At 49.5% G+C, this 57,876-nt stretch overlaps 4 protein-coding genes across 5 annotated transcripts in view; 1 reads left to right on the top strand and 3 right to left on the bottom strand.

The window, feature by feature from the left end:
* The window catches only part of CLCN6 (chloride channel, voltage-sensitive 6), a 40,036-nt gene extending 32,149 nt beyond the window's left edge, over positions 1-7,887 (bottom strand). For both annotated transcript variants that reach the window (XM_006885750.1, XM_006885749.1), the window contains exons 1-2: positions 7,638-7,887; positions 6,647-6,706 (exon numbers count right to left, since the gene is read on the bottom strand). In XM_006885750.1, coding sequence (XP_006885812.1) covers positions 6,647-6,706; positions 7,638-7,724 — 147 coding nt within the window. In that variant the 5' untranslated portion in view covers positions 7,725-7,887. The remainder of the gene's footprint in view (positions 1-6,646; positions 6,707-7,637) is intronic.
* Positions 7,888-10,447: 2,560 nt separating this feature from the next.
* Positions 10,448-21,629, top strand: MTHFR (methylenetetrahydrofolate reductase (NAD(P)H)). Its single transcript, XM_006885894.1, has 11 exons — positions 10,448-10,707; positions 12,044-12,282; positions 13,113-13,223; positions 16,383-16,576; positions 17,269-17,519; positions 17,903-18,037; positions 18,205-18,385; positions 18,704-18,886; positions 20,187-20,288; positions 21,060-21,179; positions 21,432-21,629. The coding sequence occupies exons 1-11, from the start codon at positions 10,469-10,471 to the stop codon at positions 21,627-21,629; spliced, it is 1,953 nt and encodes a 650-aa protein (XP_006885956.1). The 5' UTR covers positions 10,448-10,468.
* Positions 21,630-21,716: 87 nt separating this feature from the next.
* On the bottom strand, positions 21,717-35,314 carry LOC102856298. Its single transcript, XM_006885895.1, has 8 exons — positions 35,134-35,314; positions 33,633-33,777; positions 31,080-31,493; positions 29,888-30,158; positions 24,068-24,342; positions 23,648-23,783; positions 23,260-23,370; positions 21,717-21,854 (listed from the first exon to the last, which is right to left on the bottom strand). Exons 1-8 carry the CDS (start codon positions 35,312-35,314, stop codon positions 21,717-21,719), a joined length of 1,671 nt encoding a protein of 556 aa, XP_006885957.1.
* Positions 35,315-35,379: 65 nt separating this feature from the next.
* Positions 35,380-48,932, bottom strand: LOC102856708 (chromosome unknown open reading frame, human C1orf167). The gene is made up of 10 exons (XM_006885896.1): positions 48,183-48,932; positions 47,606-47,649; positions 46,742-46,971; positions 43,392-43,523; positions 42,790-42,976; positions 38,631-38,806; positions 37,914-38,100; positions 36,402-36,588; positions 36,190-36,312; positions 35,380-35,592 (listed from the first exon to the last, which is right to left on the bottom strand). Exons 1-10 carry the CDS (start codon positions 48,930-48,932, stop codon positions 35,380-35,382), a joined length of 2,229 nt encoding a protein of 742 aa, XP_006885958.1.
* Positions 48,933-57,876: the final 8,944 nt, after the last annotated feature.

Genomic DNA, 57,876 nt, shown 5'->3' on the forward strand with positions numbered 1-57,876 from the left:
TTTGGGCATACTGTAAGGAGGGAGAGGTCCTTGGAGAGGGACATCATGCTTGGGAGGGTAGAGGGACAGCGCAGGAGAGGAAGACCCTCTATGAGGTGGATTGATTCAGTGACTGGGGTAATCAGGATGGGTGTGTCAGGGGCAGTGAGAATGGCACAGGATAGAGCAGGGTTTAGGGTTGTTGTACATAGGGTCACTATGAGTTGCAAGCGACTCGACGGCACATAACAACAACAAAAACAATGTTGACTTCTAAGATTCCCCATGTCTAATAAACCAAACAGTTGCAAAAGAGTGGGATACAATACCTTTAATCTCTCATAGCCAGAATCCAATTTAAGGGAAGTTTTCCGTGGGAAGACTGGTGGTGGTGTATTCCATAATTAGCTGCACTGCTAACCAAAGCCCATGTTTCTTTGAGAGTTTCAATCCACCAATGGTTGTTGGAGAAAGATGCACAGTCTCCTCCTGAAAGATTTACAGCCTTGGACCCTCTATTAGGGTCAGCTTTGAGTTGGAACATGATGTCCTTCTCTAAGGACCGGTCTCTCCAGGCTAAGTATGCTTGGAAGGGTGAAGGGACAGTGCAGGAGAGGAAGACCTCTGATAAGATGGACTGATACAGCATCTGAGGCAATGGGGGTTTGTGTGTCGGAATTAGTGAGACTGGCTCAGGAAAGGGAAGGGTTCAGAGCTGCTATACATCACAGACTCAATGGCTCAAAACAACAAAAACAACATACTATAGTGGTTGTTTTTTTAATTTAAACCTCTTGTTTAGAGTCAACAAGACCTCCGGGAGGACCTTTCTAAAGTTGGTTGTTATTATATTTTGGAGAAACATTCTTCTAAGTTATATCATTGCTAAGCATGAAAATTCAACTAGCTGCCAATGGCTTTGGTTTTATGGTTTTAAATGGCATTAAAAAAATGGCAAGGGGGAAAAAGATAAAAGAGGAAATCCACAGATGAAAGAGATTTAGGAGACTTTAACTAAACAACTACAATGTAAGGACCTACTTTGGAATTTGATTCACACAAACTAGAAGTAATAAATGCAGTAAAAAAAACCCACAAACAAGTGGAAAATTTGACAAGTGGCTATTTGATGCTATCAAGGAATTCTTAATTTTGAAAGGTGTGATAATAGTACTGTTTAATGTTAAAAAAGGAAAAAGGTCCTTTTATTTAGAGAGGGAGCTCTGGTGGCCTAGTCTTGTAGGGAGCTGGGATGCTAACCCTGAGGCCAAATTTCTCTGGCAGTTCAAATGCATCAGGGGCTGTGCAGGAAAAATACGGGCAACCTCATTCTGTGTGATTTACAGTTTTGGAAACTCAAAAGAAGGCTAACTTCTCCATAATGAAATACTCCACAATGAAAGTTAAAAAATAAAATTAATTTATTTAATGAAATAAATTTATTTAATTAATTAAATAAAATGAAATTAATGCCTTACGTTGTTGTGGTGGTGTACCACAGAGTTGGAACTGACCCACAGCTAACCCTCCAGTGGATTTTCAGAGGTTTTAATCACACGGGAGGAAATTGCTCATCCTTACATGCTGAAACACTGTTAGCTGCTGAGTTGGCTCCATCTCAAAGTAACCTTACAAACAAGAAAACATTACTTAGTCCTGCAGCATCTTTATGATCACTGAGATGCCTGAGTTCAAGTCAAAGCCTAACAGTTACAAAGATAAAAAACTAAAAAGAAAATTGGTATGGATATGCCATTGTCAAGTAAACAGAATTTTAAGAGTCTACATGGTATTGAAAACAAGGGATAACTAATGTCACTTCTTGGGATAATTAATCCTAAGGAACTTGTAAAAGGACTCACAAAAATGCACATCACTAGATGGTTCAACAGAGGAGCAGGGGTGGCCTAGTGGGTAAGGAGTTGTGCTGCCAACTCAAAGGCTGTCAGTTCAAATCCACCATCTGCTACACAAGAGAAAGACAGGCAATTTTCCTTTGAAAATCTGCGAAGGGTCAGCTAAGGGTAACTTCCAATTTGATGGCACATTAACAACAACAACAACATAAGGTTCATCAAGTAGTGAAGTTAGAAGCAATTAAAGAGAAATAAACCATAGTGCAATAAAATTGTGTACCTATTTAAAAAGATGTTGTAGGAAAGTACCTACCAATACAACATTATCAGGCAGGAGGATAAAAACAGGTTGAAATGCTATGTTGTTGCTGTTAAGTGCCATCAAATCACCCATGGCTCATAGGAACCCTATGCAAAATAGCTCTGAACACAGCCCTATTCTGAGCCAGTCTCACTGACTCTGACACACCTAATCCCACTGCCCCAGGTACTGTAACAATCCATCTCATCTAGGGTCTTCCTCTTCTTTGCTGTCCTTCCACCCTTCCAAGAATGATGTCCTTCACCAAGGACTGGTGGTCGAGCCATCTTTTTTTGATCATATGAGTCAGTGTCTGTTAGCTGGCCTACATATCATCTCCTATAAAGCAGTCAATTTTGATAGGCTCAGAAATCTCAAGCTTACCCAAGCTAAAGATGAGAACCCAGCTGCTTTCCTTAACCGTCTCACTGAAGCCCTGACTCAGTATACCCACTTAGACCCTACCTCCCCCGCAGGGGCCACCGTCCTAGCTACTCATCAATCAGCCCCTAATATCAAAAAGAAACTCAAAAAGGCTGAGGACAGCTCCCAAACACCCATTCGAGACCTGGTAACATGGCATTTAAAGTTTTAATGCCCAAGAACAGGCAGAGGCTAAGAAGGAGACTCATGCCCTCCAGAAAGTGAATCCGCAGACCCAAGCCCTGGTAACTGCCCTAGGCAGCGGCAATGGCAGTGGTGAGTGGTCAGAAAACACCCCCTCGTTCAACAAGCTGGTTACCTACTGGTGCATGCTTCAAGTGTGGCAAAGAAGGTCAATGGGCTAACCACTGCCTTGAATCTTGCCCTAAAACATAGCCTTAATCTATCTGTGGGACACTGGACCACTCAAAGGCCAACTGTCCTTTGGTGCATAGTCGCGGCAGGGTATTGCCTCCACCAAACCCAGTCCCCATCCCGGCCAACCTCTTAGGCGGGGCTGCTGAAGATTGAAGATGCCCGGGTTCAGCAACCCCATCCCCATTGCAGAGGCCTGGGTAACCCTTCAGAAGGCAGCAGGGAAGCCAGTTTCCTTTCAGGTTGACATGGAGGCTACCTTTTCAGTAATCCCTTCCTTCTCAGGTCCTGTTTTCCCTTCTCAGGTCTCAGTAATGGGAACTGATGGCCTCCCTTAGGCCTTTTACCACTCAAGCCCTCCTTATTACTTTTGACAAATACCCATTCTTTTCTAATTATCCCTACATGTCCAACTCTGTTCCTAGGTAGAGATCTCCTGTATAAACTTGGAGCTGTGCTAAACTGGGAGCCAAGCGAACCTAGTTTGCCTGACCAAACTTTAGTTCTATTCTCCTTAGCGCTCCTTCCCTCTGAGACCCTTTCTCTACTACCACTATTAGCACACATTGTCAACCCCGTTGCAAGGGATCTTTCCACTCCATCTGTAGCCTCTCACCATCAACCTATTCTTGTTACTCTGAAAGATCCCTTCTCTTTTCCTGCTAGACCCCAATTCCCTATCTCTACAAAACACTACAAAAGTTTAAAACCCATTATTATTCACCTACTTTCCATTCTTTGCAATGTTAATGATCTTTTATTGTGTGGCCCCAAGTCAACTTTCACAAACTCACAATGCTCAACTTCCTAACTTTTTGGCCTCCAAGGGATTCAGGGTATCCTCCTCCAAGGTCCAACTGTCTCTCCCCACAGTTAAGTGTCTTGGTTTTCAATTGACCCCCAAAGCTTCCAGCTACTAAAAACTGCTGATCAAATCCTCTCTTTTCTCAGATTTATCAGCTTCCTTAGACACGGGATTCCCAAGCTTTCCTTACTAGCAAAACCCCTTTAAGATGTGGCAAAAGCCAACCCACAAGGACCCCTAGATTCACCTCAGTCAAAAGCTCTCCTCAAGCTCCAGCATCTCCTCTTACAGTCCCCACCCCTTGTATTGCCAAATCCATCTAAACCTTTCTGTCTATAACTGATGCAAACAGGGTATTGCTGCTGTCTTGGCTCAGCCTCTTGGACCCACCTGTACCCCATTACATTCCTCTTTAAGCAACATGATGTCATCACCCAAGGATGGCAACCCTGCTTGTGATCCCTAGCAGTAGCAGCTCTCCTCACTAAAGAGGTGCTTAAACTCACCCTGAGAAGCCCTCTGCAAGTCTTCTCCAACAATAAACTCTGAGACTTGCTTTCCCAAAACCTGCTTTCCCACAACTTCCTATCTTTACTTTGCCTTGGGAGGATACAGAAGCTTCATCTGCTTTTTCTCAAGAACCTCTCAATCACTGTCCCTCAAACCGGCCACCCTACTTCCAGTAGACACCTGGACTTATAACCATGGCTGCCCTGAAGTCCTTAAAGATATGGGCTCTTTACTTCCCTCCCTACCCGAATAACCCATTCCTCAACTTATTATGATCATTGCTGCCCTTAAGTCCTTCAGATATGGGCTCTACTCCCCTCCAACCCATCCCTAATCCAGACCATACTCTGTTAACAGTAGCATTTGTATGATTTCTAAGGGTTACCATTAAGTAGCCTATGTTGTGGTTTCCATAAACAGTGTGGAAAGCAGCAACTTACTTCCTATTACCTTAGCCTGTATCCAAGCAACTCCCCGCTCACCACCCTTCCTGAGCCCCTTTGATCTGATGTACAGCCAAGTGTTTCTGCTGAACCATAAACAACCCACTGAACCTCTTTTAGCATCCTATCTTCCTCATCTCTCCCTCATTAGGCAATTACTCCGGGAACATGCAGACCACTGCATTCCCATACCCTCACCTGAAAGTCTAGACCAGACAGCTAGAGTTATCCCAAGAGATGTTGTCCTCATCAAATGTCACGCGTGCACCCAAACCTCTTCAACCGCTCTAAGATAGACTTTACACAGTCATCCTAACTACCCCCACAGTGGTTAAGGTCATAAGTAACACCCATTGGCACCACCTTCCCCAGGTGAAGCATGCTCCTCTCACTGAGCAGACTTACACCTCTCAAATGGTGGGCCCCACTACTCTTCACCTCACTCAAATCCCAAGCCTTAAGTATCTCTTCATATTGTTGCTAATCACTACCCCCCACTACTCTTCGCCTCACTCAGATCCCAAGCTCTACGTAGCTCTTCATATTGTCATTAATCACTCCCTGCCTTTTTGAATTCTTACTTCACAGGTTAAAAGAAATGACAAACTTGAACCAGCTGCTGTAACATCCATATTCTCCCTTGGCTACTAGTCCTGGGCCATACCAGGCTCAGCTTCTGAGCCCCAGCTCTTAGCACCTGTTCAGCTGGAAGTAGCTAGAAAGAATACGTTGCCCTTTTTTCTCACTAAAGAGGCTGGGATGTCAGGCCAGGATCAAGGTCAAAGGAAGAACAAAGGATTCAAGGAATATCAACATGTCAACAAAGGAAGTGAACAGCCTCACAGTACCTGGAATGCCTCTCCCTTCCCTCCCTAGAAGACCACCCACCTGGCTACACCACAATGGAATGACCCTCCCTTCCCTTCCTAAAGACACTATAAAACCTACTCTAATCCACTTTAGGTCGTGGGTATTTCCCTGGTTTGTCCCTCTGCCTGTTTCTCTCTCTGCAGACCAAGGGATCCCACATTGGCCTTAACTAAAAATATGCATTCATATGATAACAAGTAGTTCAAGGGGCTACTGAACTCTGAGGCCAGAGGTAAATGGTGCTTAACTACTACCATTAAATGCTCTGAAAGGGATCCTATTAGAATGTTGATAAAATGGGAAGGAAATGTATCACAAAACTCAGAAACCAGGTTTATAGATCAGATACTGGTGGAACCTCCAAGACTATGGCCACTAGTCACCATTAAAGTCTGGAAATGAGGGAGTGGGGGGGTGAGGAAGCAAACTAAAGACAACCACAACAAAAAGCCTGAAAAATAATTCACTCCATGTGGCTGGCTCAACTTTTAGGTAAACATTTAAAAACAAGGTGAATACCATGGAGGTACACACTCAGAAAATTAGTTATTCGAGATCAAATGAGCAAGAGTCAAAATAAAATTTCAGAAAGGCAAGAGATAGGAAAGAAGGACAATAGAAATGGGAAATTGAGGAATGGATGGAAATAAAAGTTTTAAAAACCAAAACCATACTCTAAGAGTACTGAAAACAAAGAACCACAAATAAAAACATTTCAGAGAGGATTTCCTAGAACAAGAAATAAAAATCTGAAAACTAAATTCTCTCAGAAGAGAAGGAAAGCTTCCTGGACCACAACTGTTATGAATAAACATTATGTGGTGCTTTGACTTTGCGTCTTTGCAAGCTGTAAAATAAAAACAATTTAATGGCATATACATACCTTAGTCAGGCTAAAGTACCATAAAGTCATTCAAATACTGTTTTGGGGTTTCTTGCCAGAGCTTGATCGCCCCTTGTCCACTTACTGTTTGGACTATCTAATCATCAAAGAGCATCTCTGGTTGAACTCTTAATGCTTTCACGTGAAGCGATGAAGCCACCCTGTACTCTGATTTCCCAAGAAAGCATCCCAGCATCTCACCTCATAGTCTTTCCTTGGAAGGATCTCATCATCCTCCTCCTGGGTTTCTCCAAGGATAGTCTAGAAAAACAGATTCACAGAGAAGAGATCTTCTTAATAATTAAAAGTGGAAAGAGGCAGAAGTGCTAAAAGAAACCAGTTGCTGGTTTCTAAATCATCACGATACGTTATAGCAAATGGTAATATGACCTAAAAAATAAAAAAGATATTTCCGGGTGGAAGGTCATGTGGTTGAAAATAAAGTCATACAGAAGAATTCTTTTTGGCACCTATATGACAATGAGATTGGCTCAGGATAGGGCAGGATTCAAGGCTACTGTACATACAGGGTCGCTATTAGTCGCAGACAACTCGACAACACACAACAACAACATATAAATACATTCTCCAAATAATCACTCTTGTCTTTAGGATACTTCAAAGATGTCCAAGGAGGGACATGCTAAGGGGGAGAGTAAAACACCAAAAATTCCAGGTTCCAATCTGACAATGTGTCAAATCTGAAAACAGAAGAGAGCTGTCAACTCAAGGGACACAGCTACTCAAGCGTTCCATTATGCTTTGCAGAGGGGAAGTGGATAGTCAGTGACCCAGAAAGGGTGAGGGATAAAGGAAACTCTACAAGGAGAAACTAAAACAGTCGCATAAGCATAAAGTCCTTCCTGCGCAGGGACTTATTCTGAAAACCCTTTCATCCAAAACTCCTTTCAGATGGAAATAAAAAAAAGAAATAACGAGTAGGACTGATTAACTAGAGCTGGCCTGGAATATCTCTCTCGAATCCCTGGGAGGGGCTAGGAGAAAAGATTCCAGACTTGGCCATGGGCACATGCAGTGGGACAGATGCTTTGAGAGCCTTGGTTGCAGTCCCCAGGCCCCACCCGCTGCCACCTGCAGGCCGAATCGGTCCGGCCCCACCTCCGTCCGGCGACGCCTCCCACCGTCCCTTAGCAACTACCCCTTCCCCAACTCAGCCTCGGCCGTTCCGTACCAGCTCCTCTGGAGTACGGGTCTCACGTTCACCACAGCAGCAGCACCACTTGCAGCAGCAGCACAGAGACCCCCTGCACCCCGCCATCTTCCTCCTTTACAGCCACGCTGGACCCCTTTGCCACCCCCTCCCATTCAGATCCGCGCCTCACGTGACTGGCCCTGGACAGGTCACGTGGCCCTCTCGAGCTTGGGGACGGAGACAGGGAGTGGCTGCAGACGGGTGGGGCGAGAGCTCGCGTCACATGACGGTGGAGGGTGGCTTCCAACCAGCCTCTGGGCGAGGCCATGTTGGAGGCGGGGCTTCCGGTGCCTGCCCCAGTGGTTTCCGCCCTCTTCCCCCTCCTTCCTTAGCAACCTGATACCTTTACCAAACCCCCCGGTCGCCCCGCCCCCTCGGCAGGCGGTGCTCAGTGGCGGCATTGCTGTGGCGGTTGCTCGTTCCTAGTCACATATTCCCAGCGGGTGAGTGACCGTAAGGAGAGGAGTCGTTGGGGAGAAAAACTCCTGAAGCCGAGGAATGACCACCCTGGAGAGGGGAGATGTTTGTGGGCGGAGAGCGACAGAGGCCCGCCCCCCTTTACATCGAGGGGAGGCTGCCGCCCCCTCAGTGCACGCTGCGCTTTGACTATTGTAAAACTCGATGATTGTCACTCCCCAGGGGCCCCCTCTCTCTGAGGTGAAGAATCACTTTCTCCCCCAGCCAGAATGGACAGGATCTTGGGGCTGAAGGTAGTCCTAGCCCCATAGATCTGGACTCCTATCCAGTGACCCAGTTACTCGATTCCCGGTTGTCGTACCATCTGGGTGCCAGCAGCGACGTCCAGTTCCACCCTTTAAACCTGCCACTCCACCGAACAACTGGAGGGGAAGAGGTGTGGGTCACTGGCACTGCTGTCCCCCGCGCCCACAGCATCTAGCTGCACACCCACCGTGTCCCCTCCGGAATGGTAGAGCCCCGATCCCCTTGGCGCTTGGCCCAGACAAAGTAAGTGCTAAGTAGATGGCGGAGAGTTGTTTTTAGAATGGAGTGGCAGGGCCTAGCCGGTTGATGCTCACAGTCTGTTACTCCCATGTGCGCTGGAAACTGACAGCTGACAACCACAGGCAGTTGGCTGCCACCGTAAGGAGACTGGGCCCTGGTCCTAGGGATTGGAAGGGAAGAAAGGGGAGACAAAGCTGTTAGTCCACATTACAATCTAGAGCGGTATGGGAGCCCAGCTCAACATGATTGAGAGAATGAATAATTGGCACGTGCCTGGCACTTACAGGGAATGCAGTAAATCTTTAGCAAGATCTTTAGTGGATAGTTTGTTGGTGGTTCAGCAGCCTCCCTCTCTTGGCTTTATTCCAGCATTGACTGAAGTGTTCTATTTTCATGGGAAGGAGGCCAGCCAGACTGCATTTACCATTGCCCCCTTTTTTAGTCCTGACCATCATCCTCACTGGAGTTTTAGATCAAAATCAAAATGGGTTTAGTCTCAGGACTCTGCCTTTGGATACACCTGTGTATGACCTGAGGGAGCTCTGGTGACCTAATGGGTCACAGCTGACTGCCAACCCAGCGGCAGGCGTTCAAATTTACCGGCTGTTTCGCGGAGAAAGAAGGGAAGTCTATGTACTTTATAGTCACTGGTCAGGGGTCCAACTTGCTGGGGCACTGAGATTGAATGTTGAATATGTTATATGTGCTTGTGAGTACTTTGGGAGAGTGACTTAGTCGTTCCTTTGTTATCCCACGTTTGCACAGGCCAAATTTTCACCAGTGTGTGTGTGTGTGTGTGTGTGTGTGTGTGTGTGTGTGTGCTTTCTTTAAGCATTTGTCTTCTACACCGCCCCCTCCCCCATTGATCTGCCAGCTGGCACTATTAGGCTGCTTGTGGTTGCCATGGTTCCAAGCTTAGTACATGATGGGGGTGCCGGCATTGTAATTGATCAGACTGACTTCTGGGTTCTGAAAGTGAATAGCCCGGAAGGACTCAGAATCTGATCTAAATTGATGCCCCTGCTGAACTTGGGTCTGGCTGTTGTTAGAACTCCAGCAGAAGGTTCTAAACAATGACCTAGTCTTAATGGAGTATCTCGAGCTCAGGAAACCTGAAGCTGCATCCAAGTAATGAGGGCCCTTCTGGGAAGGACCAGGCCTAGCTAGTCCCTCTTTGTTGAGTGATCCTGAACCTCTTGACCTCTCCACTGGCCTCACAGTCTTGCAACTCTCCCCCCTCCTTCCACCTAGTGCTCCTCGGCTTTATCTGCTTTGCTGGGAGCCTCGGCCCGCCCTCCTGCCTGGAGGCCTTGCCCCCGCCTTCCTGCTCCAGCCTCAGCTCTAGCTCGGAGCTTTTCCTTTGTCACAGCTCCGCCCAGTCAGGCCGACCCGGTGGGGAAGTTTCCTCGGTTCTCTCCCCACTCATTTGTGGTCTGAACTGGGACACATGGACCAACCAAAGGCCAGGACCTTCCCGGCCAGGCACTGCAGCTTCCCAAGAATGCCGGCCTGGGAGGCTGGCAGTGGGAGGTTTTCGGTGCCACCCTCCATCAGGTAGTTGTCACCGAGGCCCTGTGGGCTGAAGGAGCATGTTCCCGTGCCGGGTGGGGGCTGCTATGCATGAAGCCAGGCAGAGATGGAGGGCAAAGCTCTGAGTGACATTTGTAGCAGAGGAACTCGGAGGACCTGGGTAGGGGCCATGTCAGCTTTCCCTTCTCCAGCCGGCCTTCTTCCTGTGTCACTAACTGGAACCTACCACTCTGGTGCCGAAGCATGCCTAGGGCTTGGCTGCCTGGCTGCTGTGACACCCTTGCCCCCACCCCACCCCGTGCAGCAGGAACCAGGCCATGGTGAACGAGGCCCAAGGGAACAGTGGCCCCAGCCCCAGCCCCCACTCGGAGAGCAGCAATAGCGGCAGTGAGAGCTCCAAGGACAATTCAAGATGTTCCACACCTGGCCTGGACCCGGAGTGGCACGACAGGCTCCGGGAGAAGATGAGGCGGAGGATAGAGTCGGGAGACAAGTGGTTCTCTCTGGAGTTCTTCCCTCCCAGGACTGCTGAGGGTGCTGCCAATCTTATCTCCAGGTGAGTCCGGTCAGTGGGGGGGAGGTGAGCTGTCCGCCCCCTCAGCAGCTCTGCCAAGAAAGGCAGTTGGAGAAGGTGGGAAAGATCATCTTGAGTCTTTCACCCAAATCCAGTGTTCTCGAGTCCTTTCTAACTCAAAGCAACTCTCTCCATCGGTTTCAAAGCCTGTAATTCTTTATGGGAAGAGACAGCCCATCTTTCTCCCACGCAAGTCTGTCACAGTATCGGGAATTTTTCAGACACACCCTTTTGAAAAATCCAGTAGTGAAAATTGCTTATGCTCTCAAATTCGTCTCTGGAGGAACTGGGGTCTGGAGTTAGGGAAATCACAAAGCAGCTACTTAGAGAATGTTTGCAGTGAGTTAAGGATTTGGATTAGGCCTATTGGGTTTGAGGACGGCCAGCTGGATGACGTCCGCACTGCAGTTTCCCTCAGATGCCTTTTACCATTTGTACATCTCATGTGTCTCCCCAGGGTTTGGAGTTTTAAAGGTACAAGGACATTTAAAGATGTCATGTTGTAGTCAGTAACCCACAAGTCCATCTGTCTGTGGGGTTTTAGTGTAGCTTAGGGACAGTGGCCATGGCCACACATGATTGCAGCTGCCTTGCGACAGAGAAAACCTGGGGCTGTGACCTTCCTTTATCCAGTTCCTAGAATGAGGCTCTTTTCCCTACTCAGAGGATTTCTCTCACCTTTGATTACTGAGGTGTCTTAATTCACCCATCTGTGAAGCGCTACTATCACATTAAATGGTGATATTGTCATATTATGTCCATAGTAGCAGTAATCATCCTCATAGCAGCAGTTTGTACTCGCTGAATGCTCAGTACCAGGGACTGGTCTAGGTTGTTTGTGCTTCCATCAGTCACACTATTCTTAGTGTTACTGTGAAGTAGTAGTAGTTGTTATTAGTCCATTCTGACTCATGGCAACCCTGTGTCCAGAATAGAACGATACAGGGTTTACAAGACTGCACTCTATTGGAAGCAGACCACCAGGCCTTTTCCCCCCAAGGTATCTTTGGATAAGGTTGAACTACCAATCTTTCTACTAGTAGTTGAGTACTTAACTGTTTACATCATTCAGAGACTTCTCTTACTATGATATGAATTAGGTATTGATAGCTGTGATATTTTATCAAGGAGAAGATACAGGCTCAGAGAGGTTAAGTGATTCACTGAAGATCACACAGCTCCTAAGTAGCGAAGCCATGACACGAATGCAAGCTGGTTTGACTCCCTCCAATGTGCATGTTGTGTGTCTCCAGCTCCCAGACAGGGTGAAGGGTGCTGCTTCCCCAGAAACCCCTCTTCAGAAAGACATTCCCTACAGGTTTGACCGGATGGGGGCTGGTGGCCCCCTCTTCATCGATGTGACCTGGCACCCAGCTGGGGACCCCGGCTCCGACAAGGAGACTTCCTCCATGATGATCGCCAGCACCGCTGTGAACTACTGTGGCCTGGAAACCATCTTGCACATGACTTGTTGTCGTCAGAGCCGGGAGGAGATCACAGGCCATTTGCACAGGGCCAAGCAGCTGGGACTGAAGAATATCTTGGCTTTGAGGGGAGGTGTGGGGCCAGCACTCCTTCCACCCCCGCCCCACCTGGGTTCTTACTGCCTGATGGCCTGTTCTGTTGCTAAGGTGGTCTTTAGTTTCCACGCGACTCCACCCTGATCATGCTCAGGGTCCCATCCTGAGGCATTGTGGGTTGTGAGTCGGCTATGGGCACCACACAGATAGCCACCTCTGACACAGTCAGGGCTTCAGTTAGAAATGTACCCAGGGCTGGGTAACCTTCCCTGGCCACATATGACTTCACTGATTTCTGGCTGTACCCCAGTTGTGGCCCAATCAGCAAGTGTAGTACTGGCCTTTGTCCCAAGTGTGAGAATAGCCAATTATGTTGTCATTCAGAGAATTCAGACGTGGGAAGAGGGAGCCTGCTGGGTGAACAGGATGATCTGATGCTTCCCACTAAAGGCCATTTTTCCTTGCTTGAGCTGGATAGAATTCTCCCAGGAAACAAGAGCTCCAAGAGAGTGGGAGAGGAACAGGAGCATTGGGTATAGTTTTCCTGGACACACTCAGGTTGAAGGAAGAAAGGAATTTCAAATCTTGCTGGCAAAATGAGGCAGGCAGCTAATCCCTGGTCACTCCATGCACAGCAGCCAGCACAGAATCAGCACTTAGTAAGTGCAGTACAGGGGCTGCTTTCCAGTTACCAAGTGCTGTGCTGGAAAGGAGATGAAGCTTAAATCATACGAGGCCTCTGCTCTCAAGGAGCTCACAGTGCTGGTGGAGGGGCAGGTACAAGGAACAGAAAGGCTATTAGAAGTGAAAAAAGGCCTAAAGAGGTAGGACAAGTTCCAGTGACCGTGACCTCCACCCACCTTGCAGACCCCGTAGGTGACGAGTGGGAAGAGGAGGAAGGAGGCTTTAACTATGCCGCAGACCTGGTGAAGCATATCCGAAGCGAGTTTGGTGACTACTTTGACATCTGTGTGGCAGGTGCGTTTCCGGTGTCCCAGTAAAGGTCACAGAAGGGGTCACACTGCCCAGCTCTGAGCAGAGACACAGAGAGCCACCACCACTATTCAGCTGGGATATCAGGTGCCCCAAGGACTTGAGCTTGTGCTGGATGAGGGAGGTGCAGACCGGAGTTAATGTCCTCACCCTTGTTGTATTATCCTCTGCCCTCCCAACTCTACACCCCCCGCCCCCGGGTATTTGATTTTCTGTGCCTTCATGCTCTTAATCTCCTTTCTAGCCCTATTTTGCTTTAAAACAACAACAACAATAAATTTTACCCAATTCCAAGAGACAAGAAAGCTCAGAAGCCGCTAACAGGAAATAGCATGAAACCTCACTAGGTTCTGGAACTGAGAACCAGGAAGCAAACCGAGGCCATCCTTCATGTTCGCAAAGCCACAGAGGCAACCAGTTCTGTCTTCCACTTCCCAGATGCTTCCTGCTTTATTACCAGAGAGTTGATGTCTGTGGTGTTCTGGGCACCCAACAGCCAACATCCCCTAAAAAGTACACAGTGTCCATTCTCGCCATTAGTCCAGACTCACTGACAGACCTCACTATCAGTTCCAGACTCCTGGGAGAGAAAATATGATTGGCCCAACTCTAGTTCCACTGGTGTAGCCAGAGAGAACGTGGTAGGTTGGCCTGCCTTCTCCCCTTCCCACTTCCTCAACTAAGGTTTGGACCTTCAGCTTCTCAAACAGGATGAAGGCACAGTTAGGCACTGTGTATCGAGCACACCAAAAGCCTCTGATTCATCTGCCTTTTCTTGGAATGCTAGGTTTTTCAGTTGTTTTGGGGGGAAATAAGATTTAAAAAGCATGGCTAGATTATGAAACAGTAGGAAAACAAACAGATTTGTCCTGGAAAAGGTTAAACCGGGTGGCTCCTTGGAGCCAAGGATTCTGAGGCTCTAACATACTTTGGACATATTGTGAGGAGAGACCGGTCCTTGGAGAAGGACATCATGCTTGGGAGGGTGGAAGGACAGCACAGGAGGGGAAGGTCCTCTATGAGGTGGATTGATTCAGTGACTGGGATAATCGGAATGGGAGTGTCAGAGACAGTGCGATTGGCACAGGACAGAGCAGAGTTTAGGGCTATTGTACATAGGGTCGCTATGAGTCGCAAGCGACTCGACAGCACACAACAACATATCAAAGTGTATGCCTTGACAAAATGAACAGTACAGCTTCAGGGAAATGTCTCACATGCAGTAGGTGAGTGACTATTTAGGCTTTATCCACTGTCCCCACATAAATGTCACTCTCCTCTATCAACAAGATGCTTCCTTAGGTGAAAATTGTTAGAAGCACTGGGAACAATGGGCCTTTCCTACTGTTCAAAGGTCTGTTGTTTATACTGCTATGAGGCAGTCCGTTAACTGGGGACTGTGTGTTAATTAGGACTGTGTCCTGCTGCCCCAGTCACCAGTGGAGATGATGATGGCTGGGAACTCAGAACTGTGTGTGCTTCTACTGGCTCCAGTGTGAGATAAAGGAGCTCATGGGATAAGAAGCACTAAGCTGGGGGAGGTAGCAAAAGAATATAGTAAATTGAGCAAAAATCCATATGTAATCAAATGCTAGATTTGTTTGATGACATTTAGGCTTTGTCGTTACACAGTATCAGCTCTTGAAGGCCTCTGTTTCTGAAATTCCTTTCGGAAAAATAGCTTTGTTACTTAAAGTGTGTAAGTCTGATATCTGATCCCTCCCCTTACCCACTGAAGCACTTCTTCATATCCGTTTTTGATGACGTAGGATTTAAGATTGTAACTCCCTTATCATAGCACAGCAGGCTGTGCTTGGCTGCCAGCGGCCCAGATCTCATGCTGCCCCTCCCTGGCATGGGGTCCTGCCCTGGGTCAGGCTGAGGAAGCCAGGAGGACACTCTGTCGTGTCATGAAGGCCTACAGTTAGCCTGACTCTGCCTTGCCCTGCCCAAGTCGGGCCACTAGTCAGTTCAGTTGCTTAGAGAGGGGCGATAGAGCTTAGAGTTCAAACTGTCTTATTGCTATCTGGTTGCAAGTGAATTATAGCTGGATTTCCAGCAGAGTTTTAGAAGCTTATCAATCACATGGGAGGAGATTGCCAATCTTGCTCTCCCTCAGAGCTGCTGGGGGATTCAAACTACCGGAGAGGCGTGGCCTTCACGTGAGCAGTGAACCCCGAGTGCCCTCATAGAGCTGGCATGACCTTGTTGTTGTGAACCATCGTGCTGGAACCAACTCAGAGCTGATCCTCCAGTGAGTAAATTGTCCAGAGACAGTAAATTGCACAGGAGGGGACTGCTCACCTTTCTCTTGCGGAGCCAGTGGATTCGACCTGCCAGCCTTTGGGTTGGCAGTGCAACTCTTTTACCACTAAGCCACCAGAGCTCCCTAGAAGGGCCTTAGTGAATGTTTAATCCAAACTCCCAGTCCAGAGCCTCATCTTTGATACCCTGCAAGATGATCTCTTAGCTACCCCATTATTGTGGCCTTAAGGAGTTCATTGTTTTGTGGGGCTGCTCATTTCCCTTTTAGACGGCTTTCCAGAACAACCTGGTTCTGCTGTCAGGAGGAACAGAATCCAAGTAATAAGGAATTCGACTACGTTGAATCCTTTTCCCGTCATAGAGGGTGATTGTTATCATATTTTGTTGGTTCTTTAAGCAAAACAGCTCTACTTCAGTCCTTCCTTGTATAACATGTGTCTAACTTTTCACTGTTTTGGATGCATGAGTAGTTTTCATTAAAAGCAACAGTTTAATCTTATGTCTTAGATCCAAAACAGATCATGTGTAGCCTGACCAGTAAGGAGTGAGTATAGAATTTCATCTCTCCATGGTAGAGTCCTGATTTGCCTGGCTGTCTGCAAGGAAAATGAGACAGGACAGTGTGGGGAATGGTGAGCCACTCCCCACCCTCTGGGAGAGCAGCTGAAGCTAGGTCCCCACTGAGGGCCACCTCTGGGGTGAGGAGCTCATTAACCAGTGGACAGGCAGCCACTCAGGGTTCTAGCCATGTCCACACTGAGGGTTGGGAGGTGTGACCCGGAAGCCTGAGAGAGGCCTCCCTGTTTCCGACTCTTTGGCCTCTTCATCACTTTGAGCAGGTAGAGGCCAGCCTCTCCCTACTGTCATCCCTGTTGGCAGGTTACCCCAAAGGCCACCCCGAGGCAGGGAGCTTCGAGGCAGACCTGAAGTACTTGAAGGAGAAGGTATCTGCAGGAGCCGACTTCATCATCACCCAGCTTTTCTTTGAGGCTGACACATTCTTCCACTTTGTTAAGGCTTGCACCGAGATAGGCATCACCTGCCCTATCCTCCCCGGAATCTTTCCTATTCAGGTGAGGGTCCCAGGAGGGCTGATAGACACCTCCCCTTCCCTACCACTGTCCTACACAGCCAGGTCTCTGGCACCCAGTTCCGAGTTCATGCTGAAGTTTTTCTGTGATGCTCACTATATTTCGCTCCAGTGCCATCTTGCCACCCCATTTTGGTTACATCTCATTTCTCCTTCAAAATACCCAGCGGTGTGTGGGAGGGGATCATTCTACTCTGATCTACCAACAAGTAGCATGAGATTCTAACTCACTCATTCTGATGAAAAGGTTAAAACCATCCCAAATTTGATCATCAGAATCACCTTATAAGCTTGTTCAAAAAGTAGTTTGCCAAATCTGCCCCTGAATGGTTTAATTTAGTAGATCTGAAGTGTATATAAAGTTTTGCAGGTGATTCTGATTATTAGCGAGGCTTGAGAACTCCTGGGTTAGGGGGGTTACCAGTGAGTGCTGTTATTATTGAGTATACCTAAGAGTTCAAAGGACTGGTTCAGACAGATGGCAGAACTGCAAGTGCTGTGTATGCAACAGAGACTGGGGCAAACAGCACAACTCAACCAACTCGAGGAACAGAGCACAGCTCTCCTGGGTCACTCCACACCGCACTGCCGTTGTCCAGGAGACGTGGAGAAGGATGAACAGATGGTAAGAGATACGCTGGGAGATGTCACCCACCTCCCCTCCTGTTTGGACAGGGCTACTACTCCCTTCAGCAGCTCGTGAAGCTGTCCAAGCTAGAGGTGCCGCAGGAAATCAGGGATGTGGTGGAGCCCATCAAAGACAATGATGCTGCCATCCGCAACTACGGCATCGAACTGGCTGTGGACCTGTGCCAGAAGCTCCTGGCAAGTGGCCTGGCGCCAGGCCTCCACTTCTATACTCTCAACCGGGAGGTAGCCACCATCGAGGTTCTGAAGCGCCTGGGCATGTGGATTGAGGACCCCAGGTGAGGCTGAGGCTGAGGCAGTGCCCCTGTGTTCAAACCAGGAAGCCAAGGTGGAAAGGTGGGCAGGGGAGTCACGAATAGAGCTGTGCCTTGGCAGTGCTGGCGAGCGTGGTCTAGGTGAGGACTTCATGTGTGGGTTAAGGTTTACAAGTCAGACCAAAGAACCCAAGTTGACTGGGTCTTCCCTTCTTTCTGCTTTGCTGAAACCAAACCTACTGCCACTGAGTCAAGTCTGACTCAGTCACTCTGTAGGCAGAGTAGAATTGTACCTGGTGGGTTTGAATTAGCAAACTTTTGGTTGGCAGCCAAGAACTGTGCCCCCCTAGGCCAATTTCCTGCTCCCTGTAACTGGTCCCTTATGTGTAGTCTCCCTTCTCACCTAGGCGTCCCCTACCCTGGGCCATCAGTGCTCATCCCAAGCGCCGGGAGGAAGATGTGCGTCCCATCTTCTGGGCCTCCAGACCAAAGAGTTACATCTACCGCACCCAGGAGTGGGACGAGTTCCCGAATGGCCGCTGGTGAGCCCCCCCCACCCCCGACCTTCTGCTCCAAAGGCAGGGACAGAGGAGTCTGCATGCTTTGCGTGAGCCCTCGAGGGGATGGCATGGTTGCCTTGTGTATATATGTGGTAACTGTCCCCTAGGACCAAGGGTTGCCCTTTGACCTGAGGTGTCATCCCCTCCAGGGGCAATTCCTCCTCTCCAGCCTTTGGAGAGCTGAAGGATTACTACCTGTTCTACTTGAAAAGCAAGTCCCCAAAAGACGAGCTGCTCAAGATGTGGGGGGAGGAGCTGACCAGTGAAGAAAGCGTCTTTGAAGTCTTTGCCCACTATCTGTCGGGAGAGCCAAACCAGAACGGTTGCAAGGTGAGTGCGCAGGCCTGGAACCTGGAACCCAGTTACACACCACAGCCTGTCTCCAGCCTTGAGCTCCACCTGGGGGCTGTGACTTGCCTGCTGAGCCCCGCACCCTCCTTGTCACTTTTCACATGTGGCACTTGGGCATAGAAGGGTTGGGTGAGTTTGGAAACTAGCACCTGGGGATGCCTGCCAGGGTCTCGATCATAGAAGTCAGTGCAAATGTCTCCCAGTCATCCAGGGGAGGTGGGAGGCTTTGAGGACTGAGAGAAAGACGTCTAGGGGGCCAGATGTGATCGCTGCCCTGGTTAGTTTGCCCTCTCCTAGGTGACTTGTCTGCCCTGGAATGATGAGCCCTTGGCGGCCGAGACCAGCCTGATGAAGGATGAGCTGCTACGAGTCAACAGACAGGGCATCCTCACCATCAACTCCCAGCCCAACATCAATGGGAAGCCGTCCTCCGACCCCATCGTGGGCTGGGGCCCCAGCGGAGGCTACGTATTCCAGAAGGTGTGGCAGGGGGTGTGTGACCAGCACCCAGGGGCTCTCCATAGGGTCAGGGAGAGAGAAAGCCTTTCTGTCCTCAGGCACTTTGTTCTGAACAGCAGTGGATGAGAGTACACAGGAGCTCAGACCCAGGTTCAGATTTGAGCTCTGCCATTTACTACCTGTGTGATGCTGGATTGTTGTTGTTATGTGCCGTCAAGTCGCTTGTGACTCATAGCAACCCTATATGTACAACAGCCCTAAACCCTGCTCTATCCTGTGCCAACCGCACTGCCTCTGACACACCCATCCCGATTACCCCAGTCACTGAATCAATCCACCTCATAGAGGGCCTTCCCCTCCTGCGCTGTCCCTCCACCCTACCAAGCATGATGTCCCTCTCCAAAGACCGGCCCCTCCTTGCAACATGTCCAAAGTATGTCAGATGAAGCCCCAGAATCCTTGCCTCCAAGGAGCAGCCTGGTTTAACCCTCTCTAGGATGAATCTGTTTTCCTCAGTTGTCTCATCTGTAAAATGGGGATATACTTTATCCTGTCCTGGAGATGAACTGTAGCAAAGCATGCAGCATGCTGAGCAAAGTGGGAAGAGCACAAAGGAGTTTCACTGCATGGAGGTGTGTTCAGTCTTCTGAGCTGACACTCCCCTCCCCTCCTAGGGCTACCAGAGTTGAAATTACATTCTGAACTAAAGCCAAGGGGTTTTGGGAATGAGTACCAGCCCTGCTATTTACTGTCAATGCGGCAGGTTGTGCAACTTCTGTGAACCTGATTTCCTCGTATTTAGAATGGCGGTCATAGTGCCTACCCTGCAGTAGTATGAGCATCACAGCCCGGTCGGTGAATCAGGAGGATCCCCAGCCTAACCCCTGGCAGCTGGTGTTTAAGCAACCCTCCCTGTCACTTATGCAGTGATGGGAGGATGGAATGTGGAATGCTTGTTTCCTTAGCTTTTCACACCAGGCCTTATGCACAGCTCCCACAGTGGTCTCTCCCTAGATTTTCTGTGATGAGAGTACAGGTAGCAGGCAGGCACTCCTCGGACCTGTCTAAGCTGAGAACCTCACATTCCTCTGCCCTGTGTTCTTGTGTATTTACCACTCACAGCTTCTGATTTGATCCATGTGCGTGCGGCCTTGCTAGTCACAATATTCTAGATGTCCTACCATCTGTGTCTGAGCCCTTCTCTGGGACAACTGGGAGCAGGCATCTGCCTAGCGTGTGGAGCACACAGCATGCCTGGCAGCAGATAGAAGGTGCTGGAGGGACACTGGGTTGCTGTGACAAGTGTTTGTCCCCTCCACAGGCCTATTTAGAGTTCTTTACATCCCGAGAGACCGTGGAAGCGCTGCTCCAGGTGCTGAAGAGATACGAGCTCCGGGTCAATTACCACATTGTTGACGTGAAGGTAGGCCAGCTCCAGAGCCCACACGGTGCAGGTCACCCACTTCTATTTCTGTCCTTAGCAGTCACTAAGACCTGGCCCACGGCAGGCTTCATGCTAGACAGAGATAGAGACAAAACCAGGCCCTACCCTGCGAAAGCTCCCACCTGGAAGGGATACAAACAATTTTGAATCCGTACATGTAGGAAAAGAAAGTTTGGTTTTGCATGCCAGAGGAGGGACATGTAACCTGGAGTTAGCTTCTTGGAGTCATGTGTGGCCTGGGTGCTGAGGAAGGAGAGGAGTTGGCCAGAGAGGAGAGGGCAGTCCAGGGAAAGGACAGATGGATGCCAAGGCACCAGACTGCTGGACCAATGGGGGAAACTGCCGTGGGAAAGCAGAGGCCAGGCCCTCAGGGATCTTGACTGTCCTGTTCAGAACTGAGTTTTCACCCAAAGGCAACAGGGAGCATTTCTCTAGTAGTGGAATGGCTTAGTGCCATATTGTGAGGAGATCACTGTGCACTAAGACGGGAAACAGGGAAGCAAGTTAGGAGGCGTCGTGCTCTGAGGAGTCCAAGTAGAAGACAGAGCCCTGACAGTGGGCTGGGCTGGAGGAACCGAGGAGAGTAAGCAAGTGGCGACCACTGGATGCCCAGTGAGGAACGAGCTACCCAGAGGATGGCCAGCTTTTTTTTTTTTAAAAAAAAGGTTAAGAGGACCCGAGTGAATTTAGATTCTTCAGCAATAAAAAGAACAGTTGTGTGCTCTTACGCTTCACCCATCCCATCCTCAGGGTCAAAACATCACCAATGCCCCCGAGCTACAGCCCAATGCAGTTACTTGGGGCATTTTCCCTGGGCGCGAGATCATCCAGCCCACAGTGGTGGACCCTGTCAGCTTCATGTTCTGGAAGGTAAAGGTGCTGGGAGCAAGGTTCCAGGGTGGCAATATTGCCGAGTCTTTGCTGAGTATGTAGCTGGAGGACACACCTCCAGGCCTAGCTGTCTCAGATTGTTTATTCACCATGTTTATTTCTGAGTGGGAGTGGGGTGGCCCTGGTGACACCCCTTATTCTATTTCTGGAGATATCTCAGGAAAACCTTGGGCGTGGAGCATGGATGGGGCCCTGACCTATGGGCCACCTGTTGGCCTTGCCTGCTTGCAGGATGAGGCCTTCGCCCTGTGGATCGAGCAGTGGGGTAAACTATACGATGAAGAATCCCCGTCCCGCATGATTATCCAGTACATCCATGACAACTACTTCCTTGTCAACCTGGTGGACAATGAGTTTCCGCTAGACAACTGCCTGTGGAAGGTGGTGGAAGACACGTTTGAGCTGCTCAACAGTCCTGTTCCGGAGTGACAGGCAGACTGTGACCCGGCATCCCTAACTGGGGCTACTTTAGTCCGTCTGTCCTGCTCCTCCCAGTCCTGACCATCCCAGGAACCTTCACTGTCCTCCTCTGGCGGTGAGCCTGTCCTCCACCCCCACGATGATGGCAGCTAGCATGGTGTGAGGCTTCCAGACTCTGGCTGGACTGGAGTTCATCCCACAAGGAACCTGGTGTTCCCGTGGGGCCCCACTGTCCTGCATATGGGGGGCACATCACCCTCCCTGAGGAAAGTGGCTGACTGTTACAAACTGGGCCCATGGACCAGGGCCGCCCCTTGGAGCCAGCCTGAGACGCCAGATGAACTTGTGCTTGGGCCTGTGCAGGATGGGTACAGTGCATGTGGGCAAGAGCTGCTGTCTGCAGAAGAGGTGTGGCTCCAAAAGTTAACTCTGTTCTCTTGGTGCTTCAAGAAAGGAAATGTCCCTAAAGGGTTAAAGGCAGTCTGTACCCTTGTGTTTAACTCCACCTTCTAACACACACACCCTTGAAGGATACTTCTGCTCCCATTCCTGTCAAGGGCAGGGAAGAAGTTCACAATGGAGGGGCTGAAGCACTTCCTCTGGGGCGGGCCAGGGCCAGTCTTGGGCAGAGAGTGGGTAGCCTTAGCAGAGACTGAACAGAAGCCACCAGGACTCAGGAGGGCACTTTATTGTCTCTCAGAGCTTTGCCCCCAGGTCATGGGATGTCAGCCTGCACTCCCCAGATGGGTGGGCCACATTTCCTTCCCCTGGGAAGGCTGGCTCACTTCTGCTTTTGCCTTTATGGGAACAAGTCACAGCTGGGCCTCTGCTCTGCTCTGAGTCCCCTGATGGCAGGCTCTGAATGTCTTCCGCCTGCTCCCAGGAGTGGGGATGGCGGAGGAGGACCTAGCCTCCTTGGAGGTCCCAGGCTGCTGCTCGCTCCACTTCTCCAGCCCCTGGCTGTCAGGTGCTGGTGCCACCTCTCAAAAGCCTAGAGTTGGAAAGGGAGGTGGGAGCTGTTTGTGTCAGGCCTCCCCCCAGGGTCTGCACTGTTTGTGCAAGGGTCACAGCTGTGCTGGGTGCTGGCACTCTCTCCAGGGTGCTGGCGCGGTCCCTCCCTCACCCCAGGCCAAATTCACAGGCTCAAAATAGATCTGACTGCTGACTGGGGAAGCTGCGCTCCAAGCAGGGGCAAATGAGGGGCTGAGGGTCAGGCCGTACTGGAGCAAGGGTGAATGGCCGCTGTGGGCTCAAGCTGGGCCTGGTTACTAAGGAGGACAGGGAGTGGGAAGCCACTGGGCCAAATCCAGGGTTCCCAACTCAGCTGTGCTTCCTATGGCTAGATGGATCGTCCCTGAAATAAAGAGATCATGGGGAAGAAGCCCTGGTGGCACAGTGGTTGAATGTTTGGCTGCTAACCAAAAGGTCAGAGATTTCAACCCACCAGCTGCTTTGTGAGGAAGACGTGGCCGCTGGCTTTGTACAGATTACCCTGTGAATGGGTCTGCTGTCTTACTGGGTGCTCTGAATTAGAATCGACAGGATGTCAATGGATTGGGGTGTGGTGAACAGGCCCTGCAACGACATGTCCCCATGTGGTACTGGAATGGTTGGCAGGGTAGGGCTACGCTAGTGGTACCTGGGAAAGGATCCAGCTGTCTTCTTGTCGCAGAAAGCGCTGAGCCACCCACAGCTGCAGGACCCGCCGCCTCCACAGCCTCCAGGCCCATCTCAGGTGCCACTGCCTGAGCTATGGGGGCAGTGGACATAGAAGGCCTGGGGCTGGGTACACCGCTGGTTCCCATACCCAGCTCCCTGGCTGCTCGCAGCCTTCTGATGGCAGGAGGGTGACGCTGTCACTTAAGAAGAGCATTAACAGTGCAGATTCCTGGGCCTGGCCCAAAGATCTCAGACTGTAGGTCTGTAAGACCATACTTTAGAAACACTTTGTAGAGGTTAGGGTTGAGAAATGGCTAGAATGGGGAGATGAGCCCCCAGGCTCTGAGGCCCCCGGTGTCTCCACTTACCAGGGTTGCTGCTAGCTGCTCTTCCCTGAGAGCATCTACCCACTGCTGCCACGCAGCTGCTAGGCACTTGGCCTGCTGGGAGTCCCGAAGCTGGCCAAGCAGTGCCTCGAGGTGCCAGTGCTGTGAGTTCCTGGTCCTGCAGAAAGAGGCCTCAGTGTTTTTTCCCTCAGAGACACTGCCCTAGAGCTGCTGCTCCAGGCACTATCTGCATGCACTGGCCAGAGGAAGCCAGCTCACCGGTTCAGACAAGCCCCCAAGCTCTATCTTCTCACACACACACAGCTTCCTTCAACCAAATCCCACACAGCCAGCCATGCACAGCTGTCCTTGAATACCTCCACTCCACTCCAATTGTCTTTACCCTCCCCCCGAAAGGCTGCTTCATTCAGATTCCACACCTCACAAACACCTGTGCCAGACCTCCCCTGCTCGTGCACAGCTGCCTCACTCAGATAGCCGCCCCCCCAGGCATGCCCACAGCCACTCTCACCCCAGCCTCTGGCGCTCCTCTCCAGAGCCTTGGAGGGATCTGCTGCAGTGTCTGCCGGCTCCCAGAGGGGATCTGCTGGGTGTTGTCTGAAGGGGCAAGCACTGGGCCCAGTGACAGGAGACAGGCCACTGCAGCCAGAGCTGCACAGCACGATGGAGGGGAGGCTGGCAGGGTGGGAGCCACCTGAGATCCTGTACTGGGTCATCTGGAACGGGGAGTAGTCATAGAGGTTAACTGGCAAGTCAGCACAGATGCTCCTAGGCGTGTGCTGTGACAGGGTGAGCCACAAACGGCAGGAGGAAACTGCTTTCTCAGTGTGGCTGAAACAGCCAAGAGGAAGAAGCGAATGGGGAAGGCAAAGCAAATGCATGTAAGACAGGTTCACCCAGGGGCTTTGGGGACTGGGGACAACCTCTCCTTGCACTTCAGACCTTGTTCCCAAAAGGAGACAAGGAGGGCCTCCTTACCCTGAGCCCAGGGCGTTCCTGGTGGCTCCCTCTGGTCAATGAAGTGGAGGTGCTGCTCTGACCTGGGCAGCCCGAGCCCTGGGCTCTGAGGGAACAGCCAGGGAGGGAAATCAGGAACTTCTGAGCCAGGGGGAGGTGGTACGACTCCATCCCCCTGACCATTTGGGGTGGTTCCCATGGCATCGCACCCTCCATGTGCCCCAGGTCCCTCAAGGAGACTAAGTGCCCCAGAGAATGGCTGGCAGCATGCACCTCAGCCCGTTCCTCTCCATCCTCTCATGGGAGAGGTGCCTCTGTGCTGGGTGCTGGGTGAGCACTTCCCATGAGACCCTGCGAAGCAGCTGTCTGTCCCCACAGTGTGGGAGCAGTCTGGTTCCTGCTATGACTGTTCAGACCAGGGCTCTCTATGGAGACTCTGTGCCACAATGAGCAACACCTGCACACTAGTCTCCAAGTGGCAGCTGGCTGGGCACTTGGGTACATATGGGTTGAAAGGAGGAGACACAGGAACCCTAGTTACCAGCCTTGAATTTATGGTGGCGTAGTCTGTAGGGAGTTGCTCCACTCACCATAAGGCAGGGCCTCTGCATGAGCTGCCTTGTAGGGGAAAGATGAGCAGTTGCTTCTGGATGTGATTTATTGTTATGTGCCTCTGAGTCACCGGAGACACATAGCGACCCTATGTGCAGCAGCACTGAACCCTTCCCTGTCCTGAGCCAGGCTCACTAGTTCCGACACACCAACCCCCGTCACCCCAGTCGCTGTATCAATCCATCTCATCCAGGGTCTTCCTCTCTTGTGTTATCCCTCCACCCTTCTGAGCATGATGTCCTTCTCCATTATCCTTAGTCATTGTCCAGCTCTCTGATGCATAGTAAGTAATTGCAAAGACCATGGCCTGGATTAGGCATACCTTAGTCTCTAGATTGACATTGTTGCTTTTCAGCACCCTGGAGGGGTCCCTAACAGCAGATTTTCCCAATGCAATTCATCTTTTGATTTCCTGACCGCTGGTGTTACATTGTTGATTGTGGATCTGAGCAAGCTGTATTTGTTAAAACCTCAATCTCTTTTCATGGTGCTGCTAGTTGGCCCAGTGGTGAGAATCTTCATCTTCTTGAAGTTGAGCTTCAATCCATATTGAAGACTACAATCCTTGACCTTCTGCAGCAATTGCTTCAAATTCTCACTCTCAGCAAGCAAGTTGTGTCATCTGCATAACGCAGGTTGTTGATGAGTCTCCCTCCAATCTTGATGCCATATTCCTCTTCATAGAGTCCAGCTTCTCGGATAAATTGCTCAGCATATAAATTGAATATGTATGGCAAAAGAATATATCCTTGATGTACTCCCTTCCCAATTCCAAACCATGCAGTGCTCCCCTGCTCTGCACAGCAGCCTCCTGGTCTAGATCTAGGTTCCTCATGAGCACAATCAAGTGCTCTGGGAGTCCCATTCTTCTCAGTGTCAGCCACAACTTGTCATGATCCACACTGTCAAACGGCTTTATATAGCCAATAAAGTACAAGTAGACTTTTTTCTGGTATTCCTTACTTTCAGCCAGGACCCATCTGACATAAGCAATGATAACCCTGGTGCCATGGCCTCTTCTAAATTCCGCTTGAACTTCTGGCAATTCCCTAACTATGTAATCTATGTACTCTTCCATCCATTTTTAAATGATCTTCAGCAGTATTTTGCTTGCATATGGTATCAATGATATTGTTCAGTAATTTCCACATTCAGTTGTATCACCCTTCTTGGCAATAGGAACAAATGTCATTTATATACCGAGAAATTCACCCTGGGGTCAGCTATGAGTCAAGCTGGATACAATTAAAAAGCAAGCAAGAAAAAGACCCCTTTAAAAAACAAACAAACAAGCAAACAAACTTTTCTAAAATCTTATACAACTGGCATTCTCAAAGTCTTCCTGGTGACCAGGGGTTAAGCATTTGTTTGCTAACTGAAAGGGTGGTGGCTTTTTTGAGGTTTCTTTTTGTTTTTATTATTATGTTTATTTACATAATTCAAATACATTGTTTTCCAGAATAGATTTTTCAAATTTCCCTCACTTCCCACCCATCAAATTGTATAACTCCATGATTAGTCACCCTTCTCCACCTGCACATTCTCATCCCTCTACTTCCACCCCCTTTCCCCCCTCTTGGATCCTTAAACTCATTTTATAATAACAGTTTTATACAATATTTATCCTTGTGGTACTGAGTTAGTTCACTCAGCATAATGCTCTCCAGTCCCTCCCAAGTTAGGTAATATTTTACAAAGCTATTTCTCCTGTGTGCCACATAGTATTCCATTGTATGAATGTACCATACTTTCTCAATCCATTCTTTTGTGTTTGGATATCTGGACTGTTTCCATGTTCTTGCGATGGTGAATAATGCTGCCATGAACATTGGTGTATAAGTCTCTGTTTGTGCCTCATTTATCATTTTCTCAGGGTATATTCCAAGCAGTGGAATAGCAGGGTCATATGGAATTTCTATGTTCAGCTTTTTGAGGAAGTGCCAAACTGCCTTCCAGAGTGGTTGTACCATTTTACAATCCCACCAACAATGTATGAGAGGTTTTTTTCTCACCACATCCTCTCCAATGTTTATTACTTGCTGTCCTGTTCAACTTTGCCACTGTTAGTGAAATGGTACCTCATTGTGGTTTTGATTCACATCTCTCTTATTGCCAGTGATTTTGAACATTTCTTCATGTGTCTGTTTGCTATTCGAACATCTTCCTCTTTCAGAGGAAGATATCTATGCCTTTTGCCCATTTTATAATTTTTCTTGTGGAGGCCCAGAAGTGTTCTATAGACTTTCGTTATGAGACGCTTGTTTGAGATGGTATTACCAAATCTGTGTTCCCAGTTGGTAGGTTTTCTTTTCAAGCAGTGGTGGTTTTAATCTCGGCAGCTGCTCCAGAGGAGAAAGGGGAAGCAGTTTGCCTGAATGGCGGCACAGCGTCAGAAACTCCATGTTGCAAACCCCGTGGTGTGAGTCTGCTGTGTCCGAGTCGTTTGCTATGAGTGAGTTCTGGCTTTGGCATTCTCAAACAGAACTCTTGGCGAGGTTTATCCTTGTCAGAACATTCCTCTGGGGATGACACAATGCAGGGCTGACCTTCAGGGCTTCTGGCAACAGGCTCTCTCTCCCTCAGTGACCTGTCCCCTGACTGGCATGTGTTTTGTTTCATTTATCAACTTTTCAATGTGATGTCAGCAAAAGTATCCAGGATAAACTAGTTTTCCATTCAGTTCCCACTTACCATGTTTTGTTACACTGATTAATTAATTACTGGTCCCACGTTTAACAGCACCTTCCCCCCTTGCTGTGTTATTCCTTTAGCCTGGGTCTATTACAGCTGCTCCCCTCCTAAGGCCACGAGGCTCCTCACTCACCACCACCAAATCAGTTCTGACTCAGAGTGACCACTCCCCTTTAATCTCCAAGGCTGCAGATAGAAATGGGAGGAGACTACCCATCTTTCTCCTCCACATCCCCAGACACACTCAGCTTTGGGGTTAGCAGGGCAATTCGCTTTGGATTATGTACTACAGTGTTTGCTGGTGTCAGAACAAACTACTTCTGGTCTAAAAAGGGATTGATAGCTGTCTTTCAGTAGATGTCATGAAGGAATATTTGGTTTGCTTTTACTTTCTCTTTTCTGATTTCCCTGTAATAGTGTTGTTGTTATGTACTGTTGAGTTGGAACCAACCCATAACTGACTCTCCAGCAGATTTTCAGAGGCAGTTAATGGCCCAAGTGAAAACTACCCATCTTTCCAAGCAGCTGATGGATTCAAACCTCTTGCCTTTGCATTGGCAGCACAACTCCTTACACTAAGCCACCAGGGCTCCCTTACTTGTAATGAGCAGGTTTCATTTTTCTGATTTAAAAAAAAAAAATCTCTAAACCAACCTAAACTAATTTTAAAAAAAATTAAAAAAGAAAATGTAGTACTTAAACATTTTTAAAAAAAAAGAGGGGGGGAAGACCCCAAACCACAACATAAAAGCTGACAAATAAAAATTGCTACTATCCCTGTGTTCCTGACTTGACCCTGGATGGCACTGTGATATATGTAATGAGTTCAGGTGTTGGTCTCCTGGTAGGGTGTCTGTCATCTGACATGCCCTTTTCCACAGTCAGGCCCTGCAGTGGGCTGGCACATGACAATTAGTAAATGCTGATGAATTACAACCTGGGATTGGCTGTCTGCCAGCCTGGAGGTGATTCTAAGGCTGCTCCCACCCTTCTTGCCACCAAGCCACACTATCTTCATTGATCTCATATATAGACATTCTAAACCTGAACAATGCAAAAGAAGGAAAAAGTAAAAGAAGGAAGGAGAACAGATTCATCTGAATTGTGTTGACAAAATACGCTGGTTATACAGGGACTGCCAGAAGGAGGAACAAAGCCATCCTGGAGCAAGTACTGTAGACATGTCATCAGGAAGGACCAGTCTCCAGAGAAGGACAGCATGCTCAGTGGTTGTTAAGTAAAAGTGAATCAGAGCCAACCCATGGCTGATCCCCTAGTGAGTTTCCAGGGGAAGTAGAAAGGAGACTGCCTATCTTTCTCTCACAGAACAATTGGTGGACTTGAGCCATGTGCCTTTGAGCTTGCAGTGAAACTCCTTACCACTAAGCCACCAGCACTCACGCTTGGTAGGCGGTCAGGAAATAAAAAGCTGGATAGTGACTAGGGATGATAGAAGGAGAATTGATGCCTTTGAGCTGTGGTGCTGGAGAAGAGTATTGAATATACCATGGACTGCTAAGAGAACCAACAGGTTCGCCCTGGAGAGAGTGAAATCAGGCTGCTTCTTGGAGACAAGGATTTGAAACTTTGTCTGACATACTTTGGGCATATTACAAGGAGGGACCAGTCCTCAGAAAGAGACATCATGCTGGGGGGCGTGGAGGGACAGGGCAGGAGAGGAAGACCCTTGATGAGATAGATTGACTCAATGACTGGAATACTGGGGTTAGGTGTGTCAGAGCCAATGAAGTTGACTCAGGATAGAGCAGGGTTCAGGCTGTTGTACATAGGGTCGCTATGAGTCACAAGTGACTTAACAGCACATAACAACAACAACAGGAGATGAATTGGCATAGAGCCTGCAGCAGTGGGCTAAAACATAAAAGACAACTGAGGCTGGGATAGAATTGAGCATTGTTTCCTTCTCTTACATACACAGGGTCAATATGACTCAATTGTACCTGACCACACCACCACCACAGGCTCTGGGCCCCACCTCACCTGCATCCACTGGGCAGGGGTGCTCACTGGAAACAGGAGATACTCTCTGCTGGACAGCATCGGACAGAGCTTGAGGTCACCCTCAGATCTGGGACGAACGGTGCTGGCCTCCTTGGCCTCAGCCCATGTTTCCAGCTGCACTCTGAGTGGTGCCTGCCCCTGGGCCCAGTGTGTTTGAAGACGGGGCGTGGGCCCAGCCTGCTGGAGCTGGGCAAAACCAACTCGATGGGCACGAGCCTGGGCCACTGCCTCAGCCCAAGCCTCTAGGACCCTGGGGGAGAGGGGGAGTCACATAGAGAGCCCTGCCAGGAGCCCTCCATCGCCCTTGCCAGTGTGCTGATGTGAAGGGGGCCTGTAGGCAAAGCACCAGCCTGGTGGCCCTCATTCTCTACTTCTGTTCCTGGGAAACTGGGATAAAAGGGGCACAAAGAGAGCCTGAGAGGGTGAATTATCACCCAACTGGCAAGGTCATCCTGCCAGCTCTGCTTCTTCATTGAAGGCCAGTGCCAACCCTGAAAACCAGTGCCACTGAATCGATCTTGACTGAATAGTGACCTTTTCTCATTAAGATTCCCAGGTTGGAAAGTCTTGATGGGAGGAGACTGCCCATCTTTCTCCCAAGAAGCAGCTGGTGGATTCAAACCATGGACCTATTGGTTAGCTGTGGAACATGCTATGCACTACACAACCACTGCTCTTTCTCACTTCAGTATTTGTTTTCTGCTGTTGAGTCGGAACTGACTCATAGTTGAACCTCTAGTGAATTTTTAGTACATCACACCGGAGTTGATCGTTCATCTTTCTCCTGTGGCGCAGCAAGGGGATTTGAACTACGTGTCTTTGGGTTGGCAGTGTAGCTCCTTGCCACTAGGCCACTAGAGCTCCCTCTCTCACCAGAGGGTCTCTTTACTGAGCACCTGCTGTGTTCTTGGTCCTGAATGGGGTGCTTTCACACATCTTTCACTCCTCTCCCTTAGTCGCCCTACAAGGCAGGTTGTATCTCCCTTTGACAGTTGAAGTTAGAGATTTTCTCAAGAAGGGCATCTAACTTGATAGTTAGAAAGGGGTGGAGTTGAGATGTGGCCCCAAGGCTAACCACGATGATCCGAATCACCTCTCTCCTCTTTGCCTCCCAGCCACAGGACACCCTCCAACCCTGCCGAAAACAGATCCCAGGCCCTGGGGTTCTCACCGGGTGCTCAGCTTTTGGGCAGCATGGACTTGGCTGACCTGGAGCAGGTGGGACTCATATACCCACAGCATCCAGCATAGGGCCACCCTGGCCCAGGCCTGGGTCTTCTCTTCTGCCTGCCGTCGAGGCTCCTGGTGCTGGCCAGGGGCCCTCCGCCATGCTACATACGCCTGCTGGGTGCAGGTCTGTCTCAGCCTCTTGTGCGCTCGACCATGCAGCCTGACCTTGCTCCAGCAGGAGATGGCAGCCCCGGCCACAAATTGCTTCCGAGTCTGGACTACAGCCACCAGGGCTTCCCACCACACAGCAAATGCAGCCCCCAGCACCCTTCTTGTTCGGTTGTCCCAGAAGACTCGGCACTGGGTTTGGAGTACCCTAGTCTCCCTCACAAACCCCTGCCAGGCCTGGAAATGGCTGGAAAATAGGAGCAGGAGGTGGGGTTCAGCAGATGCTTGGAGAATAGGCAGAAGTCCCAGTCACCCAGCTACACTCTCTAATCCCCCACCAAGGACCAACTGGTTTTGCATACACAGTCCTGCACCTTAAATATGTACTGGCTGATGTGTAACAAGGTGAGAGCACCAACGTAGGGGCCTTGATGCAAAAAGCTGCTGTCTTGGAATGTGAGGCTCAGTTTCTATCAGCATGAGGAGTGGGAATTGTTAACTGTGGACTTAAATTCCATTTCTGCCCCCCTGAGGCTGGGCAGTTGGCCTCCCACTCCCTGATGGTCCAATCAAATGTCCATGCTGTTCAGATGTGAAAGATCAGGCGTCAGTCAGTTACACTGAGGTCAGTGGTTCCCTGCCCTGATGCACACCATGAGTATGTGTGAATCTGCAGCTGAACCATTTAAGGAACATCATCTGTGCTCTACGTTTTCACTTTTTTTCCTCTACTTTAAAAAAAACTCAAACTCATGGCAGTTGTGTTGGAGAAGAGCCCTGAACAACCCATGAATGGCCAAAAGAACAAACAAATATGTCTTGGAGAGGGTGCAGCCAGAGTTTTTTTTCAAGGCGAGAATGATGAGGCTTCACCTCATATACTTTGGGCATGTTGCTATGAGAGATTATTCCTTGGAGAAGGACATGATGCTGGGAAGGGTGGAGGGTCTGCGAAGGAGAGGAAGAACCTTGACCAGGTGGATTGACATGGTGACTGTCACAATGGGTTCTTGTGTGTCAGGAAGTGTGAGAGTGGTGCAGGATAGAACAGGGTTCAGATGTTTACAGGGTCATACTTGACTCGATGGCATCTAACAACAACAACAGCAACACAGCTGTCGAGTTAGTTCCAATTCATAGCAGCCCTCCATTGGGTTTCTGAGACTGTAAATCACAAGGGAGGAGACTGTCCACCTTTCTCCAGTGGAGTCACTGGCGGATTAGGACAGCCTTGGGGTTAGCAGCTCAACTCAGTAAGGACTAGACCATCAGAGGTACTTTGGCACGTGCATTAATAAACTATACATATTGTATTTTATAAACACAACACACACAGTACCCATAGAAACTGACATTAAGGGGCTATGGTCCAACCACAAAACATGTGTTACTTATGTACACCCTCTATTAGAACATCTTAGTATTCAACTTAACATTTCACACTTTTCTCTTTGTAATAATAAAGAGTCATCCTATGCTGGCTCTTCCACCAATAACTACAGTAGTACGAGCTAGCTTTTATTATCAGGGAGGTTGGAGGAGATGGGTTAGCCCATTTCAGTCATACAGTCTGGGGTTCCTGGATGGTACAAATGGTTAAAACATTCAACTGCTAACAGAAAATTTAGAGGTTCAAGTACACTCAGAGCCACCTCGGAAGAAAGCCTGGCAATCTACTTCTGAAACCTCAACCATTGCAGCCTAGGGAGCAGAGTTCTACACACACAGAGACGTTTACCTCCACACATGTTGTTGTTATGCGCCCTTGACTGAACTGTGACTCATAGTGACCTTATGAATAATGGATCTGAACCCAGAAAGCTGTGCCATGCTCACCGTCTCTGACACCCTTAAGCCCTTTGTTAGTTATTGCGTCAGTCCATCTTGTCGAAGGTCTTCCTTTCTTACACTGACTCTCCATCTTTCCAAGTATGACATCTTTTTCCAAGAACTGGCCCCTCATAACAATATGCCCAAAGCCTGTGAGGCAGAGTTTCACCATCCTTGCCTCCCAGGAGCACCTTGGTTTCACTACCTCCAGGACATCAACTCAAGGGCAACTGGTTGCTTTTTAAGGGAACTGGCATCTTCTGGAGCCTTAGGGCCACCTGGCCAAGAAGCAGCATCTTGGGGCTGGTTAGGGTCAAAGGCTGTGCCTGGGAGTTTGTCATCCTTTCCCCAAAGCAGAAGTCAGGGCCCTCCACTTCAGGGCTGGGCCTTCCTGTCATCCTCTCCCTTCCCATTTCCTAGGCCCCAGACCTCCCGCCTAAGCCTCCCACAGAGCTGCAAAGATGACCCTATTGTCCCCTGGGCTGTCTCCCAGCATTTCTAGGGGTGGGGATGTCCCTCACTGGCTTGCTATTTTCCCACCCCCAGACCCACTCACCTCTGCAGTAGGAGCCGCTCTGGCCTCGTCACCCTTTGTCTCTGATGAGCTGTGGCCTGCTGCCAGCCCTGGAGCATGGCCTTTCCTAGGCCCTGGAGGCGAACTCGGGTCCACGCCTGGTACTTTTCATGCAAGACCTGCTGCCCTGTGACCAGAGACACTGAAGTGCTGCTGGGAGCTCCACACTAACCCTTATTCACCAACCCTTTGTCCTCTGCTCAAATGGGGCCAGAGGAGGCCAGAGGAGGCCACTGTAACTGTCCAAAGTTAAGATGCTTCCATCACAGGTACCTTATTGGTGATCAGACCAATCAGCTAATGTCGTTCACTTACTTACTTCTGTGGAGTTGAAATTGCCTCATAGGTGACCCTCCACTGGGTTTCCAAAGCAGCTGTAAACCATAGGGGTGGGGGTGGGTGAATCCCTATCTTTCTCCTGAGAAGCTGCTGGTGGATTCTAATTGCCAGGGAGGCATGGCCTTTGGATCAGCAGTGCAACTCCAAGGGGACAATGTCACCAAGCTCCCTAGGTCAGCTTGACTAGGCTCTGATTTTCAGTTTATATAATCATCCAATATTCTGTGATATGATGTAATTCCCCATTGTTCTAGCCTCTGTGATGTTAATGAGGCAGAATTAGTGGTAGTTACATTAAAGAGGAGGGAGCTGTGGTCACCTTCTATGCAAGAAGTTGCACTACCAACCCAAAGCAGGCAGGCAATTTGAATCCACCAGCAGCTGTGTGGGTGAAAGATAGGCATTCTCCTCCCATGTGAATTAGAGCCTCTGCAAACTCAATGGAGGGTCAGTTGTAAGTCAGTTCCAACTCAGCAACAATGATTTTGAGATTTGGGTTGGTTTTGTGGTTTGTTTGTTTTTTATCTTGAGGCAGGCTACAACCTAGAAGATTAAGTCGTATCTTGAGTCTGTCTCTTTTGAGATTTATCAGAGATTAAACAGGTGAGTAGAGCAGAGTGAGCAACCTACCACCACCAAGAAATAAGAGCTAGGAGTAGAGAGTGACCTTTTGAAACCAGAGGCCCTGTGCTGAGAATCTCCTAGACCCAGGGCAAGACTGATGTCAGGATACACAGAGATCTGAAGGAATGCCGAGCCCACAGTTGTTGAAAGAAGATGAAGATTTTCCTCCAAAGCTGACACAGATAGAAAGCCTTTCCCTAAAGCTAGCACCTTGAATTCTGACTTCTAGCCTCTTAAATTTAGAGAGAAGTTTCCATTTGTTAAAGCCATCCACTTGTAACATTTCTGTTACAGTGGTGCTAGATAACTAAGACATGTGGAGAAAGTGAAGTAGCTTGTTTGAGGTTCACACATCCAGAGGATGGGAGAGCAGGAACTCCAGCCTGTATCTTCAAGCTAGTCTCTGTCACTTCTCCTGGGATCGCCTCTGTAGGAGGTCCTATCCCTGAACTCTGCTGAAGGAAGTACAATCCTGGTCTTTTCCTCACCTGCAGTGCCCCTGGCCCATTCCCAGACTCACTCTGCCAGCAGGAGTGCCAGTGGTGCAGTGCATTATGTTTCCGTCTCCAGCCCTGCACCTGGGCCCATTGCTCCTCTGCCCGCTGCTGCTCCAGCCGCCGGCGCCACAGACCCAGAGCAGCCTTGCAGTTCCGGGCCCAGGCCCAGTGGGCTGCCAGCTCTCTCCGGGTCCTCCGCGCCATTGTCCAGTGATTCCATCTGAGGAGAACGCTGAGAACGGGAGTGAGTATGCTGAGGCTGGTCGCTGCTACTCTGGCAGCTGTGCTCCTGCAGGCGCCGCCCAGTTGCCCGCAGAAAGGTCACCCGAAGGGTCTCCAAGAGGGCAGGGTCCCTCGGAGCCTGGGCATGGGGACTGGAGCAGGAGTCCCAGGACTTCACCCTCCTCCCCAGCATGAGTGACTCTTTTCTTTGTTTCCATCATGGGGCAGGGTGGTTCCTGGGAGGCTGGAGGATCACTCCTCTGTGGATCACAATGGCAAATGGTGGGGCAACGAGGGCACCCCAGACCCCCAATAACAAGTCATATGTTTAGCCATTAGCAAGAATTGCTCTAACTGCACATTACTGTGTGCCAGGCTCTGTGACTGGGGATGCACTTGCCCCTACCTCAAAAGTGTCCACTAGAGTTTTCTGCAAACTATCATCACCCCATTTTACAGATGAGGCAATAGAGGCACAGAGAAGTTAAACAGAGACAGAAGGATTAGAACCCAGGCAGAATGACTCTACAGCACTGTGCTTTGAGTGAGTAAGTGAACGAATCACAACCAGGAAATCTCTGAGAGAAGTGATTATTCCACAGCATGTTCACGTCCCCCAACCTGATCAGGCAGAAGAGGAGAGCAGGAGGAGTTCAGAGGAGTTGAGTTGGGGGCTGAGCTGGCTGAGCATGCATGAGCAGGCCTGCTAGGATGCAGACCCCAAAGGGATGCTGCTGTGAGGGTCAAGGGTGGATAGGGAGAAGGCGCTGGAAAGGTCAGAGAAAAACCCACAGACTGACCCATGCTGGAGTGAGGGGTCCCTACCGACTCTGGAGGGCACGTTGGTAACTCCTCACTGCATCCCATGCCTGCTGGACTCGCGTCTGCCAGAGCAGAAGGCTGTGTTCCTGCAGGCGCCGCCCAGTTGCCCTCAGAAAGGTCACCCGAAGGGTCTCCAAGAGGGCAGGGTCCCTCGGAGCCTGGGGAGGAGGGTGAAGTCCTGGGACTCCTGCTCCAGTCCCCATCCCCTCCTCCATCTGCCTGCCCAGCCTTCCCCCTTGTGCCCCACCTTCTCCGGGGATCCCCTGTGTGAGCTACAGCCCATCAAGGCCTCCTGGGTGGGGTTACTGCTCAGTGGCTCCAGGGCCCAGGTGGTCTTCATGCTGTGGGATGGAGTGCAGGGACGCGGCACGCTTGAATGCCATTGGCGCAGGACATACTGCAGGGTCCGCTGCTTCAGGCTCCGGAGGAAGACGCTACAGGAAGAGGCACATGAGTCTCTGGGACAGGAAACCTTGTCACCTCTCCCAAACTGAGAGAGAAGCTATCAATATTTGCTACCCTGAGCCCGGCTCCTGAGAAAACCCAGCTGGAAAGGTGTTTACCATGTGTTCCCTGGGCCCCACTGACTCCTAGACTGACAGCTCATGGGAATCAAGGCGAGCTTCCAGAAATACCATTGCCCGTGACCTCCTCTCCCAGGGACTGGGATTTGATGAGCTGGGGGTGACTCAGTCATGATCTCTCTACAACTCCCCAGGAGCTCCAGTGAACGGCCAAGGATGGCTCTCCACTGATCCTCACTGCTCTCTGGGGTGGCTGATAAGGGGAAGAATGAGACCAGACCCCAGTGCCTCTACTCTAGTGGCCACAGGCATAACCATACCAGCAATCCTGCTTCTATTCCATTACAACGACAGGGGAGAGGAGACCTGGGAAGGGCCATGTTGTCAAATTCCCATCTCAGGCCAACAGGGCAGCGGAACCGTGGCTGGTGCTAAAGGCCAGAGGATGGACTGAGGGTCTGAACTCGGAAGGCTCACAGTCAACTAAGGTCCCCTGAGAGGGTCCAAAAGTGCATTAAGAGAAATTAAGAGTCTCCAAGTAAGTGTGGGGATGGCAGGCCCCAGATGCATGGCGTTCAACTTGGGTTCTCCCTGGCTCCTCACCAGGGAAGCTGTCCGGTCCTTCACCCACAGCCACCAGCCTGGAGTTGGGGTCTCAGCATTGGCTATTATGTGTACAAGCAGCTCTGTGGAATCACTACAGAGCCCTCTCCACACTCCTGACTCAGAGTGGGATTTACAGCAAGCTGCTCAACCCCTCTGAGCCCGTTTCTCCAATTTTTGTATAAGGAGACACACAGCAGATACGAGGTCTCCTCAAGGCTCCATTATTGCTTTGCTTGTAGTACCCATCCTGGGCCTGAAGCCTGCTGGGCACGTGCTGTGCACCTGATGGACATCGGAGTACCAGTGGTGAGCAAACAGACAAAGCCCCTGCCACAGGGAGCCCCATCTAGAGGGGGTGATGGGCAAGGGCTAGTCCAGATTCTGGGGAGGGATAGGTCAACCCATCTGGCAGAGTTGCAGAGCTGTGTCCCCACAGCTCTTAATAGCCCTCTGCCCAATCATAGTCTGTCCATGCCAGGCCCACCTTGGGGACATGGATGGAATGTAACCTGTGCCGTACCATCAGGGCACTCCCAGTAATGAGCACTGCTCCTGGCCCTGCCCTGTGCCCGAGGCCCCATCGTGTGCCCCCAGGCCCTAGCCCAAGCTCCAAGTTCTCAGACACCTACTTGGCCTGCTGGTGCAGGGAGAGCTGTGTCCTCCAGAGCAGCAGCGCCCGGTGGAGGGCCAACCGCCGGCAGGCTTTCTGCAGGGAGCCCTGGCTTCGCTCCAGGAGCTGCTCCTGAGCCTTGGTCACCGCCCTGGGGCCCCAGGCTGTGGAGACTCTGGGGGCTGGGCTGCAAAGAGCTGAGCTCTCTAATAAAAAGGCAGAGATAAACAGACACACTCCTGCTGAACTTCTGCACAAAGCTACTGCCTCTGGCCCCCTCTTGACCTTTTCCCTCATGGCCCCTTCCCTTGGCCTCCAAACCTCCCCTCCCCTTCCCATCTCTCCTCATAAGATGCTTTCAATTGTTTTTTTATGGTGGTAGGGAGGTGGGGAAGGGGTGCGATTCCCAGGAACAGGGGTTGCTTTCTCTGCATCCAACCAGGAGATCAAACTCTGTCCGGGACCGGGACCGAGGGGTGTGGGATAAACCAGACTGAGCTGTCAGGCTTCAGCAAGTCCAAGATGGGAGGTAATGGAGCTGTGAAATGTGTCTGTCTGACCTACAGAAGGTCATGATAGGAGTGAGGATGTGACCCAGTCCCCTGTTAGGCCCCTCTTCTCCCTCCCATCAGACGAAGTTAGAAATCGTGCAGGGCACACTGAATTAGCTGTCCTTTTTCTGTGGGGTCTGAGAAGTCCCACTGCAGCCCGGTCCCTCAGCCCATCATTCGCTCACCAATCTTCTGCCGCCAGAGGCACAGCTGGGTCACCTTCACCCCATCTGAGATGTGGAGCTTCTTCATCTGCACCCACTGTCGCAGGCATGTGTTCAGGGTCCTCACCCGGCAGTCAGTCAGGAAGTCCCGGCACCGGGACTCTCTTTGTGCAAACCCCTGCCAGGTTCTAAGGCACCTGTGAGGACAGAGGAGAAATGGTAGTGACGATCTTAATGACCGGAGGGCCAGCTGCCTGTTAATGTGTTGCTGAGGGTGTGGGCAAGATGCTGCTTCACTTTTCTGAGCCTCATTCTCCTGATCTGTGAAATGGAGCCGCTGTAAGGATAGCACGGCACATCCTGCCAGGCTATGGAACCATCAGAGCTTGGTTCGGCAGCCTCCTGCCCGACTTCCCCACACCCACTTTTGTTTCCCTCTAGTCAGTCTCCTTCTTGCTTGGATCCACAATCAACACCCTTGGTACCAGCAGTCAGGAGATCAGGAGAAATATTGCTGTGGGCAGGTCAGCTGTCAGGGACTTCTCCAAAATACTGAAGAGCAACCAATGATGTCAGTTTAAAGACAATGGTGCACCTGATTCAAGCCATGGTCTTTTCAATCACTTGCTATGCATCTGAGACTGGACAATGAATAAGGATGACAGAAGAATTGATGCCTTTTGAGTCCTGGTGCAGAAAAACACAGAATATCTCATGGACTTCGAAAAGAACAAACAGGTATGTCTTGGAAAAGCTGCAGCAAGGGTGTTCCTTCTAGGCAAGCATGGTCAAACTTCTCACAGACTTTGTGCTTATTTATAGAAGAGGTTATTTCTTGGAAAGGGACTTCATGCTTGGAGATGTCAGTGAAAAAGAAGACGACCCCCAACGGGATGGATTTGACACAGTGACTGAAGCAATGGGCTCAAGTGTATCGGAGACTGTGAGGATGGCACAAAATAGGACAGGGTTCAGATCTGTTGTTCATAGAGTTGCTGTGAGTTGTATTCCACTTGACAGCACCGAACAACTACAACAAGTCAGCCTCCAAATGGCTGTCATTGCTAGGCGGTAGCTTGAACTCAAAGTGATCCTGTGTACAAAAGAACAAAACCCTGCCTGATCTTGTATCATCCTCATAATCTCTGCTGTGCCCATTGTTCCAGGTTCTAGTCCTTTTGGTTAACAGTGTGATTTTTCCCCCCACCAAGTCTCAAACCAAATGATCCTACTTTCCTGCTTAAATCCTCCAATGGTAGCCCCTGCCCCCAATGTTCTCCAATAAATCATTTCCCTAGCCAGGCATTCACATGTGTTAATGGCTGGTTACCCAATGCAGACAGAGAGTGGGGTGGAGCTCCCCATTTAAAATAAGCTTGGAAGGAGGAGTGGCATCCACTTCCATAATAGCTTTCCTCTGGAAACCCTATGAACCTGGAGAGAGGATGATAGACACCCAAGCGTTGAGGACTCTTCTTCATAGGGTCACTATGAGTCGCCTGCGACTCCATGTCACTTAACAACAACAAACAGCCAGGCATACCTTTCCAGTATCATCCCTACCATTTCCTGTCTCTGTTGTTCCCTCCCTATCTTGTGTTGCTCTGTCTCAGGGCCTTTGCAGATACTTTTCTCTCTGATTGGCACACCCTTCCCCACACTCCCTCCACGAGTTAACTGCCCACTCTTCAGGTCTCTGCTAACACTATGCTCTAGGTCAGCTTCCTTTGTTAAAAGTTGTCGTGGAAACCAAAGGGAAGAAATCAACAACATACAGGTGGCAGACAATTTTACTGAACCAATCACCTGGTTTCTTTGGCATATAAATGGCAAGGAGTATATAAAGAAGATGGGGATCCCATAAAGGAAAGATTTTAGCAAGAGGTCTGGTGGCTTAGTGGGTAAGGAACCGAGCTGCTAACCCTCCAATCAGATCCACCAGGTGCTATTCGGGAGAAAGATGAGCAATCTCTTTGCCACGGGATTTAGTCCTGCTGAAAAGCCACTGGAGGATGGAGTTACGAGTTGGGTTCAACTTGAAGGTACATAAGAAAAGCATCAACCAATTCTGATGCTTTGACTTTATTCAGATCCCAGTTCAAGCAAATGATGATAAAAATCTGTATCTGTGGCACAAATGAAACTATGAAAGATGTTGTCCACTGTTGAGTGAATCGAACCTAACTTATGGTGACTCCATGTGCAGCAGCGCAGAGCTGCTCCATTGTTTTCTTAGCTGAACTGTCATCTTTATGGAAGCAGATCACCAGGCATTTCTTCCATGGTGCCACAGACTTGAACTGCCTATTTTTAGGTTAGCACCTGATCGCAAAACACTTGTGCCATCCACCACGCCCCTTGGACATTTGAATACGGATCAGGTCTTTGTTCGTATTAAAGAATTCTTGTTCAGATTTGTGGCCCAACTTTCAGCTAAACAAGAGACAGACCTTCTAGGAGGTCAATAACACCAGGGAGGCACTCACTTCTTAGAACAACCAAAAGAGCAGCATTTGCCCAAGGATAAAGCCCAGGAGGCAGGAAAGGGTAGGAGATAGAAAGATTAATGGAAATGAGAATAACAGGGAGGGAGTGGGGAGAAAAGTGATTACATCCAGGGTTTCATAACTGATGTTATAAAATAAAATGCATATGAATGGTTAAGTGGAAAATCAATTTGCTTTGTAAACTTTACTCAAATCACAATTTAGAAAAAGAAAAATCATACAAAAATTATTATTGTTCATTTTCTTGAGTGTGGTCATAGGATTGTGGTTGTATTTTTTTATAAGTCCTTATAGAGAAATACACAAGAATAATTATGGATAAAATAACATGATGTTTGGGATCTGCCTACAGAATGATGCAAGAGGGGAGCAGTAGTTGGGGTACAGTTTAAAAGCAATATATGATTGGGTATTATGGTTATGACAAGAGTCCAGAATGAAGGTTGTATAGTGGAGTGTACGAGAGGGGGTCGGGGGAGGGAGCAGAGGGATGGTGTAGCAACGAAGGAATTTTTCTTTTACTTTTCAAAAAGAAGAGTGAACTAGGGGGGAGGAGTGGGAAGGGAGAAAAATGCAACAATGAATGAATGAAAATCCAAAATCTCTGTAAATACTCATTAAAATGAATAAAATAAAATTTAAAAAAATGATTCTTGCAAGGTGACTTTGTTGAAGGTAGTGATGAGTACATTGAGGTTTATGAGCCTATTCTTTACATACTTTTGTGTAAGATGAAAATGGTTTGCAATAAAAGGTTAAGAAGGTTCCGTCCCTACCTATCCCTCCACTCCCACCCCTTTCTCCCTTGGGGTCCCCTACATGTCTTACTAGTTATTTTTGCACAGGTTGGTGGGAGGATCGGGTGAAAAAACAGGATAATGATGGGTCAAGTCCAATGGTGATTGATCTTATAAAACATAATGCATGAGAATGATTGTATGAAACACAACGTGAATGAAGAATAGTGTGAAACACAATGTATACGAACTTTGTAAGCAAATCAAAACACAAATAAATATATTTCTGTGTTGTTGACAGAGGGTAAAGAATAATAATAATATTTGCCTTCTCACATTTCTGGGGAAAACAAGTTAGGAAGGAAGAAATCCCAAACTCTCACTGGCTTGTTCTGATTTCTTTCTTGCCAACGCATGCTACTCAGGAAAGAATCACACACTTAGTCATTGCTCATCGATTTCCGGTCTGCTTCCCTTCCTTACTCAGGTCCCTCAGATCAAGCGTTGTTTAACCAAGCCCCAGCCTCTGGGGTGGTGTCCGGGACATCGTGTTAGGAGGTTAGGTGTCATCAAGTCAATTTTTACTCCCAATGACTCCATATGACAAAGCAGAAAACCCCATAGGGTTTTCTTGGCTATAATCTTAAAAGGAAGCAGATTGCTAGGTTTTATTGCCATAGAGCTGCTATGTGGGTTCAAACTGCCAACCTCTCAGTTATTAGCTGAACACCTAACCCAAGCTAGTTCCCAGGGAATCCACACCCGCTTTTGGATGCCCAGGCACTTGGTAAACAGCAGCCATTTTCACTGGTTGTTTCCATCCTTATCATTTAGCACCTTATCATTTAGTCACTGAGAGCTGATTTTAAGGGCTCCTCCCTGCTGGCCCCACTTGCTGCCCTGCCCAGCACCCCCATGCCCTATCTACCCCCTTACTTGCAAAGCAAATCTCGCTGATGCTGGGACTTAAGTGGGACCACCCTTGCCGGGGCTGCAGCAGGAGCCCGGCTGGCCTGGGGGCACCACCCCACTTTCTGAATCCTGGGCAAGGCTGAGGGAACTTCTCTCCGGACTCCCCTCTCCTGCCTGGCCAGGCTCTTGTGATGGCACCACAGGAGGAAGACTGCAGAGATGGGGGCGGAGAGAAGAGAAGAGAGTGAGCTTACGGAAAAGATCAACAGGGGCCCCTGACACCAAGCACATCTAGCTATGTGCTCCCTGTCCCTGGGTCTCGGTTTCTCTTCAAGAGAGTGAGACTTAGCTCTAAAGTTCATATTTCTGCCTGGGCCTTTATCATCACAGCCCCTCATGTTGTGTGTCCTTGAACAGTTTATTTAACTCCTCTGTGCCTCAGTTCTCCACCAGTAAAATGGGCATGCTGCCTTGTCAAGGCCATTGGGAGCTCAAGTGAGATTGTAGCTGAGAAGATGCAGAAGTAGAAGCTCTGTAAGCACTGGCTCCCTAAGGACCCACTGCACTGCCTGGTGGGGTGGAGGTGCTCAGACCCTGTCTGGCCTGGCTCCATCTGTTCCCCCTACCCCCCACCTTCTCCACCATCTCACTAGTCAATTGCTGTAAGGCCTCCAGGATCTGGAGTCTCTCATCTCGGCCGTCTGGTCTCAGCCCAGGATGGGAAGGAATCGGCCAGCCTCCCTTCTTCTTCAGGATTCCTGGACTGAGAGGAAAAGTGGCAGGTCCAGGGAGGGTCCCCAGCTGCCACCCAGCCCGCACTGGTGCTGCCCACACATGGAAGCAACGGGTGCAGAGCCATCTCACTCTCTCTCAGATCCCTCATTTCATGCCTCATTATAAAAGGTCACCTCTGCTTTATTCTCTTCAACAATTTTTATAAATAATTTGTATTTTTCACAACAAAAATATAATAAACCAAACCAAGGTCCACTGCTGTCAAGTTGATTCCAAGTCATGGTGACCTGAGAGGACAGAATATAAATGACTCCAGTGTTTCCAAGGCTGTAAATCTTTAAGGGGCAGCTAGTGAATTCAAACCCTCGACCTTATGGTTAGCAGAGGAGTATTTTAGCCACTGTACCCATCAGGGCTCCTATGTGGTAACATGAATATTACTTACTAAATAGTCATTTTAAGGTTGTTGTTGTTTGTTGTTATGTGCCGTCGAGTTGCCTATTACCCACAGAGACCCTGTGTACAGCAGCTCTGAACCCTGCCCTGTCCTTAGCCAGTCTCACTAGTTCTGACATACCAAGCCCCATTGCCACAGTCACTTTATCAATCCATCTCACCGGGGCCTTCCTCTCCTGCGCTGTCCCTCCACCTTCCATCCACCTTTCCACCTTCCATCCACCCTTCCATTTTAAGAGACACTTGTTGAATTTAAAAAGCAGAACAAAAATTATATTGTGCCCTGGTGTGCATTACGTGTGCACTGTAACTCCAAAGACTGGCACTTGGGACCCAACAGCAAAGGCGCCACAGGAGAAAGATGGGTGGTCTCCTGTGTAAAAGCATAACCCTCTCGGAGCCCAGCGGAGGGTCGCTAGGGGTCAGAAGTGAGTTGATGGTTGTAGATTTTGGATAGTGGAAAATTGGGAAAATGAAAAAACAACGGGCTGAAAGAAATCTCCCTGCTCCCGAGAGAAGTACTAGTTCCGTTTTAGCATATCCCCCCACTTTGGGTACTTTAAGAGGTCTTGGTGGCCGTTAGAATCTGCAGCCCGTTCTAAGGGAGAGAGCAGGCCAGTCTCAACCTGCCTGAGATTTACAGGCAGAGGGGTCACTATGCATTGGAAATGACTTAGCCACAGTGGGCGCTGCTGTCTGCAGTTAACTTTTTTGGTACTTTTTCAACGCACTCTTTTGTGTCGTTGAAAAATACTTCCAGAAAAGAGAACTACGTGGAGGATAAAAACTTCCAGGTTCATTAACATATTTCTAAGTCTTGGGTTTTCTTTTTTTTTTTTAATAAAATTTTATATTTTAATTGTGATTTTAACAAAAATTTACAGAAAAGTTAGATTTTCATTCATTCACTGTTGCACATTTTACCCCTTCCCTCTCTACTCCCCCTCCCCAAGTTGACTTTTTTTTAATACTAGTTTATTTACAACTTGAGTTTTATTTCTTAAATCAAGCATGCTTTGCTCTTGTGATTAGTAATGAAAGCAAGAAAAATATTAAAAAGAAACAGGAAGAATGTGATACTGAATGGTTGCCAAATGATTCAGGATGAGCTTACACTTTACTCACTCACTGCTATGCATTTAGGTTGTTTCTAAGTTTTCAAGATGATAAATAACACCATGCTGGACATCTTTTTTTTTCCCCCTCTCTCTCTCCCTACTAGTTTATTTACAAAATTCAAATACACTGTTTTCAAGAACAAATTCTTTCAATTTCCCTCATCACCCCACCCAACAAATTATACAACCCCATGATTAATCCCCCCTCTTCCCTTCCCTCCACCCACCCCCCCCCCCCCGTCCCCCTGCACATCCTTGTTCCTCTGCTTCCAACCACTCCCACCCCTCTTGGATCCTTATATTCATTCTACAATAATGGTTTTATACAATATTTATCCTTATGGGACTGAGTTAGTTCACTCAGCATAATGCTCTCCAGTCCCTCCCAAGTTAGGTAATAATTTACAAAATCATTGCTTCTGCTGGACATCTTTTTTGCATCAATCTTTGCCCTTATCTCATAGCATCATCATTGTCATGGTGGTGAGGGAGGGAGGGACAGTGAGGCAGGGAGCAGGGGAAGGCAGGCCCGCACTGCTCAGCAACCCTGAGGTGCCCTGGCCCACCTGTTGTGCCTCGTGGGTTCCACTGCTGCCTTCCTTCCTGAGGGTCCTTGGCCCCAGCCTCTCCCAGAAGGGAGAAATCCAGGCACAGCCTGGAGTCGGGGCTGCTCTGGCTTCTGCTGTGCAGCCAACTCTCTCCACTGGGTCAGGAGAGAGGAGAGAGAAGAAAGTCAGCGACAGCTTTGAATGTGATCCAGGAGTGGGCACAAGAAAGGGACAAGGGCAGGTGTCAAACACTTCACTAGAGTTCCAAAGCCCATGGTCTTAACCATTAGACAATCCTGTCTCCTTAGAGACGAATGAATGTACAGAGAGATGAAACCTGAGAGGTACGGCTTTCTCTAGGAGACAGAGACAAGTGCTGCGGCTTCCCTCAGCATGCCCTTCCAAGGTGGGAAGAACACGGATGTGCCCTCTGGCCCTGGCTGGCAAAAACAGTCATTTATTAAAGGCAAAGACTTAAATGGCAGGTGTTTGCTATGTTTGTTAGCCTCAAACAACAACAGAACCCTTGTGTTTTTGTGTACTGTAGAGTCGGAACAGACCCATAGCTGACCCTCAGGTGGGTTTTCAGAGGTTTATTGCATGTTAGGAGATTGCCCACCCTTCTCCCGCAGAGCAGCTGGTGGCCTCGAACCGAGTGCCTTCATGATTGCAGCATTGCTTCTTGTCACTAGGCCACAAGAGCTCCCTACACGAAACTATCAAGTACATATTAGTATTATCCCATTTTAGAGATAAGGTGACTCAGGCACATTGAGGTTAAGTAACTTGCCCAAGGTCAGTGACTCACTCAAAAAATTCATGGCTGTCCAGTCAGAACCAACTCATAGTTGACCCTCCAGCAGGGTTTCAGAGGCTATAAATAACTCAGGAGGACACTGTCCATTTTTGTCTCAAGGAGCCAGAGGGGTACCTTTGGGTTGACAACACAATCTCCTATGGACTAGGTCACCAGAGGTCGAGGAAGTGAACGCAGGGCAGAAGTGATTCAGGCACCAGGGCTCTTAACCATCACACAATGTGGCCGCTCACTCCTGAGGGGCAGCCTGCACCTTCTCAATTGATGGAGCTTCCTCCCCAGACATAGTAACAACTCATCACCTCCCTCTGGTCGAACCCGGAGGCCCCTGACCTCTCGGAAGCTCCGGGCCAGCAGGGCCTTCCGGTGCCGCGCATGTGCTGCCTGGAGCCTGGCCTCCCGAAGGTGGAGGGCCCTTCGCAGCACCCGCAGCCCCCTTCTCAGCAGCTGCCGTCGGCGCATCCTCTCTGCTGTCACCACGGTCTGCCACCTCTTCCTCCAGGCTCTGAAACACCTGGACAGCAGCTGCCAGCTGGGGACAAAGGGAGCTGGGCAGAGGGCAGAGCTGGGTCCAGCCCGCGGTCCCACCCAGTCTTCCCGTCCAGCATCTACAGCAGGGCAGACCAGCCCGGGCTTGGAGAATTTATCTTTTCTCCATGGCTCACGCATTCACTCACTCAACACCACTGGGTCAGAGCTGACTCATAATTGCCCCTCCAGGGGGGTTTCAGAAGCTGTAAATCACACAGGAGAAGATTGGCCATCTTTCTCTAGTGGAGTTGCTGGTGGATTCAAGCCAGCAGAGATGCCCTGTCTTTGTTTTGGGTCAGGAGCACAACTTCCTACTAGTTTTGGAAATCCCAGACAAACAAGCCCCTGGAGGCCAAAGGATGCTCCATTCGCCTGCCAAGACTCTGGAGAGGCAGAAGCATGACATTCTCCATGTTCCACACCCAGGAGCACCTCCACACCCCTGTCCTTGGACTCCAGGGGGCTCCCCTCATCCCAGCAGAGACAGCATGGTAGAAGGGAAGCCAGTTCCCCTCACTTTCCATCCTGTCATGGATAGAGCGTCAAGGCCTTAGCTCAGGTCTAGTCTCCACAGACCCAGACTAACAGGAGAGGTCCCCGTCCCCAAGTCCCGGCCCTGTGGCTTCTGGCCTTACCAGGCTGTCTCAGTCTCCAGGGTCACAATGTTTGGGGCCTTGTTCTGGGAAGGCAGAAGGATACAACACAGTTCTCAGGCCAGAGTGGGGGACAGGTGGACAAGACACCCCAGCCAAGCCCAAGGGTCTCTCTTCCTGGGGGAAGGGGTGGGACAGTGACTCAGAGAAACCCTGAGAGGAAGCAGCCCAGCCCCAGGGCCCCCACTCCCACCCCTGGCTCTACCTGCTGGATGCTCCTTGCTGGGGTGGTGTACAGTGGACAGGAAGAAGCCTCCCTGTTGACTTGCTCCTTCAGGGCCCCCTCCCCTCCTTCCTGCCCTGGCGGGACTCCCCAGGAGGCACTGGAGAAGGTGGGAGAACAGAGCCTAGCCTCCCCATTGCCCACCCTTCGAGGAAGACAGTGGCTCCCTCTCTGTTCCCCATCATATGCAGGCCCAGGGGAGCAGCTCTCTCTTCTGCTTAGGGGGTGGCCAGGAAGAACCTCTTGCTCAAGGTGGAGAGGATTCCCCATCAGTAACCCCAGAGTGATCGTGGATGCTGTTGGCTGGCTATCTGCTTGAGAGCTGGAGAGACAAGCCTGGGATCCTCGTGTCTTCTCCCTGAGGCTTCTAGGGCCTCTCAGAGTCTTGTCCAGGCGTGCATAAGCAGGCCGACTGGACTGGGGGCGGGCAGGGACTGCATGGCCACCGCTGGCCCAAGGGCCCCATAGAACAGGGTCCAGGGGTTTCTGGGATCCCCAGCACTTGAGTTGGGCTGCCTTGTGCTCTAGGCATTGCATGGAGGCCAGCAACTGGTGGCCATCATCATGGGATGGGGCCTGACACTGACTCTGGGCAGGGACAGTCAGGTCATCCAGGGTGAGTGGCTCACCCACAGGCCTGCAGGTCCATTGGTTCAGGACACAGGAGGCTCGGGGGCCTAGCTGAGGACATCCGTCTAAAGGGCTGAAGTCTGCAGGGAGCTTGAAGTCTGGGTCTGGTGGCTGGGACTGACTCAGGTGGGTCAGCTGCCTGCTGTAGCAGAGGGGGCTACCTCGGGGCAAGGTGTGGAGACCGAAGCTTTCCTGTGACTCTAACCAGAGGTGGGGGCCAGTGCTGTCTCCACACTCAGCCAAGCTGGCCTTGCTTAGGCTCAGATTGCTTTGCTGGAAGGAAAAGCTCTGGGCTTTCAGGTGGCGCCGCCCAGACCAGGGCTGCAGGTTGCTCTGCTGCAGGAATCTGGAGCGGAGCCTCTGGCCAGTCTTGTCCTCCAGAGTGAGGCTGGGGCTGCCCAGGTTGGTCTGGATGAGGCAGGGCTCCTGGTGCAGCATTGTCTGTGGGCAGGGCATGGGCTTTCCTTGCCTGACCTGGTATATGGACATCCGCTGGCCATGCTCACTGCCCAGACGGACACCTGGGCTCTTCAGGAATCTCTGTGGCTCTAAAGAGAGAAGAAAGACTGTCAGGCCTGGGAGAGGGGTCAACAAGGCTTCAAGAGTTGGGGCAGGACAGGCCCCAAGAGGTGGGAGTCAGGACTTCAGTCTCCCTGGGTGAACAATGAGATCCTGAGCAGAGGAGTGACATGGCTGTGACAAAGGGGGCAGTGTGGATGGAGAGAAGGTGGCTGGGACAAAGGGTGCGATGTGGAAGGGACCCACAGATCTGGAAGAGAAGGATGAAGACAACAGAAGAAAAATGACTCCGTGATTTCTAGCCTGAGGAACAGCGTCATGGGGAAGGTAGGGGAAAGCAAGATCGTCTATATTAAGCTTCTAGAAGGAGCTGTTCTGGGTAAAGTGGGCTTGGACATAGAGCCTCTCCCTCCAGACTGGTCCCCCGGGTCACTATTCAGCAGGAGACTGAAGAGAAGGAGGCTTAGGACCTGAGAGAATCAATAAAAGCTGCCACTGCTTCTGGGGTTACAGCAGCAAAGGCTCAGCGAGGTTAAGCAACTTGCCCATGGACACACAGCCAGACACAGAGAAACGGGGATGTGAATCAGAATCAGATCTTGCCCTTGGGTGGCTCTTGTCCTGAGCTGGATCAGCTCTGAGGCCTTGCAGCCCAGGGTGGCTGAGCAGCCAGGTCTGCTGATCCGACTCCTGGTCTGACATGTGGATCCCCTTCCCAGTCAGAGGTCTCCACCAGGTCTGCTCCTGGGGCCACTCTCCTTGACCTCACTCTGGCCCAGGCAGAGGAAGACTTTGTACTCACCCTTGATTATCTTCTAAATTAGCACTCTCTGGTTAACTTATTGCACTGCCTGGAGCAGACAGCTTGAAAGCAAGGGTCTAAAGCTACCACCCTGCCCCCCCCCACCCCAAAGCATGTTAAGCCTCTTGCCTAAACTCAGGGGGTCTTCAAGCCTCGGGGACACATTCTCCTTATAGCTGGCAGTGGCCAGCCTCAGTTTCACGTACTGCAGTGCAGAGGCAGGGTGGTGGTCTTGGTCCAGGGTAGAGGCCTTTGGAGAGGTCTGGCCTGTATGATGTACAGTGTTCTGAAGGCCGGGTCCCACTGGCCAGGTCAGATCACCCTCACTCGTAGCAATAATTCTTTACCCCCACATTCCAGCCCTCCTGCCCTTCCCAGCTCCACCCTGGATTGGATACTCACTGGCCAGGCCTCCCTAGGTCTCCTTTCTTTGCCCAATGTTCCTCCCTCTTTCTGTTGTAATTTCCTGGTGTCGGTCACTGTCCATTCCTTCTCACACTAATTGTACATCTCCAGCCCTCCCCTGCAAACTCTGCTTCCAGGCAGCTCTCCCAGCCCTAGGAATGCTGGGCCTAGAGGAGAGGCAGGACCCTCTCTGCTTCCAGATCATTCTCCCTCCCTTGCCTCTAAAGTGCTCTAGCTCCAGACCCCTGTCCTTCTACTGGACCACCATGCAGACCACCCCTCCTTAAAGCAGGCATCAAGAAAGTCTTTTAAAGATTTTGGCTCCCGGCTCACTGTCCCTTCTCCAACACAAATTCTTGGTCACTGCATCATCCACACAAACAGTTCCTTCCCATAATCCACGATCCTCCATCTGACCTCAGTTATTCACTCACAGGGCCTCTCCTGATATCTTGAAAAACTAAAATAAAATAAAAGAGAGAGAGAAGTTACTGTCCAGTCCAGTCCAGCTCACGGCGATCCCATTTGTGTCAGAGTAAACTGTGCTCCACAGGGCTTCCAGGGCAGCTTTCTCTGAAGTTCATCACCAGGCCTTTCTTCTGAGGCATTTCTAGGCTGTCAACAGTCAAGCACATTAATCACTTGCACCACCCAGGGACTCCTGAAAAAATGCCAAAAATTCAGCAACCAACTTGAGCCTCAAAATCCACTTGCAGCCGCTCTAGCTTACTACTCCCCCTAGTGGACCAATTCCAACAATCCTCCCCATGAGACCACAATGTCTGACACCACCACCTTGTCCCCCTGCTGTCCCCTAGATGTCCCTTGTCTCCTGACTGCTCTGTGTCCTCCTGATGCCTCCATCCCTCTTCCTACTGCCTATAGACCAAGGACTATAATCATCCCATTCAAGGCTGTCAAAGTGTCCCCCTCCATACCCCGTCTTTTACATCCACTTGGCAGAACCATAGCACCAGGGAAAGCCAGCTCCCGACTCTGCCTGCACCTCAGTGGGTGGATGTGGCTAAGAGTAAATCACTCAGCCACACTGATGGCCTCACTTCAGGCCTTCACCTACCTTCACCTTGTTGGTGTTACACACTGTCGAGCAGACTGTGACTCAGTGACTCTATGAACAACAGATCAGAGCCCTGTCCTATCCTGCACCGTCCTCACAATCTCTGAATGCTCAAGGCCACTGTTACACTCACTATGTCAACCCACCTCACTGAAGGTCTTCCTCTCTTTCCCTGACCCTTCACCTTCAACCAGATTGCACCCAAAAGGCTGCCCGAGAACCAGACTGTAGTGCTCTCTCTTGTATACATGATGCTGACTGCCACTCTCTCAGCTGACCTTGTACCTCAGCTGACCTTGCTTCCTATTTCATTCTCCAAACAGCAAGTCAGAAGGGATTCCACAAGGTGCACCACCCCTCTCCCCACGTCTCCCATCTGTCAGCACCTCTACTGCCCTCCTGTGGACCAGTTGTTCATGACCGACCTACTTGCTAAAAAATGATCTTGTCTCACCTACCTATGGACAGCACCAAGGGCCACATGGGGTGTCACAGGTGAATCAGGAAGAGCACCCCACAATCTAGGGTGCACAAAAGGTTTGAGTTGCCCCCCCCATCTGGCCTTCCACTGAGGGTCCTTAACAGAGCAGGACACTGCTGTAGCCATCCCACCCCTGTTCCATTACCTGCCTCTGACACTCCATCATCAGCACTCTTCCCTTTCCTAAACACCCCCAACACATACCACCACCTAGCCAGCCACTGTCTACTTGATCCCAACTCACAAAGACCCCATGCTTGTTAGAGAACTGTCCTCCGATAGCTGATCTTTCAGAAGTAGATTGTTGTCATTGTTGTTGTGTACCACAGAGTCAGAACTAACCTACAGCTGACCCTCGAAAAAGTTTTCAAAGGCAGTTAATCACGTGGGAGGAGACTGCCCATTCTTCACCCACTGAGACGAAGGCCTTGAACCACATGCCTTTAGGATTGCAGCGCAGCTTCTTGCCACTAGGCATCAGAGCTCCCTTGGAAATAGATTACCAGGGCTTTTTCCTCAGGTGCTTCTGGTTGGACTTGAACACTAACTTTGTAATTAGCAGCTGACAGCTGACCATGTTAACCATTTTCCCTACCCAGGTACTCTATCAGCACGTACACAGATGCTAATTTCTCCCATCTTAAGAAAATTCCCTTGACACTCTGGTCCCTGACCCTTTCTTCTCATTACATCCATTAGAAACTTCTCCCTGGAGTCCTTACTCTCTCATGCTGTATTCAATCCGTGAGCTGACTTATCGACTCTACCTTCCAACCCGCTGCCATTTCCTGCGGTAAGGACACAAGGAGAGAGCAGAGCCACAGGAGGGTGGACCGTTTAGTCTCTTCCCTGCTGTCCCCCTTCTCTGCCTGCGGCACACTGAACCGTGCCTGGCACACAGCAGGGGCTTACAAACGAGTGTTAAATGAGCCGGCAAACCACTCTACGCACCCTGCAGGCTTTACACTGCATCGTGCCATTTAATTCAGTCCTAAGAATGAACTTTCCAGTTGTAGGAGCTTAAATCTGGATTTACAGTGTTTTCCTATTTCAAGGGCCAAAACAACTGGACAGAGAACTCTAGTGGCTTAGTGGACATAGTTCTGCGCTGCCAACCCAAAGTCATGCTGTTCGAATACACCAATTGCTCCAAGGGAAAAAGATAGCCAGTCTCCTCTCGGTCAATTTATGGCCTTTGAAAACCCTCTGCAGGGTCAGCTATAAGTCAGTTCCTACTCAATGGCACATAACAATAATGATGACACAACTGGGCACCGGCGGCAGAGGGTCCAGCCCAGGCCTGACTCCATCGCTCATCCTTGACTCACCTCTTTCCAAAGGGTTCAAGGTAGCTCCGAACACAGCACCCCTGGCCTAGCACTACCCACTCCTTCTCTTCCTTCCAGACTCAGACTCTTCCGTCCGTCTACCTGCTCCTGGCTCCCCACTCCCACCCTCATCCTTGCCCACTGTAAGAGTCATTCAGACTCACTTTCCAATCCCGACCCAAAGCATTTACCTTCAGTTTTCCACTCGTCCTGGCACCGCTCTAGGGAGCGGAGCGGCTATTTCCCGCAGCTCTTCCTTCACCCGGTTGGTCTCACCTAGAAGATAACGACCTGGCCGGCAGGCGGGGTGGGGAAGGCAGTCCAGAGTCGTTGCGTGGCCGCGGCGTTGCTGGGGCGCGCGGGGCGCTGCCGCGGAGCAACGCGCTGAGTCTGCGCTTTGGGTCTCATCCTGGTGCCGCACAGCAGCCACAGGATGCGCGTGGCTCCGTGCAAATTCCTTGCCCTTCAAGGTCCACAGTACTTCTCCCAGCTTTCAAATCCTTCCCAAGTCTTGACCGACTGCAGTCTCGACTCTTTCTGCTTGCTACGTGGTTAACCCAATCATACTTTCTTGGGACTCCAAAAGTTTTACCTGCTAAACTTTGGCACATTCGTTTCTTCCCTGTGCTTGCCTTGCTCTTTCCTTTCTTTGCTCAGATAGTTTGCTTGCTTTCTTCTTTCTGAACTCCCACTAGGGGAGGAAAGAACACTGAACTAGGATTCAGAAGATTGGAGATCAAGATGGATTCCTAGGTCAGCCCTGTCTAACTTTTACTAAACAATGAGATCTGCGATTATGTGACCTTAGGCAAGTTCTGAACCTCGGGCTCTTCTTCTCCAACGAGTGTAGTAACACCTACTGTACCTTCCTTATGGGTCTGATATGCAGGCCAGGCATTTAACAAATAACAATCTAGTACCCTTGGTACCAGCAGTCAGGAGATCAGATGTATAGCATTGAGCAAGTCTTCTGTCAGGGACCTCTTCACAACAATTAAGAGCAATGATGTCAGTTTGAAGACTAAGGTGTGCTTGATTCAGGCCAGGGTCTTCTCAATCTCCTGCTACCCACCAGAGAGCTAGACAATGAATAAGGATGACAGCACAAGAATTGGTTCCTTTGAGCTGTGCTGTTAGAGAAGAGTAGCTAACATGGACTGCCAAAAGAACAGACCAATATGTCCTGGAAAGGGGGCAGTCAATGCTCCTTGGAGGCAAGGATGATGAGGCTTCGTCTTTCATACTTTGGACATGTAACTAGGCAAGGCTATTCCTTGGAAAGGGATGTCGTGCTTGGAAAGATGAAGGCACAGCAAAGAAGATGAAGACCCCTAATGAGATGGACTCGGCATGGGGACTTCCGCAATGGGCTCTAGTGTGTCAGGAGATGATGAGGATGGCATGGGGTAGGGCAGGGTTCAGGTCGACTACTTATAAGGTCACTTTGAGTCATACTTGACTCAATACCTAACAATAACAATTGAGTTTCACTTCAATCACACTTTTTTTGTAGAAAATTATATTTACTCCCCCTTCCTTTTCCTTGTGGTGTATTGTTGAATCAGATCCAACTGGAACAGGAGATTGTCCCTCCTCCAGAGAAGCATCTAGTGAATTTGAACTATGCACCTTCATGATTGCAGCACAACTTCTTGCCACCAGGCCACCAGAGCTCCCTCTAGATTTACTTCTTTTACATTCTATTTGGTGTCCTGGTCTCTGTGGTGACACCTTGTGGCTCTAAAATAAAGACATCTCCAGGTGTCCTGAGTCTGAGACCTTTTTCTGGGTCAGTGTCCTGAGCTGAAAGAGCTCATATGGAACAGTGATGAAGTTCTTGGCTGCTAACCAAAAGGTCAGTGGATGGAATCTACCAGTTACTGTGGGAGAAAGATGTAGTATTTGTTTCCATGAAGATTACAGTCTTGGAACAACTATGGGACAATCTCATCACTCCCAAGAGGCCGAAGGTGAGGCACATTGTGGGCCTTGATTTGTATCTTCCCAAAATGTGTGCTGAGCCCTTATACTTGTGGATATAATGCTGTATGTATGGAAACTGAGCTTTTCTTTGGTCGTATTAATGAAGTCATACTTCATTAGAACAGGTCCTACCCCTAATTGCTTCTGTGTTATAAAAAAAGAAAATAGAAACATATGAAGAACTGTAAAGACAGACAACAGAGAAAATATCCATCTATAGGTCCAAGAATGCCAGTAGCTATTAGCAGCTGAAAAGTCCTAGTAGTGTAGTGGTTAAAGTGCTTGGCTGCTAACAAAAAGGTCAGTGGTGTGATCCCACCAGCTGCTCAGTGGCAGAAACTTGTCACAGCCTGCTCCAATAAACAACCTTGCAAACCCCATGAGGCAGTTCTGCTCTGTCCTATAGTCACTTTGAGTCACCATTGACTTGCCAGTGGGTAGGGAATGTGGCTAACATTGAGAATAGGAATCCCGGAACATTTGATTGTGCTTATGTAAAACCTATACCTAGGCCAGGAAGCTGTTGAACAGGGCAAGGAACACTGCATGGTTCAAAGTAAATAAATTTTTTTAAAAAGAAGTCTACCAGGGATGTATCCATCCTCCATACCTTTTCAATCTATATACTGAACAGATCATTCAAAAGACTGGACTTTATGAAAAAGAATATGGCGTCAGGGTTGGAGGAAAACTCATCAATAACCTGCATTATGCAGATGACAATCTTGCCTGCCAAAACTGAGAAGGATTTGAAGTGTTTGCTGCAAGAGGTTGAGGACTGAAGTTTTAAATATGAATTGCATCGTAATATCAAGAAAACAAAGATTTTTACCACTGGGCCAATTGACAGCATCATGATAGATGGAAAAAAGATCTTTCTCAGATCCACATCAACACCCTTGGTACCAGCAGTCAGATAATCAGAAGACAAATTGCATTAGGAAAGTCTGCTGTCAGGGACCTCTCCAGAGTATTAAAAAGCAATGATACCAGTATAGAGATTAAGATAAGCCTGATTCAGGCCATGATCTTCTCAATTGCTTTCTATGCATCTAAGAGCTGAACGATGACTAAGGACAACAGAAGAAGAATCAATGCCTTTGATTTGTGGTGCTGGAAAGGTATTGAACATACTATGAATTTCCAAGAGAACAAACAGGTATGTCTTGGAGAGGGTGAAACCAGATTGCTCCTTGGAGGCAAGGATTCTGAAGCTTCATCTCACATACTTCGGGCATGTTGCCAGGAGGGAGTAGACCTTGGAGGAGGACATCACACTTGAAAGGGTAGAGGGTCAGCACAGGAGAGGAAGACTCTGGATGTGATGGAGTGACACTGTGACTGTGGCAGTGGAGTAGTTGTGTCAGAGGTGGTGAGGTTGGTTCAATATCGGGTAAGGTTCAGAGCTATTGTTCATAGGGTCTCTATGAATTAAATTGACTCGACAGCACATAACAAGGTGGTGTGTTCTCAAACCATGCTCTGTGGAGCCCTAAGTTCTTTAGATCTACCTTGGAGTTGGTGTGAAGGGCCTTGTTCAGTGTTGGACTAGCTGTTTTATATATTGAGTTAAATTTCTTTTGAACAAAAAGTCTAATAATTTCTTTTTTAAAAAAACAAAACACCAAACTACTGGGCCAAGAGAGCTCTAGGATTCTTTCAAGCAAATAGTCTGATTCTAGGGGAGCTCTGGTGGCCTAGTGGCAAGGACCTGCAACTACAATCCCAGAGTTGCACGGTTCAAATCCACCAGATGCTCTGCCGGGGAAGAAGGGACATTCTCCTCCTGTACCAGTCAGATCTGATTTGATGGTACACTCACACAAAAATAATAATAATAAAACAAATAGTCTGATTCTGAATATAGACCTTACATTACCTAATTTTCCAGACGCCTGTGTTGGCTGTGGTGCAGCTGGAGAGCTGGATCTTTAGAGTCTGGCTGGGACCAGTGAAGAAAACTTTCATTTCACTTCCTGATAGTTTTTTCCCCAGCTTTTAGAAAACCCATAGAAAGCACAAGATAAATGTTTATTGAATTAATACCAAATGGACGACAGTAAGTCTGACAGACTACTGTGATTGATGTGGTAATACAAGTTAATAGGATCTCACATTTATTAAAAACTTTGGTCTGATGTAACAAGTAGTTACCCATTTTCAGTCCTCACCTGTCCCATTACTGGTTACTATTCTGAGTTGCTGTCAGGTAGGCTCTGATTCATGGTGACCCAATGATACTCTGCCTGGATCTGTACCATTCTCACAATTATGAGTCCATTGTTGCAGTTGCTGTGTCATTTCAACTCACTGAGGTCCAGGCATGATCACTCTCATTGTTTCAGATGAGAAAGCAAAGACACAGTGACGCTGAGATTGTCCACTGTGTAACACAGCACTGTGTAACTGGGCACTTGGGATCTGAACCTAGGCTGGCAGGCCCTCGAGCAGGTTAGGCGGGAGGCTTTGGGAGTGGGATTTCGTAGCTACGCCTTTGAACACTGAACACAAGCCCAAGGCTCCTATTCTCATCACCAGAAGGCAGTCACCTCCCCTGGGGAAGTTTCTCTGGCTTCCACTTTGGCAAGGCCCAGCTTTGTGAGGACAAGAAGTATACAGTAAGATAGGCAAAGTGGACAAATGACTTCAGCCTTCTCCAGCCAATCAGAAATAAGAGAAAATTCGCTTCCTGTGGCTGACAGTCTCTAGAATGACAGACACTATAAACGGAAACCTGGAAGGTGTCCTATTTCCAATCCCCACAGGAAAGGGCTCTTTAAAAATAACAAGGTTGGGGAGAGACT

Source organism: Elephantulus edwardii, unplaced genomic scaffold (assembly GCF_000299155.1).
Source record: "Elephantulus edwardii isolate Elephantulus edwardi_28Jun2011 unplaced genomic scaffold, EleEdw1.0 scaffold00045, whole genome shotgun sequence".
In the NCBI taxonomy this organism is placed as follows: domain Eukaryota; kingdom Metazoa; phylum Chordata; class Mammalia; order Macroscelidea; family Macroscelididae; genus Elephantulus; species Elephantulus edwardii.

Bases quoted from the DNA above. Each gene is read 5' to 3' on its own strand.
- MTHFR (XM_006885894.1), top strand. From the start codon at position 10,469: ATGGTGAACGAGGCCCAAGGGAACAGTGGCCCCAGCCCCAGCCCCCAC. The intron at 18,887-20,186 runs GTGTGGCAGGGG...TCCCCTCCACAG, and splicing joins GAGGCTACGTATTCCAGAAG to GCCTATTTAGAGTTCTTTAC. The intron at 21,180-21,431 runs GTAAAGGTGCTG...GCCTGCTTGCAG, and splicing joins TCAGCTTCATGTTCTGGAAG to GATGAGGCCTTCGCCCTGTG.
- LOC102856298 (XM_006885895.1), bottom strand. From the start codon at position 35,314: ATGGCGCGGAGGACCCGGAGAGAGCTGGCAGCCCACTGGGCCTGGGCC. The intron at 24,343-29,887 runs GTGAGGTGGGGC...TCCCCGTTCCAG, and splicing joins CCCCTGCCCAGTGGATGCAG to ATGACCCAGTACAGGATCTC. The intron at 23,784-24,067 runs GTCTGGCACAGG...CTCTTTCTGCAG, and splicing joins GCTGTGCACGAGCAGGGGAG to GACCAGGAACTCACAGCACT.
- LOC102856708 (XM_006885896.1), bottom strand. From the start codon at position 48,932: ATGCCCTGCCCACAGACAATGCTGCACCAGGAGCCCTGCCTCATCCAG. The intron at 38,807-42,789 runs GTAAGGGGGTAG...CTGTCCTCACAG, and splicing joins CAGCGAGATTTGCTTTGCAA to GTGCCTTAGAACCTGGCAGG. The intron at 36,589-37,913 runs GTAGGTGTCTGA...CTCTTCCTGTAG, and splicing joins TCCCTGCACCAGCAGGCCAA to CGTCTTCCTCCGGAGCCTGA.